This window comes from Gossypium hirsutum, chromosome A07, assembly GCF_007990345.1.
Source record: "Gossypium hirsutum isolate 1008001.06 chromosome A07, Gossypium_hirsutum_v2.1, whole genome shotgun sequence".
Classification (NCBI taxonomy): domain Eukaryota; kingdom Viridiplantae; phylum Streptophyta; class Magnoliopsida; order Malvales; family Malvaceae; genus Gossypium; species Gossypium hirsutum.
This window is the reverse complement of record NC_053430.1, coordinates 6269856-6341756: the sequence shown is the minus strand read 5'-3', so window position 1 is coordinate 6341756 and position 71901 is coordinate 6269856. Positions and strand designations below refer to the sequence as shown.

Here is a 71901-nt window from a genome sequence, read left to right as displayed (position 1 = left end):
CCCTATTTTCCTAGCCCGAAAATATGAAAGGAGAGACCCCCATTTTCCTTTTTGAGAGCCGATTTCAATGATGGAGTAGGGCTCCGATGTGGCGGCTCTGAGGTTTAGGTAAGTCCCCTTTCTTCCTTTTTTATTTTTTTCGTTTTAAAATTGATTTTTTGAACAAAGAAGGAAAAAAATAATAAGAAATGAAAAAAGGAAATAAAACTCAACCTCCGTTTTCTTTGATTCCTTAAATCGTGTATAATACAATCCCCCTCCCTTTTCTTTTCTTCTCCTTTTTATTTCTTGTTCTTGAAGCTTAAAAACAAAATCAAAAAAGAAAAAAAAAGAAAAAAAGAAATCAAAAATTGAAAAAAAACGTAACCTTTTTCTCTCTGTTTTTTGCTCTTTTATTTCTAAAATATATCTGTAATACAATGCTCTTTAGTGTTCAAAAAACCCCCTCCTTACATTGAGATTGTAGCTTTATATAACCTTTTACAACTTGTTCTTTTTTTTAATTTATTTGCCTTTTCCATTGCAGGAAGTGGAGCAAATAGGGTGGGTGGCCAACTATGGAGTGGGTTATGGTGACAGACAGTAGGGAGGCACACCTAGGAAATATTTTTTTTGAGGTATTGGGCTAGGGTTAGGTATTAAGTTGGGCTAAAATTAGGCCTCAACACATGAAATTTAACTTGAATATATTACTAATTTAATTTTGAGAGACATTGAGGAATCATATAATGATTTAACTTTTTTTTTCCTATTTTTAATCTATTATTTGATTTTGTTGAATGATAATTTTCTTTATTTCTCATACATATTAGTTCTTCAACAACACCATTTTCGAGATTTTATTTTTCTAGAATTCTTATATAGAATTTTCTGTTTTTGAATATTATTCGAGTTTTTTTTATAAGGGTCAAATAGACAAAAAAGTATAAAAATTAAATGTTAAAATTGTTATTATACTAACTAAAAAAATTATCACTTAATAGTCAAGTGACAAAAAAAAATAATTTTAAAAAATTAATTGATTAAATTATAAATTTTTTATTTAAATGAACAACTTATATTTAATTGGTGTAAAATTAATTAATTTAGTTGATTTTTACATTCAAAACAGAAACCGAACCATAACACCAAATTAACTGATTACCTGACCTTAAATTGAAGCAGCCCAAACCAACCCGAAAAAACCAAATTAGTTCGATTGGTTCAATTTTTATTGATTTTTGCACAACCCTACTAAAATGGCAGCCTATGCCATCTCCAAATTTGATCTCTCATTTTTTTTCAATAAAAATCATAAAAATATAAAACTTGTAAAAAGATTATAAAAATCATATACTTTTTAAATTTTTTATATAAACATTAAAAATTATTAAAAACTATAGAAATTATAAACAATTATAAAAATTATATTAAAATTAGAAACAAGTATTAAAAACTTATAAATATATTTAAAAAAGTATTTGCATAAACTTTCTTTCTATAACCCCGGGAAACCTAAAATCTTTGGAAATTTACAGTGTTCATCCATGGAAGAAGTTGTCGACATTGTGGTCGATTTTGAGAACTATTTTCCTTCAATGGTGGAGAGATATGGTGCCAAATGGTTGTTGAGGGAGCTTCGCAATGAGCTCAAGCTGTTGATAGATGGGGAAAGAGAGGTGATAATGCTCGAGAGCTTGAAAACGAAGAGCGTGATGTTGGGGCGGAGTGATATGAAGGATGATGAGATAGTTTGCATGTTGAGTGAAAGTGATTTGGATGGTGATTGTGCTTTGAATCAGGTTAAGTTTTATAATCATTTATACATCATTTTTATAATTTTTTACAATATTATACGTTTATATAAATTTAATATTTTTTATTTTACAATTTTTATGATTTTTAATTATTATTTATTAGAAAATTAAATGATTAAATTTGGGAATGTAGGTGGTACCATTCATTAATTAATTGTCAATGTGATTAAAGACAAAAATCGTTAATGAAAGAACTTAATTGATTTTTTAAGTTAAGATAATTACTCAATTAGTTACGAATTAAGAAGAGAGGTTTCATTGATTTTTTTTTACCTTTTCTTAAAAAATTTTATACCTTTTAAGTCTTAGAAAGAAAAAAAAATTGTCATGCCTAATTACAACCTTAAAATAAAGGGTTAAATATTTTTTGAGGCCTGAATTTGAAAATTATTGTCACATTATTGAAATTTTTTTTCAAGTTAAACTCTGGACTTAACAATTGTTCTTACATTAAGTAATAAAGTTTATTGTTACTTATGTTAGATGACTTTTGAATAAATAATTTTTTTAATTTTTATCTAGAAAATAATTAAATTCAAAAGTAAAATAAAATTTTATCATTTGTACTAACAAAATATTTTAAAAAAATTTAATGAACAAAATCAACAAAACTAAAATAAAATGACAAAAAATTCAATAGTAAGGCATATAATATACCAATGAGTGAGAGTTTACCTTAATAATACGATTAAAAATACTTATGCAATATTCGGTTTCATTTTTTTACACTTCATGATTATTATAAATTATTTGAACAAAAAAGTTTATGATATTAAGTCGTATCTAAATAAATGAATAAATGGATTTGTAAATTATTTATATAATTATTTTTTTAGGTCTTGATTTTTTTTAAAAAAATTGTTGGTAATATATTTAAAGAAACGGTTAATATTTGGTAGACTTTTTTATTTCATCTTATAAAATTATCACATATCTCTTTTTTTTAATATTTAATTTTAAACATTTTATTATATTTTTATAGGATATTTTAAAATATTATGAATTGCACACGTTAAGATGAAGTTTATTTTCTCTATATAATATAAATTTTATATAATTTATAAGAGGGCCAACGACATGAGAGCTTACATCATTATTGTAATATATTTTAAATTTTTATGAATGTAGGCACGTTGCGTTGAAAAAAATTATTTAAAAATAAATTGTCATTGCATCCTGTACAACGGGAGTAGAGTAGATGTCATGTTTTGAGGACTATTTCTGCCTTATTATTAATACTTGGGTAGTCGACTAATCCTTTGCTTGATTGTTGAGTGATCAAAAATTAATTTCGAAAATATTATTTATCAATTGTAATATTTTTTAGTTAAGCGATTAAAATAAAAATTTAATTATAGTTTAGTGATCAACGGTATAATTTATCTTAATTTTTACAAGAGGTTTTGGTACAATTGTATATATAGATAGGTGTGTGACAACTCTAACATCTTAGAGTTATTTGTCTTTTGTTTTAATAGGATTTTTAGTTTATTTTATAGATTTATTTAAGTAGATATTAGGAATTTTTTTTATTTAATTTATATTTTTAATTCATTATATATTATTAGTGTTAAATTCGGCTCATTTTCTTACATAATGATGGAATGGCATAGTATGGAGAAAGGATAACTTGATATATGCAATAAAGAGAGTTTTTCACTCTAGTGAAAGATTTCTCTGCTCCAACATGTGCATGCAAACTGTCCGCTATGGTGTAAAGTTTGTTCATTGGAGTGGTGGGAGTACTTGATGAAATTTCAAGAGTTGTGATTTTTAGGGAATATAAAAAAGAGAAAAAAAAAACCTAAAATAAAAGAAATGAGTGGAGAAAAAGAGAGGGAGCTGCCAAAGCATTCAAGCATCAAAGATGGAAGGAATTCATCCAAAAGATTCAATTTCTCTATTTATTTTTTTCTTGTTTCCTTTTTTTATTACTAGCTATTGTTTTTATTTCATGATGTTTTTCAATTCCTCCTTGAACTAAATTTTATTTTTAGGATTGTAGTGGGTTTCATGTTTAATTAATTGATTTTTTTTTCTATCTCTTTTTATGTTTCATAGAGATTTGATTATTTCTTCATTCTTTTTTTTTATTGACAATAGTCTGATCAACTATTATTTTGAAAAAACATAAAGATATTAAAAAAAAAACTATCTATTTTAAGTTTAGAATGAATAACTCTTAATCTAGATATATATATATATATATATATGAGACATACAAACTGCCTCGGTGGCTTGCAGCTTTTGTAAAAATTAAATTTCTCCTCCCTGCTTAATCTAATGGTCCAAAACAATCCCAAAGTACACCAATTTTTTTTTCTTGTTGCTCTTAATATATCTTCTTGAGAATTGTTACCTTTTATAATTTTTTATATTCAACCCTAAACCCAGAGGCGAAGCCAGAACAATTTTTTAGGGGGAACGGATGAAATTTTAATTTTTTATAGTCTATATATTTATAATTTGTATAGGATTAAATCAAATTTTTATAATTTTAAGGGGGCCAAAGTGTAATTTTACTTTTATTAATTTAAAATTTTTAAATAATTATAAGAGCCTAAATAGCAATTTTACAACTTATGGGGGGCTGGCAAGGTGAACCTATGTTCACTTTTTAATATAATTACATTTTTAACCCTTACACCTTTAGTTCATTAAAATTAGTCTATACCTCGGTTTAATAAATTAAAATATATCATTTCTAATGACTTTCTCCCATGTCCAACTATCTCCTCTAATTTTTATCGATTAAATGCAATTTCCTACTAGTGAAAATTTTACTAAATATTTTTCCAAAATAATATTATTTATGACATCAGAGTTTTAGGAGTGTTACAATATTATTTTCTCATATATATATATATTAGAACTAAATCAATGGTCGAACTAGTCAGGTCGCCAATTCTTGGTTTGATCATTTCGTCCACTTCGATCAAAGAAATTATTAAAAATTCATAAAATTAAAAAAAATTTAAAAATAAAGAAAACTAGTTCAACTATTTTTTTAACTTGATTCAATTAGTCTGTATCGATTCGCGGTTCAATCAGTTCAACCCTTATCTCTGAACCAGTACCTTGATTGCTTCTTGGTCAACCAGTCCAATTCTAAAAACACTAGCTTTGATCAATGAAACAACTTTTTCAATCCCATCAAGTTGAGCAAGCATGCGATGACTTGAAAATAGAATTATGAGGGCAAATTTCAAGTATTATTGGTATTGCTATGCATTATAAAGGAAAAAGGGGAAAAAAGAGAAAAATAATGTAGAATAAAAAATAAAATAAAATAATTAAAAAGAATATTTTTTAAGTTTATATGACGGTGACGGTTTATTATTAGTTGTAATTTTTTAATAAATATAATATTTTGGTGTAAAATGGGTAACAGAAAAATAGTTTAGGTACTAATTATGACAAATAAAAGTTTAGGTATTAGCTTGGGAAAAATGATATAGTTTAGATACTAATTTGTGAATCAAGTCTTTTTTAAAATGGACTTAACGCTTTGACTAATGGTTGGACTAACGGATATACCAACTTCGGAAAAAAAATTTAGGTACCTAGAAGGAAAAAGAATATAGTTTAAGTATCAATTTATGGATTAAATCAATTTTTAATGGCAATATTTAATATTAGAGCCTAGAGATAAAATATTCTTAATGGATAACATTTTAAGAGTAAATGACATTTTTAACCTTATTTGATAAATGTATTATAATGAGGGTAATTATTTAATGCACAAGCAAGATAATTTTTAACTTTAAAAGCGAGATTAAATTTTACCACATGTTTTAATCATTTATTTTTTAATTCTTAAACATAATTAAAAGACATATGAACTCTGCTTATTTGTAAAGTCAAAAAATTTCACCACTAATATATCAAATAATTATTCTTATAATTAAAAATTAACTTTTAATAAGTTAACTACTAAATTCATCAACTAAAATCAAACCCAACCAATCTATTTATAATAGTATAAATCTTAAAGAAAATGAAAATTATGATGCACAATTCGATAAAAGTATCAATGGAGACCTCTATATTAAAAATTAGATTGCATTTTGTCATGTCTACTAAAAAATAAGCTATTAGTCCTTAGATTTTAAGAGCAAACTGATCTTTTTGTTAAAAATCTTACTTATTTTTATAATTAAAAACTGGTCCCTAAATGTTAACATGAGATACACCTGATACGTCATGTGTCATTGTTTGATTATTTGTTTAGTCATGTTAAATTTTAAGAGTACAAATGAATAAAATTTTTAACATATAAAATTAATTTACTCTTTAATTTAACATACAAATTAAATTATTTAATTTTTAAATAAATAAATATCTTATAAAAAGACACAAACGCACGTGTTCCGAAAAGTGGCAGTTTTTTATTCTATAAAATGAAAAGATGACAAATTTGCAAAAGCAAATAAGTGGGATAAGCCTTCTAAATTCCCCTCACAGTACACTTTACCCAAAAACAACCATACATGTATATAAAAATAATAAAAATTATCGATTGAGTTTTAATTTGATTGACACGAATATTATTGTCAATTTAGGAGGAGATGAGTTCGAATATGCTAAATCACATTATTCTTCTATTTATAAATTGTGAAAGAGTTATAAGTAGTTCTATACATTGTATTGAAAAAAGATATGATCAGAACTTATAATGATATTGTTGAAAAAAATAAAAACAATCCTGCTACAATAATAATAATGTAAATAATAAAAGATGTAAATATTATTAGGATCTCATATTTTTATTTATTAAATTAGGTGGATTTTTTAAAAAATTTATCCCAAAAAATAAATGACATTGTAGTATTTCAACTATTTTTTATCACTTAATTATTAAAAGATCCTATTATGGTTTTTATTCTTTTTTGGTCACCCAACTATGAACAGTTACAAAATGATCATTCAATTATTTAATTTTTTTTCTTTTTTAGTTACCCAATTATCTTAGATTTTTAATTATTTCTATTTTAATGTTAGTAAATTGGTGACTAAAAAAGACTTTTCATACTTGAATGTTAATTTTATAGCTTTTCATAGTTTGATTGATTTATATAATTAGGTAACTACTAATATATTTTACCAAAATATAATATAAAAAATCATATTAAAATCTTAAATCATTAATAACATGAATGGTAATGCAAGTATGCAAGTAACGATGAACTGGTGATTAATTTTAATGATTTTTATGAATTTTTGGTATAATCACATATAATCCTCATTCATTTTATGATTAGAAATTAATTTTATTTAGATCGAGATAATTTTCAGATAAAGTATTCTCAACAATAATAACTCTATAATTTAAACTTGATTTAGGTACGTGGAGAAGAAGTCAACTTCCACTTCTTCCAACCATTTATTGGTATTTTTATTTTTTTTAATAGCATCCAATGAATTATTGTCCTATACATTGTTAGTGGAGTAAAAAAAAAAAAAACTCCACATAAGGATCTAGGATAATACTATTTATTTTTAAAGTGTAATAAAAAATAATTAAATAATAAATATACTTGATATTATCTTAGAGCCGCTCATTATAACAATTTTAAAAACAATGAAGTTTCTTTCCTTCCATGTTTTTCCAACAAAGTATGCAAACAAAAGTGGTTATTAAACATAAGTATGATTACTTATTTGGCCCTCCACCTTTATAAAAATGTCATTTTTAGGCCTAATTTATTTTTTTTTGCCTATTTTAGCACTTAAACTTAAGTTATTTGTCAAATTAACCTAGAATTGATGGAAAAAGTTAATGTTTCTTAATTTTGGTTTTTTTAATTTTCCACATTAGCAATTAGTTAAATTTTAAAATATTAAAAAAATTATAAAAATTATTTTAAAAATAAAAAAATATTAAAAATATTTACAAATATAAACAAATAAAAAATATTTTTAATATTTTGTAAAATTAAAAAAATAGTTAATTATTGACATAGCAATTCACGTGTAAGCCACGTCAAAAAAGTTAAAAAACGTTAACTTTTTCATCAATTTTGGAGTGATTTGACAAATAACGTAAATTTAAGGGATAAAAAAGGTAAAAATTTAAATCAAAAGTTAAAATGATATTTAAAAAAAATGGAAGGCCAAATAAGTTATTATTCCTAAACATAATGTAATAGCTATTTGTCAAATATAGGAGAATAATAAAGAATTTGGTTACTAGGCAATAGAGGTGTGCATGGGCCGGGCTACCCGACCCAGCCCGGCTCAAAGGCCCGCCCGAAAAATAGGAGGGTATGGGTAAAAATATAAGCCCGAAATATGGGTTTGGGCACAAAAACGAGGCCCGTTTAGAAAATGGGCCGGGCTCGGGTAAATTTTTTTTGGCCCGAGCCCGGCCCGAATTATATAATAAATATATATATATTTTTAATTATATTTTAATTTTAATTTTAATTTTAATATAATCAATTTTTATTATATTTTTCAAATTGTGTATTGTTTTAAGAATTGTTTTAATATATTTTTTTATTTGTTTCTTGTTTTAATATTTGTTTTAAATGTATTTGATTATTTAATATATTTTAAAATTTTCTATTTAATAAAATAAGTTAAAAAAATTAATATGGGCCGGGCCGGGCCGGGCTCGGGCTTAACAATTTTATTTCGGGCTGGGCTTGGGCAAATTTTTAGGCCCATATTTCGGGTCGGGCTGGGCCCGGGCTTAGAAAACGGGCCTGAAAGTTTTTGTGGGCCCAACCCAAAACCCGGCCTGGCCCGGCCCATGCACACCTCTACTAGGCAATGAGGGACAATTTAATTTCTTCCTTAAACTTGTTGAATTTGGACTGTATGGGTGATACATGCATGGATGGGGTGAAATTTGTTAGAGTCAATTTAATCAAGATGTCAATTTTCAAGTTAGGAAGATCAGTCAAATTGCGACAAATTTTTTATAGGATCCAATCATTTTTGGGTTGAGATGTTTGCATAGAGTTTGAAGAGCTATCTCTTAGCTTTGAAACACACTTTGAATTGCTCGATTTAGAGTCCGAGAGATCAAGTTATAACCATTTTTTTAAGATTGCGCAAGCAAAATTTTTGAACAGGATTATTGTAACACCCAAAATTTAGGAGTTTAATTGTGAGAATCTGTAGTAATTAATTTTTGTATCTCAGGTTTTGGTGCTCTGCTCCTGGGTCTAAGGTCTGGAGTTTAAGTTGCGTTATTAAAGTTTTTGTTATTTTAAAACAACCCTTATCCATGTGTTAGGTGGTTAAGTGTAATTTTGGGTAAAATTGGTGTTAAGAATGAGTTTGTTGGTTCATTGGCTAAGCATTTGTTTTGTATTTTGTCTGGTTCCGAGTTCGAATCCCATCCTATACGTTAGGAAATATAAATTTTTTTTAGATGCTGGAAGTAGTGGTTGTTATTTTAAAACATTCTAAGAAAATGTTATCGTTCTTTTTATTTTTCTAAAATTTTGTTCTTTGTTTTTTTTTTTATGTTCTTCCTTCTTTTGTTTTTCTTCTTTTTCTGCAATTGATTTTATGTGAATTGGGAAGTCTTGTTGCCTGTAAGGTTGATATTGAGTAAGTTCCCCTGTGATTTTCTTTTGTTCGCGATTTCCATTATGTTAGCACTTTTCTATCGAAACGGCATTTTGCTCGTTTACTTGACGTTCTGTTAAACACTCGATTGGTTACTTGGTTTAGGCAATGATATTGCAAGAGACGTTAATCCACCGTGTTAGTCTGATTTCTCTAGTTTCGTGCGAGGAAATGTGCGACTTGAGTTGGAATTGCGTCAAATCTTTCGACATAACATTAGCGGTGGGTTGATTTTGGTAAATATTGAAATTGATGGTGTAATTGGTTGTTGAATGATTAATTAGGTTCTGGGTAGTCTCCGTGTTGTTTCCCCATCAAAAGGAAACCAAGTGCGTACTGGAAACTTTAATTTCACATGTTTCGAATCGCTGGAAATGGTGGCTGTCGACGCCACACGGCTAGGCACACGGGTGTGTGATTGGGCTGTGTGGGTGTGTGGCAGGCCGTGTGAACGGTTGTGTAACTCACTGTTTACTAAATTGGGGCCACACGGGTAGCCACACGGGAGTGTGTCTAGGCCGTGTGTGACCATGCTAGTGTAGGGTTCACACGGGCAACAGACATAGGTGTGTGTTTGGGCTGTGTAAGTCACTGTTTGTGCTTAAAAACTACACGACCAAGGCACACGAGTGTGTGACCAGGCCGTGTGGTAGGTCATCAGGCCTAAAAAATGTCTTTTGAGGCCGAAAATGTTACTTACCCCTGATAATGGTTTCCTCAACGTACGAATAATCGAATTTGATGTTATGAAAACTATCTGGTACACTGGGTCTAATCTGCGAGTAACCTAATTATATGTGCACTATGATATTTACTCTGTTTTGGAACTATCTTAGTTAATTGTATAATGAGTTAGAATGACTGGGCAAGTGTTACGGGTATTTGTGTCCTGTATTGGGATCTGTAAAGGAAGAAGTAGTCTGTACTGAAATTGTGGCTACGCCACAATGAGTTACTCTGATTCTGGCGCTTGTCGTTTATTAAGCTAGCAGTTAAGCCGTGTTTCTGTGAAAGCGTCAATGAGCACTTTAAATGTGTGCAAGGATGGATGGACACTAAATGTCCATAATGGTGTGTTGGGATGGCCGAAGATGGTGTATAGCGGATGGAAATAGGAATTTTGTATCTGAATCTGATCTGAACCTTATTTGAATTGGAATTGAATATACGTACATATAAGTAACACCTTTGCTCTGAATCTGGACTGAATATGATTCTGTATCAAACTGAATCCCTGAATTGGAATTTCTTTATAAACAACTATTGTTGAATTACATTCCTTTTACGCACTGAGTTTACAACTCACTTTTTTATTGATTGGCTTTTAGGTGGTCCCTAATCTTGATCGGGTCAGTGTCGCAGGAGCTCGGTCAAACTTTTATCTTTTCTTTTAAGCATTACTATTAGGGATTTATGTTCTATGATGTTATGAGATTTATGAAGATTATATGTTTTAAATTATTGTTGTCACGAATGTTATGTAATGAATGGTTCAGTTCGACTGTGTTATGATAGTATGAATTTTAGTACGGTTGATGTAACTCTCCAAACTTGGTCTGGACGTCTAGATCGGGTCTAGGGTGTTACAATTATTACGGGAAATTACGTGTTCCGTGCTTTAATTTGAGTTTAAATCTTATTGGGTTTGATTTTTAAACTTAATTTTTATTATATACGAGCCCAATATTGTATTTATTAGGTTTTATTATTTTATTATTTTATTATTCTGAATTTAAGGATATTTGTAAGTATTTAAAGTTATTTAGGAATTTTATGTTTCTTAGTCAACAAGAAAGTTTATTTCTACTAAAACTATTATTGGTTAGATTAATTAGAATTTTATTATAGTTGAAAGGTTTATTTTGATGTAATTAGCTAACTTATATAAAAGTCTTCATTGTTCATTAAAGACATAGAAATTGATAAATTGATTCTTTCATTTCTAAAATTTTCAACTTTGGGAGTTAATTTCTCAATCATTCACCTTTTAATTTTAATTTTCTTTATTTATCTATGTTTTGAGTTTTATTTTTTTTATTCTTGAATTTATTCTTTTAGTTGTTTTCGTTTTCTTTTTTTCTAAATGCAATTTTTTTCAAGTTGAACAACTTGAATACAATTTTGGTCCATTGCCGCCTATTAGTGGGAGTACATGGATTACAGTTTCCACATGAAGCATCATCATTCATCACTAATTTGTCCTCGGCTTCTCTCCCTATTTGTAAGAAATTTCCTTGTAAGAACTAGCTACATCAACTATCTAATCCCGTGCGAATATTTGCTTCCTTTCTTTACATATATAATCAAATTGAATTTAGAAAACAAAACCCATTCTGTAACATTTAAATCTGACACCGACAATAGGAATATAGTTACAACCCTTCAATTTAGTCCAACTTAGATTGAAAAAGGAAAAAAAGAAAGGTAAAGACAAATATTTCTTCACAATATACATATTTTGTTTTGAATGCAGTAAAAAATAATTCCTTGAGAAAGAATAGAAACAAGCAAAAGACTTTTCAAACTTTTTTCATTATATCTAACCTAATTGTCAGGAAAAATTTGTTCTTTTTTACAAATTTGATGTTGATAAATCCACGAATCTAAAAATTCATTTTGGACACTTGAACATTGTAATAACCTAAAATTCACGGGCATCGAAAAAATGTGTTGTCGGGCCTCCGTCTTAGTAAAACGAATTCGTAAATATTTATTAAAAATATTTACGAAGCTAGTTGTGTGTTTAATTAGGTTCTAATTAGGTGAATTTGATTTAATTAGGAGTACTTAAGAAAAATGATTAAATTGTAATAGAGGTAAAAGTTTAATTATAGATTAAAGAAAGTAAAAAGGACTAAGTAGGAAATTAAGTCATTTTAGTTAATTGAGGCGGTTTAACATTGAAATATCAAAGATTTTTAGTTAAGATTTTTATTATAATATATTATTTTATTATTATATTAATATTACATTATATTATATATATATAACAAAAGAAGCAAAAGAAATAAAACAAAAGAAACAGAATAGTTTTATTATAATATATTATTTTATTATTATATTAATATTACATTATATTATATATATATATAACAAAGGAAGCAAAAGAAATAAAACAAAAGAAACAGAATAGGTGAGGGACGAAACAGAAAGAAAGAAGAAAGAAAAGGAAATAAAAGAATTTAGGGTTTTCAAAGGTTCAAATGCAAATTGGTAAGTCAATTTAAGTCCTTTTCTTGTAATATTAGAGTTTTTATGATCCTAGAACAAAATACTTCTAGATATATGTTGAAATTTTGGAAGTTATTAGATTTTTAGATGCTAATTTTGTTGAGCGAAAGTGTGAATTAGGGATTGAATTAATAGAATTTCAAGTTAGAAGTGGGAGAAAGATTAAATTGTAGAATAGGCTATAAATTTTGTGTAATAGGGACTAAATTGCAAGACATTTGTAATTAGGTATTTATGATGAAAATTAGAGAGTTAAGTTTAATTTTGGTTGAAAATTGAATATAAATAAGGTATGAATTGGGATGGAAAAATAGATGATTTTAGTTAAGGATTAAATTGGAATTAAGGTAGAAGTTAAATAGGAAATTCAAGTATTTGATGTGAATAATTGTTGTATTAATAATTGTAAAATATTTTAATTTTAATTTTTGTAGCTAACATCGAACTGAAGACATCGGCTCAAAAGGGAAAGGAAAAGATTGTCGGAGAGTAATTCGGGAGAAATTCTAGTTTGTATTACTATAATTTGAATTTAGTTATTATTTATTTTTGAATTTTAATTAATGTGTGTGGTAAGTGGAATTGAGGTAAGAAATGATATTGAATTATGAATTATGTGAATATTTGAATGTATATTGATTGGAAATTAAAAGTGATTTGAATTGAATTAAATAAGTTATTGTGATATTGAATTGAAAATATGAGAATTTGTGATTGGTATGAATTTAATTGAAACTGAATTGAGAAAGTGAATTGGAAACCCTATTAACTAGTCGGGCTAAGTTAGATATAGATGGCATGCCATAGGATTGGAAGTGTTTAGGGTTACTTCGACTTCGAGTCGATGAGCCACTGGGTGTTATTATATTATTTCGGATAGATTCGATGAGGTACTGGGTACCAACTTACTTTGGCATGGCCGATGAGACACTGGGTGCCATATTGGTGTGTTTGGTTGAATTCGTGTATCCGTCAAAGTCTGAATTACATTATAGGGGAAAATGAATAAATTTTGATAATATAAATTCTATTGAATGATTTTATATATGAAATGAAAGAAATATTGATATGAGATGTGGGAATGGAATGAATTTTGAGATAGTGAAATATTGTATGAATTCAGTTGGATACAAGTTTGAAAAGTTACTATTATTATTAAATAAATTGATTTAATATGTATCAATTATTAAAAGGATAGAAGTATAAATTGAATAAGTATACTTATTTGCATGATTTACAAATTTGAATTATAGTAATACCACTGAGTATAATATACTCAGCGTAAGGTTGTTTTCCATGCGTAGGTTAGTAGAAGTCAAATGATCCGGTCCAACATCCAGAGTCGATCCCGACCTCAGAAACTTGGTGATGTATATATTTCTTTTTGGTAAAGGTGGCATGTACCTAAGTTATGTATATGTTTCATGGTGGATTTTGGTTGTAATAGATGACATAAGTTATTTGAATAGACATATGAAAGAATAAGAAGATAAAATGGTACATATGATATTAAACTTTGAAATGGAAATAGAATGAAATTTCTAAACTAATCTTAATGTTGCTTGTGAATGTTTAATGAATAGATTATCAGGTTGGTGTCTTGATATGTTTTAAATGTAATTGTATATAAATTGTAATGGTTGTGATATTGGTTTGAATTGAGTATGTTTTAAGTTTGCGGGGTTGGTTAGATGATTATAAAGGGGTTATATTGAGCCCACACGGTCCGGTCTATACGGTGTGAGCCCTGTATTTGTAAAAGAATAAAAAAATTTAGAATTTCATGAAAAATTTCTCGAGCACTTGAATTAGTCTCGATTCACTTCTAACACGTATTTTGGGCCTCGAGGGTCTATAAAAGGGACATTATGAATGTTTTACAATATGTATGTTCGTAACATGTCTGAAAGGTCCAGTAATGTTCTGTAACCCTGTTCCGGTAACAGTTTAGAGTTAAAGGGTGTTCCAAACATTCTCAAACTGTTTCTTTTTAAGAACCAAAAAGATTTGTGCAAAAACAATCCATCATAGTACTTTTTTTTCTTCATTATTGATCAACGATTAAATTAAATTAAAATTTATTTATCATGCCTAAATTTAAAATTTAATGTTTATTATTGATCAACGATTAAATTTAATTTAATTTAATTTATCATACTTAAATTTAAGATTTAATGTTTATACTTTAATTTTTAATATAATTCGGCCTATATAATTTATAATTTCATTAATTAATACAAATAGTTATTATCATTAACGTTTTAATTAGAATGGTATAGGATTATATATGTATATATAATTTTTTTATATAAAGGAGGAGTTAACAGTGTCAAACTACGTTGGTACTAGGCTTGTCTCTGCACATCAACGTTGCTCACATCATCATGGATTACTTGCAACGCCTCATTCGGTGGTTGCATGAGCCGGTGGTGCCCAATAGAAAGGTTCCACACATATTTGGTTAGCGTATCAGTAACGCAATTTCCCTCCATGTAAACATTTACTATTTGCACCTTCCGATCTCACCTTTAACAATCTACGAACATAGCGAACAATAGCCAAGATTGAAATATCCTTTCTTGTTCCTAGTTCCCACATTAACAAGAGGCTATCCTAAACAACCCATATCTCTGCTTCTAGATGTATTTGAATGGAAAATTTTGACATTTTGTAGATTTTTTTAAATTTTAGCATTTTAAATTTCACTAATTCAAAATGCTGGCAATCATAATTGATTTGTTTGGATAAATAATTGTTTTAAGAAAAAAAATTATGTTGTTAGAATTTTATGAATTAAAAAAAATTATAAAAAGAATAATTATATTAAAAATAAATAATATAATATATATAATTAAATTTTTGTAAAAATAATAAATATATTTAATAAATAAAAAAATTTAAAAATATATTGTAATTAAATAAAAATAATATTTAAAGTTTAAATGTTTATTATGGTCTTAAATGAAAAAAGAATATAAGGAATCTGGAAAAACAATCTCTTTAGATGAAATCTTGAAAAATCACCTATTTAGGTGGAACTTGAAAAGGGAAATTGAGTAACTAAAAAGTCTAAAATCCCTTATTGAATAACCGGTTTTAAGAAAAAAAAATATTTTTATTTTACATAACTATTAGTATTTTTTTAATTTTAAAATATTACACAGATTAAACTTATAGAAAAATTGTAACAATAGAAATAATTGAATTTAAAATTTAAAATTTAAAAAGTAAAATACTATAATTTTAAAAATAAACAAAAGAAAGTAAATTTTATAGGTTAAACTCCAAATTTTTATTTTATAACACAAATAAATAATGAAGGTGTGAAAACTACCCAATGTTTTAAAAGAAGATATTAGGCTAAATTAGCCATATATGCTATTTTTTTAATTAGGTTTATAAATCGGTTTTTTTTAATTTAGGGAAATATGCCATTTTTGGAGAGAGAAACGGAAACACTTTTCTTTTCTCTTTCTCAATGTTAAGGTTTTTAATATTTGTAAGTTTAGGGTTTTGAGGTTTAAAGTTTTTTTTAAAAAAGCTTAGGTTTTTAATTAAAATTTGAGAATTTCAAATGTAGTTTTGAGGAGTCGGGGATGTGATATCATATATTGCAGCGAGATAGGACAATCACCTTAGAAACTTATTTTGGGGAAATTTGGTTTTGGGGTGATTGTGTTTGATAAGATCAAAGGTTGAAGTCTAAATGGAGGTCCCAATTGGCAGTCGTGATATGGTCATGGGTTCGAGTATAACCGGGGTCCAGTTGACGATCGTTATGCAGTTACAAGTTCAAGCTTTTTGGATACCTTGCAAATGGTGCCTTACATATACCATGCATAAGATTAATGTCATAATCATAGGGAAAAAATAAGAGATTTCTGGTGTAAGCAATGTAATTTTTTTCTATTTTCACGCAACCAGTATTTTTGACTTTTCATTTTTGTCCGAAGGCTGACACCGAAGTGGATACAAAAGGACTCTCAAGGGGAGAGCAGATGTTTCAATGGAAGTAGATGTCAAAATCGGGTCAACGTAGTAGCGATTATAGTTATTAATGGGTTGTTTAATAACGACAACTACTGTTAGCCCAAAAGGAGTATCACTTTTACTCCACCGAAACAATCGCTCATCGCTTGAGAGTCTCCCTGTGTCCACAACGGTGTTGGCCTTTGGATAAGAAGGAAAGTTAAAGGTATCGACTACTTGGAAATAAAGAAAAAAATTACGCTGATTATAGTGGAAAGGCCCACAAATTTTCCCTATAATTATGCACTTAAACTTCTGTATGTTATTTATAAGGCAACATTTTCGCGTATTTGAAAAGTTTGAGCTCATGGCTGCGTAACAACCATCAACTAGCTCCTGTGTTATACCTCGATCCATAACTGTATAACAGCTGTTGATTGAGACCTCCATGTATTCTTCCACTCATAAACATACAAAGCAAGATCACCTCGGAATCCGACTTCCTCAAGATAGGCTTTGGTGGTAATGGTTCCATCTTGGCATGATATATGAAATGTGTGCAGCTCGAAGCAATATCGCATCACTGATGACTTAATAATACTTCGAACATCAACAAAAAAATTTTAACGACAAAAAATTTTAACATTGAGAAGTATTTTAGAGATGATGGATGAAGAGGCTATGGGAGAAGATGTTTGAGTGACAATGAAACATGGAGTGGAAGACCCATTTTATAGGCATGAGGAAGGGATAGATTGCAAAGTTGAAATTTCCAGTCGTCGAAAACACGCTGTATGACTAGTGTCTTCTAGGAATATATTCAAAACGTGTTTAAAAATGGTTGGAAAATTAGATGGGCACGTACTTTTGAAGAAAAGAAGCTGGGCGTGCTTTCTCTAACCTTTTTTTTACTGAAAGTTAAAAAAAGCTGCCCTAGAAAATAATTCTGTATAATTGATTCACATTTTGAGGTGCCAAATACTATTAGAAGCACTATTTTGATGAAATAATATAACTTTAGGAACATGTTTTCAAATAATACTTTTCATTTTATCATCATTTTTTGACAAATATGTGTATTCATAAACGAATTTCGAAGCACGTATTCCCTCTCTCGTTGGCTTATTTTTCTATTAAAGGGACGTAATTTTTATAACTTAGACATGCATCAAATTAATATAAAAAATCGAATTATTGAGTTGCTGGAGTCATTTGTACTTTTTTCGACAACCATCTACTTATTTTTTGGGTACTGTTAATCCAATTCGTAACCAATATTGAAATAAGTCAAAGAGTGAAATTTGTTATCTACTATGACGGTCAAATATCTAATACAAAGATCGGAGTGGTATTTGTAAAAGCACAGTCCATGGAATTGGCGTTCGATCGTACCATTCAATTGCGTGAGCTACAAACTAGAATCAGGAAGAAAGCTAGAAGCTTGACCCGAGGAAGAATTTTGAAGTTGCAATATAGATATCTTTCTTCCATTTACCCGTATAGGTATGGCCTATATGATGTGAATGACGAGCTCCAACTCAAGACGGTCATATCATCGCATGTCCCAAGAGGAAATGTTGTAATGGAGTTCTACATCAAGTTTGCCGAGCCTGATGGATCTGGCCTATCTTCAACCATTGTTGCGGTGACTGTTGCAACTCGAGCAGAAACAGAAAGTCCTATTACACGGTTGTGTGATGGGTTCATTGGCTTGTTACAAAGCTTGTAATAAAATGTCCCTGAAACATCTATAGGTAGACATTTGTCAGTTTTTGGCACGAATCTAAATTTCGGTGGCTAGTACCAGTCAAGGTTTGAGCATAACCCTAATATCGATATTTGGGGTCGACATTCAATCAATGTGTTCGATCTCAACTTTAGTGCAGGTTCAATGTCATGAGCACCAAACCAATGCAAATTTTGGCGGGCACATAGGTTACAGAATAACCGATGACTTAGTCCTTTAGATGGGGACCAACGAGGGTACATCGAACCCCTTGCTTGAAGGGGAAAATGAAGGTGCATATGAGGAAGAGGATGCAGGTGAGTAAGAAGATGCAGCCGAGGAAAAAGATGTAGGTGAGGAACAAGGGGTTAATGAAATGAATAAGAATAAGTGGAGTGAACTAACCGGGATATTGCGTAGACATAGGCGACACTTCTTCGGGTGGAGTTGATTCGTGAGATCGTGTTTAGCCCTACACTGTTGCTGGAGCAATCATCATTGCCTCTTTTAACGAAATTGCTTTCTCCTTGCCTCGACTGATAAAAAATATGGCTTGTTGGCGGTTCTGAACCACGACAAGTACTTCAAACAGGTCGTCATGTCTATGGAGAAAAAAAGTTCACAGATGGGTAAGAATTTCATCCTACGATCCTAAGCCTCAATGTAGTCATTGTGAATCTTTTGCAAATCCTTGTCGTTTTTCCCTTGCATGTCCACATTGTGCAGCTCCTTCAAGTTCGTGGTGTCGATGAAATTTGTTGTCGATATCGGAACCGTCGCATCACCTGGTCTGATTCATGCATTTCCATCGTCACCTACACTATCAACGACACCTTCGCATCCCATATCCCCCGATTTCCTAACACTTTCGACGGGATGCAAGATATGATATTGGTGTCAGCGTATGACATCCATTCAAATTGAAATACACAATTTTAAATTTCGTTATGTACGAAATTTTATTTTACAAATTATTGCGTAATTAATATAGGTTCGAAAGAATAAGTAAATAACCTCGACTTTCGAGCGTTGATCTAAATGCAGCCTAATAACTTTCAGCTCCTTAGGTAGTCCCACGTAACTCAGCCCATGGTTCCACTTGTAAAAGCGATATGTTAGTTCAAACATATAATAAATAAAACATTTACTGTACAAACTATTTATTAATAAATGATTTTTACCTTATCACCAAGAGAAACATGTATGGGTCGTTCATTAGGGGTCATAGAAATGGTAGCCGCCACCAAGCCCACAACTGCAGCAGGAACAGGCAAGCACCGATTGACATCTTATCCTATTTCGTGGCCCGAAACAACTCCCAATATAATGTGTCCAATACGACCGATAACCAATTTAGTTGTCTGCATTTTTTGAAATCTATTAGGTATAGTAGCCACCTTATGTGTACTAAATTTTGAGATTTATCGGACATTAAAATGCCCTTGATTAACTGAAGGATAAATGCTCGGGCATATTGTTCTTTAACGACCTTGGTTGCATGCGGATGAAGCTTATCAAAAATTTTCGCCAGCCAATTAATCAATATTCGACAACCATCAAACTTATTCGTCACCTTCCCCAATAATGTTGCGCAAAGATCCTCCTTACCAGGAAAGATCGCTCCCGTAACGACCGACCCATCTACTGGCAGACCAAGTTGTAACTCCATGTTCTCCAATGTGATTGTACACTTGTTGCATGGAATATGAAAAATGTGTCTCGGGTCTCCATCTTTCTACCAACGTGCTGATGAGTCTAGGATCAAGTTTGCAGCCCCGAGCATACAAAATGTATGCAAGAATCCCGCCTCTTGCAAGTAATCTCGAATTTCAGTGATTGGAGACTTTGCCAAATCATGTATAAACGCCTTCAAAACACGATTATCCGCCTATGTATAACGAAAATAAATTATTTTAATAAAAAAATAATTTAAATTTAACTTAGTCGAAAATAACGAAAATTAAATTTTTGTCTTATCATTACTACTTGAGCGGTAAAAATGTGATTATTGTCGAAACGAATTAGAGATGTTTCCATACGTGTAAACTTAATCCAAACGAATAAAATATAGAATAATTAAGAAAAAACTAATATTTTTAAGCGAGAATATAAAAAAATTAGAACAAGAACTTAAGAAAATTGAGATTTGAAAGACTGTAGTCTTATTTTAAATTTTTTTACCTTTACATGACCAATCACGTTTTTCGTTTCTCTCTCCAGAAAGAGTCTATTTCCTTAAAATTTAAGGAGGACATAATTGGCTAGCCTAGATATTAAATACATAATAAATGGGTGTAATAGGTGCGAATTTCGGGGGAAAAAAGTGGGAAAATAAAGCATTTTGTTTATATATTTTTTGTGGAAAGGAAAAGAAACAACATAAATGGCTGTTTAAATCGAAGTTTTCTCTTCATAATTCTTTTATAAAAATCGAAGTTCATTCATTTCCTAAAACAAGAAGAAAAAATAAGTAATATTCTCCAATTGTTTTTTTTACCGTTTCTAAATCATGCATGCAAAATTGTCTTGATAAAAATTCTCTAAAATTTGAATTTCTTATTCTGTTCTCTTTTTATAATTTTTTTTTAAACTGCAGTTGCTTTAGATTTTCCAGCCAATCCATGGACGTTCGCGTGAAGAAAGAGATCATTGAAACGATAAGTGCACGAAAACGGAAGCTAAACGACGTAGCACGTAAACACCTTGAATCGGTCATCGAACTCAGCAGCAGTAGCAGTGATTCGGACTCGAGTGACGACTCAGACGGTCCGGACGAGAACATCAATGCAAACACCGCCATTGCAGCTGTGGACCGACCTGAAGGCAGGATTAGGAAGAAGAGGAAGGTGAATGACGTCGATTTTCAACTTCCGGTGGGGTTTTTGTCTACTCTACAGCCAGATGATCCGGTTCCAGCTCAGTTGGACTCTATTACGGCGGTTGCGGAGGTTCAGGTGGTGCTGAGACAGCCGGAGCAGGCGGCAAGTAGGATTTCGAGTGTGCTTTGCAAGCAGTTTTGGAAGGCTGGAGAATATGACGGAGTCTCATCTACTGTTTGTGATTTACCTTCAGGTATTATTAGTTTATAACATCCTCTTAGTAGTAATATACTTATATATTTTGAAGTCGACTAATGGATTGTAGGGGATAACAATGTTTCACTTAATCATGCAAAGCCTGCATTATTAATTGTTTGAGCTCTGTTTTCCTTTATTTATTTATTTATTTTTTGCGATGCTTCTCCCCTGTTTTTCTTTCGACTTGTAGGTGGCATGGATCATGTAAGGGTTCATCCAAAATTTCTACATTCAAATGCAACGAGTCATAAATGGGCTCTTGGAGGTAGAGTTCTCTAACCGATGTCTGTCTGTATGTATGTATGTATGTATGTCAGTTATTCCGGTTAGATGAGAAGAGCCATTTCTTTTGTTAAAGTGTTCTTATTGGTAGGGGTATGTTAATTAATTTTACTTTTGCAGCTTTTGCGGAGCTTCTTGACAACTCTTTGGATGAGGTACCTGATGCTTCTACTCTTTCAATTATGTAGTGTTTGCTCTTTTTTTTTTTGTCTTCATTTTCTGATTTTAGGTCTGCAATGGAGCAACATATGTTAATATGGACATGCTTAAATGTAAGAAAGATGGGAATCAAATGTTGCTAATTGAAGGTACTGTGTTTTCACTTCTCACGTTTACTTACTGATGCTTATTATGTTGGCTTCAAAGTCCTCATGTGACCTATTGATTCTTTCTGCATTTTAATGAGTAAACTATGAGGTGGAGGGTAAAGAACAGTAGGACTAGCTAGGCAAGTAATGACAGTCCTGCATTTTTTGTTTGCTTGTTTCTGTATGGTCTTCAAAGAATCAAGATGTATAACATGATACATTTCAGAAATTAATTCTTGTCATTGCAGATAATGGTGGCGGGATGGATCCTGGTAAAATGCGTCAGTGCATGTCTCTCGGATACTCGGCAAAAAGCAAACTAGCAAACGCCATTGGACAATGTATTTAGTGATTTCTACAGTCTAGAGAAAAAAAGATACTTTGTAGTTGCTATTTGGCTTCCGCAGGGCATTTTACACTTGCATTTGTTTTCTACAGATGGTAATGGATTCAAGACTAGTACCATGAGACTGGGCGCAGATGTTATTGTATTTTCCCGGTGTCATGGAAAAGATGGAAAACAGTTGTCTTTCTTTATTTCTTCTTGCTATAAGAATCATTATTATTGCGAAGATTCAATTGTTTCTTTTTAGTTTGCAAATGTTAAAACTGGGTTTACCAATTTAACCCAGTTTTTACGGATTCACTAAAGTCCTGTTCTACTATACATACCGCACCTAGTATGCCTTTGATTCTCTGTTGAACCATCTCGATTGACTGATCAGGTTTGATTTTCTTTTCTTAACACTGATATGCTCTATATTTATTTTATACTGTGAATAGATATTAATATTATCTACAAAGTGTCATCTTCAAATTTTGAACATTTTACTTGGTCAGACTAGGTTTTGGTAGTAATATTCACCTTTAAAAACTCCCTATCCCTTTGGTACTAACACATTGTTGTAGCAGTGCCAGTAATTAGGGTTGTATCTTTAGCTTGTGGGCAATGTAAAACTTTCCCAAGTTTGGTGCTTTGTTTAACAAGTCCATTTATAGTAGGTTGCTATTTGCTAACTATTAGAAACGCTGATGTTAGAGAAAAATTGTTCAAATCTTTACTTGTGTTTGCTCAGTATATGCATATTTTCTACCTTTACCCTGTTTTTTCCTTTTTCTTTTTGATATGCTAGATCTACCTTTTCTTTCTGTTTTTGTCACTGTAACTGGTAATTAAATTCTTTGGTTTGTTTTTAGTCCCACACAGAGCATTGGACTGCTATCCTACACATTTTTGACTAGCACAGGAAAGGAAGACATTGTGGTACCCATGGTAATGCCAACTAAAACTTAGTATAGTATTTTGATGAATATAGATCTAGTCACCACCATTGCTTTCATAATGGGGTCTGCAAACACAAGCATAATCACTATTAATTTTATAGCCAAGTATATATTTACTAAGTTCTTTTAGAGACTTCCCTTGTTTTAGAACAAGTTTGCCATGTGTTACAAAATGATTGGCTAAGAGATTTTTTTAACAGCTGGGGCAATTTAGGTAACGGAGTATAGTTTAGGTGCCACTTTGGGTAACAGAGTATAGTTTAGGTTCTTGTGACCAGCAGAACGTTTAGGTACTAACTTGGGTAAAAGTATATAGTTTAGGTACCACTTTGAGTAACAAAGTATAGTTTAAGTACCACTTGTGACAAAAAAAAAAAAAGGTTTAGGTACAACCTTGGGAAAATGGGTATAGTTTAGGTCCATTTTGTGATCTAAGCCATATTTATTTGTTACTTAAATAGTTAGTACGCTACTGCTGAAACTATACTCTGGTTGTGCTATTTAATCATTGTATGAATTGAAATGAACAGCTGGATTATGAATGGCGACAAGAAGAATGGAGCAAGATCATACGATCTACTGATGGTGACTGGTATAGGAATTTGGACACTATAGTGGAGTGGTCTCCCTTTTACAGTGAAGCTGACCTCCTTCGTCAGGTAACACTTATTCTAGTGTTGCTTTTCTGGTTAAAAATCTGCTCCAATGAGAAAAAGAAAAAAAGATCAGAATTTGATGTCAATAGAAGGATGATTGTGGAATAGGTGTTCAGAAAAGTAGTATTTCTTTTGCAAATTTTCAGTTTGTACTTGTCTGTTAAGCTGGGATCTCCATTATGCTTCGCACAGTTGTATTGTATAGTAAAATGTTTCCTTTTCCTGCTTTTAGTTCAGTCTGATGAAAGACCATGGTACACAAATTATTATATATAATCTCTGGGAGGATGACCAAGGACTATTGGAACTTGATTTTCTTGGCGATCCACATGTATGTCTCAAATGTCCTGGATTCTTTCCACTATTTAAAGTCTAAAATGTCAAATAGAATATAATGTATTTGTGATGTTCAAACTTTTTGGTGCCTTATTGTTGGCAGGATATCCAACTCAGAGGTGTTAACCGTGATGAGACAAATATACAAATGGCAAAACAGTTTCCCAACTCTAGGCACTTCCTGACATATAAACATTCGCTGAGGGTAATTATCATTATTTTACTTCTTTTTCAATGCAAGAAATTATGATTTTTACCCTTTAATAAAAGGAAGGAGAACTGAAGGAAAATAAAACGAACAATGACAGAAGTGGGTGACAAAGTCCAAAAGGATTGTCACTTGACTAAGATCAGAAGTTTAGGTATTGTTTTGTTGTGGAAAATTGTTTCCTTCTTCCATGGTCACTTATGGAAAAGATATTCCAATATTAAGCCTACTATAAGTTCTTTCTTGGTTCAAGCATGGAGGAAGATTTCTAAAAAATTGGATGCTTTACTTGCTATGTACATGATTTGATGCATTGCCTGCAGTAGTGTACAAACACATATACTTCAGCTTTTTTCTTTTAATTTGATTTTTAGTTTATTTTTCTTTGTTCACTCTGCAGAGTTACGCGTCAATACTTTATTTGAAACTTCCTCCTAATTTCAGAATCATTTTACGCGGGAAAGATGTTGAGCATCACGACATAGTTAATGATATGATGTTAACTGACAGGGTTACGTATCGACCAATTCCCAGTGCTGAGGGGGCCCCTAAGGATTTGCATGTAATAATCCTAAATAGATTACTTATCTGTTCTATTTACTCCACACTATGCTTGTCTGACACTGGTTTCTTGCATTTTTGTCATCAGCTGTCTGCTATGGTGATCATTGGTTTTGTGAAAGATGCCAAACATCACATTGATGTTCAGGGTTTCAATGTTTATCACAAAAACAGGCTCGTCAAGGTTTTGCTTTATATTTGCTTTGAATACAGTGTGTCACGATGATTGCTTATACATAGCCATTTTTTATAGACAGCAAGGTTTGGTTTATACTTGCTGCCTAACTTTTGTTCTGCATGAAATGTTAGTTCTTCGGGAGCGTTTGCTATTTGTTTCTCTGGCATTTTTAAGCATCTTTTTGCAGTTTACCTAACATACTAGTCAATTTTACCTGCAATAAATGTTATTTTTACAATGTTCTTCTGTCTGATGCCTTCTTTAACCCACTTCCCCAGCCTTTTTGGAGGGTTTGGAATTCTTCCGGGAGTGATGGTCGTGGAGTTATAGGTATTGTTTCAGCATTGGAGTCTACTAGTTATTTTACTGGGTTATGTTCTAATTGACTGCATTCTTAGGTGTTTTGGAGGCTAATTTTGTTGAGCCAGCTCATGATAAGCAGGGTTTTGAGCGTACAACAGTTCTTGCCAGACTCGAAGCACGACTAGTACAAATGCAAAAAACTTACTGGTTTGTTGTTCTATTCTAGTTATTCCAATGGTAACAATGTGGCTTCCAATTGCTGCTTCTGGATTATTGACTGCTCCATTTTAGGTCCATTAATTGTCATAGAATTGGCTATGCTCCACGGCGTAATAAGAAAAATATAAACCAGTCTCTAGCCAAAGGTATGCGTTTTTGTCATCAGTGAATTGTGAGCCACTCCTTGATTGACATCGGTTTTTTTTATCCTTTTAGTTACTTCTCCTGGTCGCGATCCAAAAATATCTACTAGATTGAATAAGAATGGTACTTCTAGCAGCAATCGATTCTCTTCAGACTCAGACAAGTCATATTCACCCTCAAGTTGGAAAAAAAGAGGAAAAGAAAGACTGGGATTTCGTGAAACAGTGGATCGTGGATATGGTAATGGACATTTGTTTAACAAGGGTGATTATAATAAAAAGCTGCTGATAGATGAAGGTAGAAAGGACATGCCAAAATCTGGAAAAGGATCAAGCCCATCTAGAATATCTTTCCATCTGGCAGAAGATGCAAGTATTGATGTGTATGAGGTCTTACCTGAGAGACAAGCTAATGTAAGCAGTCAAAAGTTTGTTTTAGTATAGAAGTTAAAGGTTAGTTCTGTGCCCTCTATGTGTATGTATGCGTGTTTTTAATAACCATTTTTGTTCAATTGGAAGGATTGTGGTCTGAATGATGGCGAGCCTTCGCTTTCTGAGGCCAACTTACATATACTGGAGCAATTGACGCAGGAAAATTGTGAATTGAAGAAAAGGTGCTTTCAGAGACCGTATTTGTTAGGCTTCATCGGATCTGCTATGACCTGTCTTTTCTAGTCTTTTGTATAAACAATCTTATTCTTTTTTGTAGATTAGAGAAATATGAGGGAGCGCATCAAAGCGAACTGCTCAATGATTTGCAGAAGGAAAGAAACCAATGCAAATCACTCGAAATCGAGGTATGATCCCTTCTTTGAGTGGCTTAAAGAAATGCAAGGAATAGTAGGGATAAATATGACAATACATTAATTTTGTGATGGGTTATGTAAGGGTTTAGATTCTAATTAGTCCACAAACTTGAACAAGTTCTAATTAAGTCCTTACAATATTAGTACGTATCAATCAAATTCTTTTGTCAGTCTACTTATAAGCTGGAGTGTTAAATGTTTGCTTGGATCTAATGTAGAGGCCAATTTAAATAATTGGAGCACATTTTAAACACACATGCTCCCTAAAATGAAAGATAGAAGTTGAAGTCTGCCATGTTTGAGGCCCATCTTTTTTTTAATGTCAGATCCAAGCTAGCCATGAGGTGTGTTTCAAATACGGTCCATATGTCTAAATTGTCGGATCTGAGCTGAGATTTAATGCCTAAATTGACAGTTAATGGAAGAACTTGATTGATGTGATATACCATGATATCTCAAAAGTTTTGAAGTTTTGAGACCAGTTTACAGCTTGACATATAAATTGGGAACACCTTGTATTGTTAACCCATTTTATAAATTTCTTGTATAATTTCTCTGTGGCTTAATTATACTGGGATTTACACTTATTTCGGGTTTCTTTCTTTTGTATCGTTTTATTAGCTGACAGCAGCGCGGGAAAAAATCGACAATCTGAGCATTGAACATGGAAGTCTGATTAACATTTTCTCGGAAGAGAGGGATCGAAGAAACAAGGAGGAAGAAAACTTGAGAAAGAAGCTAAAGGTTATAATTCTTTTCAGACTCTTTCATTATTGCATTTTCTCATTCATTCCACACACATTCCTCTCATTCATTGTTCTTTTTAGAATTTAATCGAAAAAGTAGCTAAAAGTTTCATTCTAAGCTAAATTCCATGGTTGTTGGTACCCTGTACCATCTCGGTTCCAAATTAATACAAAGTAATTCAAGTTTCACTTTGATCAAAATTTCAGTAGATCTGGGTCGATGCTGACATGTACCAGCCCGTATCCATTAGTAAAAGTTATCTAAAAAATATGTACTAGTGTCAGTATTGACAATCTTGCTAAAAACACTTTCATATTCGAACTTTTTCTTACATTTACCGAATCTTTATTTTCTGTCACCTGATTTCGTTTTCGTTTCTCCTCTTTGGATCAACCCATCAATGTTTGATAATGGTTGGCATTGTAGGAAGCATCTAATACCATACAAGAATTGCTTGACAAGATTAAGTTGCTGGAGAAGATGAAATCTCCCGTACTTCGATAGCCGATCAACATTATTTTCTGGTAACGACAGACTTCCCCTTACCCGTATTTTTTGGTGGTTTTGGTTTTGGGTTTGGATCAATGGCAATTCATTTTTGTAACATTGGCTTAGGGGACAGCTCAATAGATTCACTTTCACTATCCCTTTACATGTTTTGGTTTTGGTTAGTCTTAGTGACTTATTTGCCATCTAGGTAGGTAGTTGCCATGTTATTCGAGTTAACTGACATGAGTGTTGGGTATGAATATATGTATATTTTGATATTTTAAATTTATGTCCGAATATTTTATCATTAAAAAATTATATGTATATTGTATATTTTTCTTATTAATTGTGTAAGTAGAACATGATAACATCATGAAACATGAATTATATCTCTATGATTATGTGATGCGAAATCCAGGACTCAAATTCAATGGTTAGAATCGAAAATTGAATAAAATGGATGGGTTCTTTTATTATAAAACACATATAATCTGAAGATGAAAATGATCAATATAACAATAAAAAAAAAGTGGTCTAACAATATATCACATAAATAATAATATCTCTATGATTCTATTACTTTTTTTTATTAACATTTTCATTTTAAATAATCTTATTAATTATCGAATTTATAATTAATTGCTTTGTCTCATGCATATCATGTTTAAAGCTAGATTTTTTCAATGTATATATTTTTGCCACTATGATTCAAATTCATGAGTTGCTTCTGGGTTGAAGCTGCTCCTCCAGATGTTTGTGAAATAGTTGCTGCGGACCGACGGTGGCTGGACCCTCCGTGATTTCCGGCGATTGTGGGTCTATTTTGGGATTGAGACTCTACATTTGTTTGGGATTAGGGTCCCCTCCGTTTCCGTTCCTACTCAAGTTGCTTTCTGGTGGGGAGGATTGGTCGTTTTGCCGAGCTGAAGGTCGGGGGCTGGGGTTGTTTTCGTTTTTAGGGTTTCAGGTTAATTTTTGTTGCTGATTTGGGATTTTTTCGTGGTTTGATTTCTTTGTTGTGTTTTGCTGTTTCCTTTTCTTTAGCTCCGATTGGGGCTTCTCTTTTGTTTGGGTTGTATTGTTTTTTCCCCTTTCCAATGTCTATAATAAAGCAAAGCGAATCATTTTCAAAAAAAAATTCATGAGATTTAAAAAAAAAAATACATTTGCAATTGACTTAAATCTCTACAAACTCATACGCCATAAACAGTGCTGCTTAGTGGTTTGAACAGCAAGTCTTTTTTTTTTGTAAAAAAAATTAGAGAAAGAATGTACCTCAACAAGTTATCAATACCTACTTTCACCAGTGTTATTATATTCTTCTTCCCTCTAACTTCCTGTCGAAGGTGTCAAAAGCAAGGAGAGGTTCCCTCAAAATCATGTTAATGGCAAAAACATAAATACATCGCATAAATTATTACACTTCGAGAACAAGAACAACTGTAAAAAAAAAAAAGAACAGAAAAATATTTATACTGATGAACGTGCACGTTTACACATCTAACTTACACGTTACGAACTGGATTATCCCTGTAATTCTAACCTAAAAGTGTCTTTTTATACTTTTACAGTAGATTCATACAACCTTGACATAAACAAATGGCCACCAACAGAACTGTCGAACTCAAGAAGTGAGTTTTGGGGTGGATATGTAATGCTGATAGACCAAGAGGTGGGATTGTAAGGCTAGAATAGGTTGTAGTGGGCCTGTGTCCATTTTTGGGCTTTCCACCTAGAACTGGGACATTTTCATGCATTAAAACATAATTTGATTATTGGTCCACCCAAAACGGTTTAGTCTGTATCCTATACACTCACAACCCAGCCATATTATAAACCCAGAAGTTGACAAAAACAATGGGGTAGACTGCTCGGTGGCTAATCTATAGCCTATTGGCTAGTCTTTCTTACAATTTTACCATTTTCTTATCTTCTTCTTCTTCTTCTTGAGACTTGCCTAGAAGATCACTGAGAAACAAATACAGATAGAAAAAATGGCGGCCTCAATAAGTGGAATTGGAATTGGGTTAGGTCTTTCTTGTTCTTCCAACCTTTCTAAATCACTTCATTCTTCACAATCCTCTGGTTTTCGTGTTAAGATGACTGTTTCTGTTGAAGATAAAAAGAAGAATTATACCCTTCAAAAATCTGAAGAAGCTTTCAATGCTGCCAAGGTAATTCTCTCAGTTCTGTCCTTTTATTACTATTTAAAAAAAAATTCATCTCATTTGATTGATTTCTCGATCTGGGTTTGTTATGGCATGGATGAAAATGAATAAAAGATTCCACCTTGATTTCTTTGTACTCCGTTCGGGCTAAAGGAATTGATAGGAAGTTTAGTATGTTAGATTGCTGATCAAATATTTTTAAAGATTTGACCCAATTGGCCTTAATATCATATATTAGTACTTATAGCTTAGACCTGGGCACAGTAGGCCCCTGACCTTTGAGGGCCGGGTTCGAGTCCCACTATCTGCAATTACAATCTGTGGGTCTCTCTCCCACTCTGTGTGTATGCTTGGATTAATCCAGCTTTTGTCCGGTCTTTTTCATCTGTGCATTGTATTGGTTGGATTCTCCATTGTAGTTTGTCATTGTATTGTCTTTGTACTAGTGAAACTTTCAAAAAGAAAGAAAAAAAAAACATATAGCTTCATATTGAGACTTTGAGCAGGCTTTGAAGGAACTATTATGCTTTTGACATTGTAAAAACTCCTTGCTTATCACTAAAATAATATGTAAAATGTATATCTAATTGGATGGTTACTCCTTTGATGAAGCTTACCATGTTAACTTTATATAATTGTATTGAGAAGTATCATTGGTTTTAATTATGGATACCTTATAGATTTGTAGCTATAGTGGCAGTTTTTAGTTTCTATTGTTATGTCACTATCTTTTCATTTACCCTTTTATATCTTATTTTGAGTAAATGTTTCTTTTGAGTATATTTTTCCATTGACTCCTCTAAGAGCATTTTTCTTTCGGGGGCAGAATTTGATGCCTGGAGGTGTAAATTCTCCTGTCCGTGCCTTTAAATCCGTTGGTGGACAACCGATTGTGATTGATTCTGTTAAAGGTTCTCATATGTGGGACATAGATGGTAATGAGTATATCGACTATGTTGGCTCCTGGGGTCCGGCTATAATTGGTCATGCAGATGATGAGGTTAGGTTTTTTCTTCTTTTCATCTAAATCTACCTTGCTTGTTTTCATTTTAGTGTTTTAACATCCCGAGCAACGAGCATCTTACATAGTTCCTTGTCTTTCAATTACAAATGGCGTAAGGTCAATGTTCGTGCACTTCTTCATGATAAAGTGGTTTGGCGATGTTCTTTTATGTGAGATGCAATGATGCACTATCTCTACCTAGAGTTGTTAGGTGTGTAATGGAGATGACTAATAATTCTCCATCGCTTTGCTTATATCTGCAGGTCCTTGCTGCTTTGGCTGAAACTATGAAGAAAGGAACAAGCTTTGGTGCTCCTTGTCTTCTTGAGAATGTTCTAGCAGAGATGGTCATCTCTGCTGTTCCTAGCATTGAAATGGTTCGATTTGTAAACTCTGGTACAGAAGCATGCATGGGTGTGCTCCGTCTTGCCCGTGCTTTTACTGGCCGAGAGAAGATCATTAAATTTGAGGGTTGTTATCATGGCCATGCCGATCCATTTCTTGTCAAGGCAGGTAGTGGAGTCGCTACTTTAGGGCTTCCTGACTCTCCTGGTGTTCCCAAAGCAGCTACATTCGAAACTCTAACTGCCCCTTACAATGATATATCGGCTGTTGAGAATCTATTTAACAGTAACAAAGGGGAACTTGCGGCGGTTATTCTTGAACCTGTTGTTGGGAACTCTGGCTTCATTCCGCCTAAACCTGACTTCCTTGAGGCTCTACAACGCTTAACCAAGGCAAATGGCACTCTCCTCATATTTGATGAAGTGATGACTGGATTTCGCTTGTCCTATGGCGGGGCACAGGAATATTTTGGGATTACTCCTGATTTAACAACCCTAGGGAAGATAATTGGTGGTGGTCTTCCTGTTGGTGCATATGGAGGAAGGAGGGAGATCATGGAGATGGTGGCACCAGCAGGGCCAATGTACCAGGCTGGGACCTTGAGTGGGAACCCATTGGCGATGACAGCCGGGATACAGACCCTTAAGCGGTTGAAAGAGCCAGGAACATACGAATACTTGGATAAGATCACCGGACAACTTGTTCAAGGCATTTTAGATGCTGGAAAAAAGACAGGACACGCAATCTGTGGGGGGTATATCAATGGGATGTTTGGATTTTTCTTCACAGAAGGACCTGTTTACAACTTTGACGATGCAAAGAAGAGTGATACGGCAAAATTTGCCAGGTTTTATAGGGGAATGCTGGAGGAAGGTGTATACTTGGCACCTTCACAGTTCGAAGCTGGATTTACAAGCTTGGCACATACTCAGGAAGACATCCAAAAGACCATTGCAGCAGCTGAGAAAGTTCTTAGCAAGATTTAAGGTACTTTGTCCAATCCTGTTCTCACTTTCCTATTGAATGATTAGCCATTTAGCTAGGGAATCAATGGTTCTTTTGTTGTCAGCTTTTCAGATTAAGATTTGTGGTCATTGCCTCTTACTTTAGAGTCTGTATTTCTCATGAAACTTTGTATCGATGCTAATGTATGAGATAATTATCGGCTTTTAAAGCTTGTTTACAACCTCAGCTTTATTGAACTGCAATGCGTGAAAGTTGAAAAAGCTTTCATTGCCTACATGAAAAGGCCTTTTATTAGTAATAGATTGCATTTATACAGAAGCATTTCTCCTTACAAATTGGTGTACATTTTGTCTTTACGTAGAGTCTATACAGCTTTACGTATAATTCAAGCTAGCATTTGATTACTAGCATCAGGGGTGAATCTAGAAATTTTTTTAAGGGGTCAAAATTGAATTACAAATTTTTGAGATGTCAAATATAGATTTAATCATGTGTTAATTTATGATTTTATCATTTTTGAAGGGACTAAATAGAATGTATTTCACTTTTTGGGTGCCAAAGCATAATTTTCCCTTATGTTAATTTATAATTTGATCATTTATAGAGAGTTAGAATTGCAATTTCTAAATTTTAGGGGGCAAAGTCCTTGCTTACCCTTGTATAAATGATTTTGAATACTTATTTGTATTTCTCTTTGTTGTTCTTGAATGCTTCCATAATTGCTTCCTTGGCTACAACGTAAGATAAGAAACCGACATGCAAATTAACCTCTTATGCCTACATTCATGCCCAAAACTTAACAAAAAGTCCTAACAAAAGTAAAATATTAGGTTAGAACCCTGAAGCTCTGTTGCTTAACTTCTCAAAACACTCTCGATTCCCTCGAACCTATGCGTAACTCACAAGTTGAGCTTTTTATCCAATTTGCATGCTATACATCAACTTCAGCTAACATAACATTAAACACAATTACAACATATCTTACATGGCAAAATTACATGACTAGGTTACACTACTTCAAACACTTTGCTTATGTAGTCTCAACATGTCACTGTAATCTCTTAGGATTTCTTTGACAATCCCTACCATAAACCAAGATTTCTTCACCAACATTTGAAGGAAGTCCTAAATCTTTTAAAAGTAATCTCATGGACTCCATGTCTACAGAGCGAGGAATAGCATCTGATGCTGCAGCTGGAGATTAACCCCTGGTAGTACCTCTTTGCGTTACGCTTCTCATTGTTTTTCAAACTCAGAAAAGGAGCTATAACAAAAAAATACTACAAAAAAAAAAAAGAAGAAGAAGAAAATGCTACAAATCAACCAAAGAAAAGAAAATCTAACCTGTGTAATAATCTCATGAAATATTTCAAGAACTCATTAAAGGAGCTTTCTTTAAAGAAATCCTCCATTGGAATGAACAATAAAAGAGAAGCAAAATTTGCAGAAAGAGCATATAATTGCAAAATCAAGATGCACATTTAAATATGTGACAACACCAGTTATCTTGATCTTTGAACATTAAAAGCTTCGTATTTTCACCTCTTTCTTCAATCATGGTATGATAACCCCCAAATGGGTGGAGTTTTTACAAAAATCTCATTACTAGACTTATTAATGAGTCGGACTATTCACCTAGTCTTGAAGGTTTGCTTAAAATTTGGAAGGATTTAGATAAAAATATTAAGCCTAAAAAATAGTTCTGGGTAAAAATATAAGCCCATTTAAAACAAGGATCAGATTTGGGCTTGAACATTCAAGCTCTGAACTCGGCTCGGCTAATTTTTAAGTAATATTTTATATTATAATATTTTTATATATTATGTAATTTATAACACATTAAAAAGCCTATACTAAATATATATTACTAATGTAAATATTAAAATAATGTTAAGATAACTGTATAAAAAATTTCAATAACCAAAAAATATAAAATTATTAAATATAAAAATAATATAATATAAAAAAATTTAAAAAAATAATATGGCTGAGTTTAAAATAGGCTTGAGTTACTCTTTTGTAAATATAGGTGAGTTTGAATAAAATTTTAGATTCATATTTCGGATCAGACCAAATTTAAACTAGTATAAAATATACTAATACCATACTTAGATCCGATACGAATCCAACCCGACCTGACTGATAAAAACTACTACTCACTACAACAGCAGTTATTGTTAGCCTTTCAGAGGTCATATTACAAATCTACTTGGTTGGGAACTATTGTTGATATCCAATCAAGAAAAGGAATAAAATGGGATAACCATGAGATTCGCATAACCATGCATGCAAACCTCTTTTCCTTCGTTTTTTTTTTTTGTTTTTTTGTTTTTTCAGATTCCTTCTGCACATAGCAACCCATACTCAGCTCATTAAAACGACATCAACAATGGTAATTATAAAAACATATATTAAACGTTACAGTAATAAAAGTAAAAAAAGAAAAAGAAAAACATTATACACTCATTATTGATTGATATAGTCAAGAGAGAGATGGAGAGAAAAAGATTACACTGAGAGGGCAGAAATTACACCACACACTCATTATTTTGCATGGTTTTTGACCACATTTTCCATAAAAACAAAAACTATATGTAATTTAATCATACATTGACCGTCCTTTATGGCATCTCTTGTCAATTGTCCATTTGTATAACTCTTTTTTCCCTTTCATCCAATTATTAAACTTTCTGTGAAGCATCTAAAGTGTTTTTCTTTATATTTTGAGCTTCAACATCTCCTCCTCCTCCCCCTCCATTATTGTAGCCTTTGTCTTTCGGTTGAGGAGCCGTTGTGTTTACGTCCGAAGACACGACCGACTCGAGCTGGTCTGATAATTGAAGCTTTGGATCTTCCACCACCATTTTCTTTGGGTGGTTCTTGTAGATTGCATAAAGTATCATTTGAAGGATCCCAAAGATAAACCCTAGTATGTTTGGTCCCTGATTTTTCAAGAAGAAATAATGAAGTTTAATTATTATTGATATGGTAATTAAAAAAGGTAAAGACTAAACTATTCACTTTTATAGTAGAGGGCCCAATTTGCTCAAAATGTTATAGTACAAGGAGTTCCAAGCAATTTAACCAATTCAAAAAGGTTATTGCATGAATGAAGTAATGTACCGCAATGTTGATATCCTTCTTCAAAAGGCCATAGAAGAACCACATCACTGCTTGTATGGTAAGGAAAACTGATAAAGTAAACGGCATGAACTCAACACTCTTTGTTTTTATGACCTTTCTCTGCAAGAAAAAACAAAGAATTTACTGTTTAAATATAATCCTATTGGGATCGAAAGTGATATTCAATTTCAAAGTTGAGACAACGATACTCACCACGATAGCAAGTGGTGCCGCGTACGTACTCGCAGAGAACCCCAGGCAAATGTATCCGAGAATACAGAGACGGGTCTTTGGGTTATGAAGGAAGTAAGTGGAGAAAAAGATAAGTCCGGACCCGAAAACATTGATTAGGAGCATAAGCTTCACAGCCTCGAGCTGAAAATTTTCCACCATTTGGAAGCGAATTAGATTCACAAAATAATATTGATGATGAACTTCATGTAAGATGTATAAATAGGGTTTTGTTTTTTAGAAATTAGGTCAAAGTATTAAGGAAGCTCTTTACTAGAAGTTAAATTGTATTTTGTTTATTTGTTCGGATAAAAACTGACATAGCTAACGAAATAACCAGATAGTGTCACATGGCGTGATACATGTAGTACCTCATGTTAAGAGATGACAACAGGTCGGATATCTGCAAATGTTGAACTATCCGAATCTGCATTGGTTACAAAATATAAAAAATTTTAAATATTTCGTAACCAGCTAAGCGGAGTTGGATACCCGCAAATATCTGCATCCACTTCAAATCCACAGCGGATAGTAATTTTAATATCCGAATCCGCAAATTTCGAATTGGATATCCGTAGATATCTATTTTTAATAGTAGAAATGGATGAAATTTGTAACAAAAAGACTAGTTTACTCTTTAATCAAACTTACAAAAATTAATTTGCCCATCTTTTGAGTAAAGAGGACAAAATGCCATCCTACTCCTAATATAATGCTCCACAATACTTTTACCTAGAAATTACCTTTTCCTTCTTTCGACCGTAGTAAAAGTAAGTGACAATGTAAAAGCTTTGAATGAAACAGCAGAAAATGTTGATGATAATTAGATGCATTTCATTCTTCTTAAGAAGTGCATAGTAAATCCAAAGCATGGCACTGAACAGCGATGTCACATAGGGTAATGATTGGAATCCTTCTGATGTTTTCTTCTTATAGATTTGATAAAATGCTGGCCTGCAAAAAATTACATCACCTTCTCCACTGACAAGGCAAACTTTATATAGAGAAAGTTCATGAAATTATACCAAAAAATATAGGGACTTACAAGGGAGAAAAGGCGACCATAAATGAAATAATGACGCCTAAAAACAATTAATATAACGTAATCTTAGTGAATATTATAATATGCAAACAAGAAGGGCATATGAATATATATTTCAGTACCGAGATCGCCAAAAACGGAAACCCAAGAAAGGTGAAGAGCCATCTTTATTTGTATTAGATGAATATATGTAATACCCTCTCTCTTTTTTCTCTTTGCCTCTCTCTTTCTGAAAGAGAAAGTGTAAAATATATTGTGAAGTGAGGCTCCAATGATCTATCTCAGTTGGAATGAGCTGCGAAGCTATCTCTAGGATGTCAATATTTATAGTGATGGAAACGAAGGTGCCGAGGTGTGGGGTGAATTATTCTGAAACACAAGGAGATGTCAAGTTTGCAATAAGAATAATATGAACAAAGTGGGTAAAAATATTATCGAAGTCTCCCTGCTAGGAGTTACATTATATTTTATCTCATCTACTCAAAAAATGGATAAATTAATTCTTATACGTTAGATTAAAGAGCAAATTAATCATTTCATTTTTTGTCCCATTTACTCAAAAAATGGACAAATTAGTTCCTGTACATTATATTAAAAAGCAAACAAATCATTTCTTTTAAAAAATTCATCCATTTATACTGTTAAAAACTGACGTCGCTGATAGAATAACCAGACAGTGACACGTGGCATGCCACGCGTACATCTTGTTAACGTATATGGACTAGTTTTTAACAATAAAAATGAATGAAGGACCAGTTTGCTTTTTAATGTAATGTACAAGGAAATTTGTCCATTTTTAGTATAAAAGCCAAAATGCAATCTAACTTCTAGTATAAAGTTTCATGATACTTTTACCGAAAAAAGATAAGAATTAAAAAAAAATGTTTTGAGGGTAAAGATGAAATTGAAAAAAATTTGGGCCAAAGAAAAGAAATGGAAAGATAAATGACTTAAATTGAATTATTAGTTTCTAGGAGGGACCAAATATATAATATTTATATTTAGTTAAAGGGATTAAATTGAATTGTTAATTTTAAGAAAGGCCAAAAATGACATTATACTAATCTAACCATGACTAATCGTATAAGTTGTGATGATAACATGTTTTTAAAAAGCTCTTTATAAAGTGTAATAATTAAATTCACTAAATATAATTGGGTTTTGTTATTTTTTTAAGGCTTTTAGAGAGATCTTTTACATTTAGAGATATGCTAATTGCTTTTGTTTAAGATAAATAGACTTTCCTAGTAACTAAAGAAATTACCAATGGATTGGTCCCTCTTTATGATGTGTCGCCCACCAACTGGTTTAAGGTTTACAACTCATGCTTACATTTTGGTTGGGAAATCCTGTTGGCGCACAGAACAAAGCAGCAACCAGTATGAAACAATTTACTTGCTTACAAACGTGCAGCAAGAAATGTCATTACCATTATTATAGCAATATATGATTTTTATAGATAATTATCTTACCAAACATAATTAACACCATTAATTAATCTACAAGTTGTGAAACCTTATTTGTACACTAAAACAAATTTACTAAACACATTATTCACTATCTAAATACATCAAATTGTCATTAAATTTGTTTATTTTCCACTAAACTAAATTACATTGCAACTAAATTATAAACTACTGCAATATGTAAATAGACTGCATGCACTTCAACAAAAACATAAAACATAACAGCAGCATGATTTGGCCAATTTTCAACAAATCCTAAAATACATTCTCTTACTCATTCATTCACCACCTTTACTTGTCACACTTTTCCATCCATTTCATACTTGTGAACATATAACATAAACTATAAGTTTTAATATGTATTACACAATAAATTTAAACATGATTAACATAGTATCGAAGTTTTCGTTGTCGAAATTGATTGGCCATGTTTTCCATAGCTCTCCCTAAAATGCTTATAGAAAATGAATAATGTGGTAATTTTATAAACTAATCAGTTTAGATAAATATAATAATGAATGCGAAAATTATTGCACTAACTACGACGATAAAATAAAATCTGCTAGCAACCAAAGCAGTAAAAACATGTTTGTGGCACTGCTATTGAACTTTCATATATTACTTGCTGTTAATTGTAATCCACAACCATCTTTGGCTCTTTTTTCTTCAAGTGTTTACGCACCATATTCATATTGTCACATTTTCATGTATGGATAAAGAAATATGGTCCTTTAAAACCCTTCAAAATTTATGGGAAAATTTAAAAAATTAAAATTAACAATATCCCACATAGGGTCAAAGTTAGAAAATTTTTTTACGGGGCCAAAATTAAATTGTAATTTTTACGATAGTAAAAATGTAATTTTTAAAGGGTTAAATAAAAATTTTATCCTTTTTAAGGGGAATAAAGTACAATTTTACCTTTATTAATTTAAAATTTTAAAAAATCAAAATAAATTTTTTTTTATTTTAAGGGCCTGAGCCTCTATCCGCCTCTAGATTCGCCCTGATCCCGCTCTTGGACTGGAATTTAAATAAAATAGGTTAGTTTAATTTACGCTTTTTTTTATCTAAGAAAATGTAGTGCTCTCATTCTTATAATTTGCTGGAAATTGTAGAATTCATCCCCTTTGACTGGCAAGTAACTAATGGCCATTGTCCATTGGTGTTTCAGCCAAGGAAACATTGTCCTTTGAGGAAAACAAGTTCAAGTAATTGAACATGTACAATACATTAACAAAGTTTAATTAATGCAGTACTTTCTAATCATTATTTCCAGTAGTTAGGTGAAATCTCAACGTTATCATCAACAAAGTATAGGCTGAGTTGTAAGTTTGCTTTTCAGTATTGTTTCCTCTCCATACGTTCATGTAAAGCTTCATTCACATAATTCCTTCATTTTATGCCATTCATTTTAGTACATCTTTTTCATACAATTTTGGTCAATTATATGTTAGGGACTGTGATTTAGATTTTGAATTCGTTTTTGAACTTTAAAAAATTTAAATGAAGTTCTAAGAGTATTAGTATTGTATCATTTAAGTTTTTCCATAAGCTTGGTCATTAAATGACAGTTAAAATACTGTGTGAAGCATATTTAAAACATGTGTGTATCAACTGCATCGGCAACTTACATTCAATTTGTTAAAAAGAAAGATAATCGGGGATGAATCTGAGGGGATAGACTGTATAAGTCCCTATAAGATGATTAAATTAAAAATTAATATAAGTCCCTATAAGATGATTAAATTGAAATTTAACTTATGGTAAAAATGCACTTTGCCCCCCTCTCCAAAAAAATATGAAGAAAATTATGTTTAATCATTTCCAAAATGATGAAATCATAAACTAATATATTATAAATTTTATTATTCAATTCTACCTCCCCAAAAAAAAATTGGACTCGTCTCCTGAAGACAATGTCACTAATGATTAGGCTGATGAAAGGACTTCATTGGTAGAATACTAATGCTTTAAAGATTCAATCATAAAGTTTTAAAATGTGAATACCAATTTAAAATTCAGATGATAGTTTGGGGATGCTCAGTGAAAATAATCCATCAAGCTAAGTTTGATTTATATAGGTGGGCTAACAACTAGCATCAATGTGGCATTATCATCGTATGGGGACTGATCGAAATGAGCATGTGAGAAATTGGTAGTGCAATTAACATAAAAAGGTTTGGTTGATCAAAGTATAGGCTGCGCTGAAGCCTCCTTTACAGTATTATTTTCTCTCCATACATTTTTATAAAGCATTCATTCAAGATTCATTCACTTTAATACCTTTTTATCATATGATTTTGCATAGTAATCATGTTAAACACGTAAAAGTTTGATTTCCATTGTTAAGCTAGTTGGTATGTATGGTCCATGGACCAGTTTAACTTTCATCTCAAATGCTAGCTCAAGAGAGATCTATAAAAACATATTATCGACCAAGACTTCATTGCGCTTCTTAATCAATATAGGACTCACATCATTTTCCGATTCCACTATATTAAAGAACATATCGACCTCTTGTCCTTCCTACTCAATATGAAACTCACATTATTTTTCGATTCTATTGTACGTAGAGGTGTGCATGGGCTGGGCCGAGCCGAGCTCAACTAAAAATTTAAGCCCATTTGTTATGCCCGGGCCTGGCCCGACCCGAAAAATGAGCTTAAAAGTTTGCCCAAGCCTGACCCGGATAAACATGTTAAAATCTGAGCTCGACCCGGCCCGCCCATATTATTTTTATATAATTTTAAAATATATATAATACATAAAAAATACTAAAAACATCAAAATAAATATTTTTCAACAAATTGAAAATAACTTTTAAAAAATATGTATACTTAAATAACACTAAGATATATATGCAACTTAACAAGCAAATACCTCTAAAATAATAACAAAATTAACCAATGTCTTTAAAATAATAACAAAATTAACAATAAAATAAGTTTATACAATCTCTAAACAATAACAACAAAATAGTAGCAACATAATAGTAAAATTGTAGCAAAATAGGGAGAAAACAATAAGAAAATAATATTTTAAAAAAATAGATTTTTTTGTCCTTTAGTGAATTCGGGTCGGGCCTGGGCCAAAAATGCCTTGCCCAAGGCCGAACCGTTTTTTAAACAGGCCTTATCTTTTTATCCAAGCCCATTTTTCAGGCTTATATTTTTGGCCAAACCTTCCTACATTTCGGGCGAGCCTTCGGACCAAGCGGGATTGGATGGCCAAACCCATGAACAGGTCTAATTGTATATAGAACATATCAATTCCAAAATCTCTTTGCCCTTCCTAATCAATATGGAATTCACATAATTTTCTGACTCCATTATACATAGAACATATATATTCCAAGACCTCTTCGTCCTTCCTAACCAATATAGGACCAACATTGCTTTCCGACTCCATTAAACAAATCAACTAAGACTGCTTTGCCTTCCAAATCAATATGGAACTTGTCACATCATTTTTTGACTCCACTGTACATAGAACATATCATGTTCAATACCTCTTTGCACTTCCTAACTAATATAGACCTTACATCACTTTCTGACTCCAATGAACATATCAACTAGGCCTCTATGCCTTCCTAATCAATATGGAACTCAAATCGTTTTTCGATTCCATTCTATGTAGAGCATATAAATTTCAATACATCTTTGCCCTTCCTAACCAATATGAGACTCGCATCATTTTTCGAGTCCATTGTATTAAAGAACATTTCAACCAAGACCTCTTTTCCCATCCTAATCAATATGGAACTCACATTGTTTTCTGACTCCATTGTACATAGAACATATTAAATTCAGTATCTTTGTAACAACTCGAAAGTCAGTGGTGTCGGAAAATACAATTTCGGTACCCCGTTTCCATAAACCGAGATCATAATTATTTTTATTAAATATTTACGAAGTTATATTATAGGTGAATTAAATTTTGGATATGTAAATTTTTCTGAATTAGTGATTAATTAAGGTACCTAGATTAAATTATAAAAGTGGTAAGGTTCATTTACTATAGATTTTTAAATTAGAAACATGGATTAAGGATTAAATGGCAATTATACCATTTAATATGTATAGTGGGCGGTAAGTTCGCTTATCTCATTAAAATTTTGATAAAAAATAATAAAAGAAAGAAATAATAAATTAAACTATTGAAATGAAAAAGACAAAGAAGTGAGGGAGAAGGAAGTTTCAGCTATGGGGTTTTGATTTTTGAAGCTTTAATTGCTAATATCGACCCGAATTCTTCGAAAAAGAAGGGAAAAGATAAAGTCATTGACGAGTAACTCGGAATTTACGGTTTGTATTTTTATAACCCGAATCACTTCAATTGCTGCATTATGAACTATTTTGTATGGTAAGATCATAAGGTGAGTTAGAAATGATAAATTGAGTGAAATTGATTCAATTCGATTGGTTGTTCGCAATAAAGATTAAATTGAATAGATTTAGAAAAACTGTGTATTGTTATAAATGTGAAATTGAAGTTGTATTGAGATGAATCTTGCTTTACATTTATGAATTGATTATTGATTGATGAAATGGTAGCATTGAATTGAAATGATGATTGACCATGCTTATCGGACTTGTAAGGTCAGGAATTTGAAATGAAAATGTGACAACCATTCGGTATAACTTCAAATGCGATATGAAATGATTTATGTTCTTATGATAGCAATTTGAATATGACTAAGTTAATGCATATGAAGAAATGGTATAATTTGACATATTAATTTGCATATGAACATTCAATCTTTGATTTATTTCTTTGCGTAATTTATGTTATGTTATAATATTAGTTATCAAAATATCATTGAGTTTATACTCAGTATACGATTTTATTTTTTGTGTGCAGGTTAGGTGTTATTTGGACTATCGAGCATCGATTTTTAGCATCCATAAAAAATCTCAAACTCAACAATCTCGGTGAATTTCCTTTTGCCAGTTAAGGGCATACACCTAAGGGAGTCTTATGTTTATATGATGCTAATTTTGAATGATGAATTGGCATTTTGATGTACTTTTTATATATGTTGGCATGATTTTGGTAATGGTTTGAATCACGTGTATATATTATTATGTTTATGATGTGTGAATTAGGTAAATACACTCAATAACTTGAATGAATACTAAATGTTATACTATGAATAGATAGGTTGGAATGTGTTATACTATATGTCGATAATGACAGTAGGAATGATAGCAAATCAATAAGAAAGAAAAATAAGAACACACAAATTTTACGTGAAAACCCCTTATCGAGAAAAACTATTAGCAAAAGAGGAGAAATTCACTAATGTAGAAAAACTACAATACAAGAGGTTTTCGATTACACACGTTTTAAGGGTTAAACAACCCTATTATAATCAATGTCTAATAGAAAAAGTATAGTCCTACATGGATTCAACTTGTGCAGCATGGTCTTTCGCCCCTATAGATCATCAATTTTGCCATTCTATTTTATTTCTTTAACAAGTGAGTTGCACCTCAAACTTTTCAAGACGGATCAAACAGGATTCGAGTCACACAACTCTAACAGAATGATTGGTATGCTTGCATTGTTATGAATGTGTTTAAGCTTGACAAATATGAAATGGTCATTTTTGGGTCGGAATTAATATGTAATGTTGAAAGAGGTATTGTTGATTGAAAAGCTTGAAATGCTAGGTAGAATTGCTTGTTTTGATAGATTTGAATGAAGTTATTTGGTACTAAATAAGGCATAGTAAATGAAATGGTTTTGGTATAGGATGAATGGATGATTTGTTGATGTATTTGGCTAGTTTCTTTTACAGGTTTATGAGGTACTATTTGAACTAATACGGTTTGGGCATGAAATGAGCATGTAAAAGGAAGTTTTTTGACCATTTTGGCAAGAAAGTATCAATACCCTTGCATAGGTATTGATACTCGACCATTTGAATCGATTTATCAAATAAATAGAATGCCAAAATGGTATTGATACTTAAATGGGTATCAATACTTATCAAATAGGTATCGATACCAGATGACAGGTATCAATACTTGTAACTTAAATGAAGTATTTTTAAAACATATAAGCTAAAAACAGTATCGTTACCTACCCAAGGGTATTGATACCTACCATGAAATTTAAAATCTTGCAATTTTGTCCTATTTCATGCTCAGACATTAAAATTGGGCCCTTGTAATCTCGGTTTAGATTAATTTAATTGTATGCATGTTATATAATGGTGTGTTTGATTTAATTATGAAATTTCATGTCGAAAGTTGTCCCGACAACAAATGTGACGTTCCGTTGCTCGAACCCCGAGATCGGGTTAGGTATTAAGGTGATACAACCTCTTCACTCTTCCTAACTAATATGGGACTCGCATCAATTTTCCAACTCTATTTTATTAAAGAATATATCGACCAAGACCTTTTTTCCCTTCCTAATGGATATGGAACTCACTCCATTTTTCGACTCAAACATATCAATTGCAATACCTTTTTTCCCTTCCTAACCAATATGGGACTCACATCATTTTCCAACTCTACTATATTAAAGAACGTATTGACCAAGACCACTTTGCCATCCCTAATCAATATGGAACTCACAATCATTTTCCAATTGTACTATATTAAAGAATGAATTGACCAAGACCTCTTTGCCCTCCTTAATCAATATGAAACTCAATCGTTTTCCGACTCCCTTGTACGTGGAAGATATAAATTCCAATACCTCTTTGCCCTCCTTAATCAATATGAAACTCACAATTGTGTTCCGACTCCCTTGTACGTGGAAGATATAAATTCCAATACCTCTTTACCCTTCCTAACCAATATAGGATCGCATCATTTTTCGACTCCACTATACAAGAAACCAAAGAAGAGGGACCATTGGTTAGTGCAATATAGACTTTGATACCAAATGATATGAACCTATTTAGCTCTATTCGAAAGGAAACTCATTTAAGGTCTCCCTACCTAACCAATACAAGGCTAACATATTAACCAAGACCTCTTTGCCCTTCCTAACCAATATATGATTCACATTAAGGGCAAAATTAGAAAAATTATCAAGGAGGGAAGAGTGAGGCAGAATTAAATTTGTATATTTTATGAGAGCTAAAATTCAAATTATCATTTTAATAGTTTATATCTTTTTAATTTTTTACAGGATTAAATTAAAATTTTATTATTTTTGAGGGGTCAAAGTGTAATTTTAACTTAAACTAGCTTAAATTTTGATAAAATTTAAAGGGCCAAAAATAGGATTTCTCATTTTAAGGGCTTGATTCACATCGCTTTTCAACTCCACCGTACTAAAGGACATATTGACTATACTCTTTGCGCTTCCTAATAAACATGGAACTCATAGTTTTCCGACTCCATTGTATATAGAACATTCAATTCTAAGACCTCTTTACCCTTCCAAAGCAATATGGGACTCACATTGTTTTTCGACTCCACTATAGAAGAAACCAAAAAAGAGGGATTATGACCCATTAATCAGTGCTAGATAAACTTTGATATCAAATTATATGAACCTATTTAACTTCACCCGAAAAGTAATTCTTTTAAGATTTCCCTTGATTAGTCAATATGGAGTTTCATGTCACTTATATTTTTAATTCTATTCGAATCGAAGATCGACCAACCGATCAAGTCTACCATGTGAGAAATTGATATTGCAAAAAAAAAAGAAAAGAAAAGAAAAAGAAAGCAGCTTGAACCGGACAAAGTTTTTGGTTGAACATATGGTTTTAAATTATATGCACTTTTTGATTATTGAATTAATAAAAAGACAAAAGAAAAAAATCATTAGCTTTGCCTGATGTCATCCCCAAAATAATGTTGACAGCCATGAATGAGATATAAAGAAAATAACTTTGAGTGCATTATTTCAGGGTGAAATGGACAAAAGATGATGCAAATGCATTACCACTTAATTGAAACAAAGAAATGGACTTGGCTTGCAAATGCACTGCAACTGGCCGATGAAAGAAAGCTTCACTTTAAGGTCAGAAAAAAAATTAAATTAAATTAAATTAAAAAGACAACCTTTTTTGCAGTTTTTGCTTATGTTTCCGAGTGATCTTATCATCTCAACTTTGCAAAGGAAAAAAAATAATATAAAGATTTGCTAAAGAAAAAGACAGCCTCTTTTTTTTTTTGCCATGACGTATTTTTCGCTTGCTTGTCTGAAATCTTCTTCTAACTTTTCGTAAATTCAGGCACGGAACGATGAAGATTACATGATGTTTCGGTTTGTTATTCAATGGATATAAATGAATAATGATATCTATTACAAATTGAATTTTAGTTCTGTTGATATTGTTGATATTGCAATAATAAAGAGGACATTGATTCAAGCGTATTTAAATACGTTTTTTTCTAATTGAAAGGTTAAGGAGTGCTTATAGGTAAAAATAGGCATTGTATAAAAAAATATAATAAAATATTAAATTGATTATGCTTTCTATTATCAGTTCAACATTACCATTAACAATATTAACTTGTTACCCATGTTTTAAAAATCGAATTGTAGATATGAACCTTTTAATTACTGATTCAATTAGTTAGAATCGACTGTATTAATTTTTTTAAGAAAAAATAATAATTCAAACTCAGTCTATTTTTAAAAAAGTGAACACTTAACTAATAGACATCAATGGGATCGAAATATTTTTGATAAATATATACTAAACTAAATAAATAATTTGTTGTTGATTCAATTAATTTATGCCATTTATTTTTTATCACACTAATGATATATGATATATATAATATAATTTAAATCTAAAAAAAAAAGATGCATGGGGAAATTGTTGGGATTAAAATGAGGGTTAATTAAGATAGTAGTGAGTGCCCCATGGCATGTATATCTGATCTTCAACCAAAAAGAAATAAAGAAGCAGATATGTTGCATTGCTTTTGCCTGCCTACCATTTTTTTTTGACGTCATCTCAATTATTACAATTCTTTTACTAGCTACTTGCTTCACTACGATTTGATCCCTCAGATTTCACGAAAAAATGGAATATAAAATCATAAAAGAAATGCATGACGTGCACACTGCAGCCACCACTTTCATGCAACACAACCTATAGATATTTTGTTGGAACAAACTTATTAAATATTAAAAATATAAACACCAATACCATACACCTTTAAATTTAGGGATAATATAATTTTTATCCGAGTATCTATATATATATATATTACTTTTGCAATCATATTTGTTTTAATCTTTGAACTTGAATTTTATTAAAAATTAATAATGTAAAGTATTTTTGGAAACATGACTAGATTCACTGATTCGACCAATAGATATATTGGTCTAAATAAAATGGTTGAATTGATAGAACCGAAAAGTGGGACAAAAATTAGTAGTTGAACATGTTGAACTGATTTAATAATTTTTAAATTTTTATGAATAATTAATTAATTAGTTAATGTTGGTCTAGCATTATACCACATCATCATCACCTGAAAATTTATATAAATTTTTTAATTTTCAAATGATGATGTGGTACAATCTTAATGTCACATCGTCAAACTTTTATATTTTTCAAGTCCAATGACCAAAATAAATGTAGTTGTCAAATTCAGGTACCAAAATAGATTAAAAAAATATAAATACCAAAATAAACTTAATTACTAAATTCAAGGACCAAAATTTATATTATCCCTAAAATTTTATCATGGAAGTTACGTATGTGGGTTAATGTTGTTTTATTCGTATCATGTCTAAATTAGAGAGTATTTTCATTTTGAACTTCAAATTCTATCGTAGTTGAACATTAAAATTGAGTATATATTTAATACATTGTCATTGTATATAATTATATACGGAAAGAGAATTATGTGATATTAAGAGTTAATAAATAAGAGTTGAGTTTGACTTTTAATATTTAACTTGTTATTTGATTTTTTTAATTTTAATTTGATAATCAAATTAAACGATATCATGTAATTCCAATAAATCTTTGAAATGTGTGCTTTAGTTAAAAAATATAAGTACTTAATTGAAGAAAAAAAAGTTTAGGTACTAAATTAACGTTGAAGCCAAACACATGTACTTAACTAGGACAAAAAAAAATTAACTCAAGTATCAAATTGAAAACAAAACTTTAAGTATGAAAGTGAACATTGAAGCCAGATTTAAGTGTCAGATTGAGCCAAAAAATCGTAAGTGTCAAATTAAACATCGAAACTAAATTTAAAAATTAAGGGTAAGGAAATTAATTATTTGAAAAGATTATAGTGAGATGTTTGGTTTATTGAGATTAAAAAACATTGCAATTTAGCATAACTGATATTTTTATGGTAGTTTTGAGATTAAAGATAAAATTGGGGTTATTAGAAGTAGTTTGAATTTTGTATTGAAATAATCAAGTGCAAAAGAAAGGGAATTCAATGGAAAATCCAAGTTGAATATATATAATAAGTAAAGTATACAAGATGCTGGGGAAGCATTGATTTTGGCATGAAGAAGCAATGCAGCAATTGTCTTGTTTTGTGGACCATATTAAAGAACAAAAAAAAAAAACACTTTCTTTAGCTAATTTTGTGATGTATTCATTCAATATATGGAAGAGCCAATACTAAAAGTGCTAAATAGATTTGGAATTGGGCTTTAATCACCAAATTGTCATCCTACTTTTCTATTCTTTGCTCTTCACTTTTCCTATTTTAGCCCCCAAAATTGTTGTTATTACCATTTTATTTTTGGACCCTAGTGGTTGGTACACATATTGTTGTTCATTTTTGGTATTTCATAATTAGGTGCCCCCAAGCTTCTTAAGGTTAGATATGGAAAACCCAATTAGCACAACTTTATAACTTACTGCTAAATTAATTACTTTTAGGGTTTAAACATATATGTATTATTAGCTTTTTATAATCAAACTTTCGTATTTTTTTTTATTTATAAAAAAGGAAATGATTTGAATTCGAAATTTAACATCAAAACTTACTACATTTGAAATATATTTTATATATGTAATTAAACGCAAATAAAGTTATATATATACATATACTTAAAAGTATGTTATATATAAGGAAAAAAGGATGGTAATAAGATTAAAACTAAGAAAGGGAGAATATATGATTACAAGTTATTTAGCTGATAATACTTTAATGACATAATTTCTTAATTACCATTTTGATACTCTTAACTTTGGAAGCATTTTCTATTTTTAAACAACTTTCAATGAGCTAAGGCAAGTTTCTTTTAGGTTAGAATATGTTGTTACTATCTATACTTTGACAATTTTTGAGATTTGGTCCTTATACTTAAAATTTTAAAATTTAAAATTAGACTAAATTTTTTAAATTGAATAAATAATTTTGAAGTATAAAGATTATATCTCAATTTCTGTACAAGTACAAGGACCAATAACATATTTTAACCTTTCTTTTATGGTTTCTCAAATTTCCTAGTGCTCCAAAAGGATTTCAAAACTATTTTTATTGGCACTTTATAACTTTTTAAAAAGAATTATGTATGAAATCAATTAAATGATAATATTCTTAATATTATTTTAACTTTGATATAATTTTAGGTTAAAATGTGCTTATAGTCCTTGTACTTTTTAAAAATTAAGAATTTAGTCATTATACTTGTATTTCTAGGAATTCAGTCACTCTACTTTTTAGATTTTAAAATTTAGGTCTAACTGTTAACACTGTTAATTTTTTTCTTGTTAAATTTGTTACTGTGACATTTTGAAATAAAAAACCTACTCGCTTGGTAGCCATGAATTAAAAAAATGTTGTAATTAACCTAAATTTAACAAAAAATATTTTTAACACTATTAGCAATTGAATCCTAAATTTTGAAATCTGAAAAGTAAATGGACTAAATTCCTAATTTTCAAAAAATACAGGGATTATAGGCATATTTTAACCATAATTTTATTATCTAAGTAAACAACTTTGTGATATTAATAAACACAATAATATTTGATACACTGTCGGTGTGTAAGTCTTATGCACTGTCAATAAATATTAGCATGGCACGTCATCATTAAATTAAACAAAAAGTATGGAAGACTTCTAAATAAATACTAATAATTTTATTTAAATGTAATTAAACATTAATTGTAACTATTATATATAAATATTAATAACTCTTGCATTTAAGATTTTGGATTTTAAGATTTAGGGATTAGATCTCATGTTTAAGGTTTAAGATTTATTTTTGGTAAACGAAACAGCGATTACATATGACAAATCATGAGGGAATTATCAATAAAATTGTCTCCCTGCAAAATATCTTTAATCCTGAAAGGAGGAGACTCGATAATACGCAAGGAGTTGCCACTTGACAAAGCCATTTTAGCCAAAGCGTCAGCGACCAGATTGATTTTCCTAGGGACATAATTCAAGCACCAATTTTCTTCCGAGGCCAAAATTTGTTGTATCCTCTTAATGAGAGCATTCTTTGAAACCACTACCTTGCTCTCACAGATCAATATAACGTTTTCGAGATTATCCGAATGAATGATGACCTTATTATAACCTTGTTTCTGAGCGATAAGCAATCCATCCAACAAGCCCCATAACTCAGCATTCGTTGCAGAGCATTTCTCAAAAAAGCAATTAAAGCCTAAGATAATTAATTTATAAGATTTTAACAATTATTTATAATTAATTTACAATTAATGTTTAAATAAAATTATTAATAATTATTTATAAGATCTTTACTATTTAATGTTTTATTATGAAAAAATATCATATTATTATTTACGTATGAGAAGTAAAATTTATGCACGCATCAAATATCCTGTTAATTGTGTTGCTAAAGTCGGAGGACAACTCAAAAGGTGATTTAGGGGACATTGGCCCGCGATCGGTTCTGACTTTTGATATTTTTGTATTTTATTTTTTCATGTGTGTTGGCTAAGTTGTTTACTATGCTTAATTATTATTTAATCATTTACATGTAAAGGTTTATTATCAAGTATATTGGGGTAAAATTAAAAAAAGTTGCAATGTTTTTCTTTTCATTTATTTTTTTAATATAATATAAAGCACTAGACAACTTTCTAATGGCGATGGATAGAGGTGGATTTTAGCATTGAATGGGGTCAATTATTATTAGGATAATTGCAGTTATATTGTATGCTACTTTGGTCGGAATTGGTATTATAATTTATTTGTATTTTAGCACTATTCTATTAGAAATCATTTTGTGGGGTATTTTATAAGAACAACACAAAGTGGATAACTTAATTTTTTTAGTTAATTATTCAAGGGGAAATATAGTGGAGAGTGACCTAGATTTTAATATGATTATGAAGTTGCTACATGATGAGTGGTAAACTTAAATCACCACTTGTACATGTTTGAAAATCGTAGGTTGAAACTAAATTGCATAACCAAACTTTTGGTGTTGCTTTTCTTTACTTGTTAGTTGTTTCAGTTTTAACTGGTCGTGCGCAAAAACTAATTCTTTAAATTGATATCAGACTTAACACTTGGCGTAATAAGTGGTGATCTTAGTGTTGAGTTTTTTTCTCATAGTCGAAGGCTCATCAATTTCACGACCCCTTATGTTGGATTGATCCAATTACACATACTAGAAGACAATGATGAAGGCTTTTATAAAGTTAATAGATGAAAATGCTTGACACACAGTTCTCACTAGATGGGAACCTCCTAAAACTAATGTCTCTTGAGTTAAAACTTCTAAGTTTGAGCTCACTTGGACTAGTGAGGAAGAGAAGTTGACTAATGCAAATTCCAAGGCCTTGAATGTCATTTTCTGTAGAGTTGATGGTCAAGAATTCAAGAGGATCTCCAACTATATAATAGCTAAAGAAGCTTGGGAAATTCTTAAAATAACCTATGAAGAAACCAACACAGTAAAAAAATTGAAGTTGCAAATGTTGACCACCAAATTTGAGACACTCAAAATGTAGGAAAGTGAAACTTTTGGTGAGTTTTTTTGCCAAGCTATATGACTTGTCAAATCAGGACTGAGCACACGTAATGAATATTCAAACTCAAAGTTGGTAAGAAAAGTCCTTAGATCACTACTTGAGAGATTTGCCATCAAAGTGACATCAATTGGAGAGGCTAAAATTATAGATAGAATGTGCATTAATGAACTTATAGGGTCATTACAAGAATTTGAAATGATCGATAATGAATCCAAGAAGAAAAAATTGAAAGGTGAGAAAAACATAACACTTCAAGTTGCAACCACAGCTAGAATTGCTAGTAACACTACTATTGACGAACTCAAAAAGAAAATGGGTTTTCTTACTCAAAACTTTAAAAATAATTTAAGAAGATGCCTAGAAGGTACAAGAAGCTTGATGTTGCAAAAAAAATCCAAAAATAAAAAACAAATGTGTTATGATCAATGATAAATCTATCAAGGAGAAGAAGAAAGGTATATAATGTCATAAATGTTATGACTTTGGACACATTCAAGAAGAAAAAGAAATACCTTTATGTTACATTGAGTGATGAAGACTTTTCTAACAATTCAGATGAGGGTGGGGAGCATGTCAGCAACTATGTTGTTTTCACCACTTCTGTCAGTAATCTAGTCGTAATTGATTCAGAAGCTTACATTGATTCTGATATAAAACCAATGAAGATTTCTTAGAAACTTATAAGATAGTGTTGGAAAAAAAGGAGTAGCTATGCACAATTAATGCAAATCATAATAATGAAAATTCTTTTCTGAAACTGGAAAACCAAAAACTCATCAAGCAAATGGTTATCAAATATGCAACCTTGAAGGAGCTTTCTTCCGCATGGTCCATGATGAAGAAGTTCAATGCAACCAATAAAAATGTGAGAAATTTAACATAGATAATGGCAATGTATCACAAAGAAAAGAAAGAAAAATAGAACACATAAAATTTTATGTGGAAACTCTTTCAGGAAAAAACTATAGGTAGAGGAGAAGAAAATTCACACTGTCGAATTCAAATGATACAAGAGGAGAGATGATTACATCAATTTATAGATTTAAAACCTTATTCTAATCAAAGTCAAATAGAAATAATGCACTAAGGTTAAAACACCTTATTCTAATCAACATCAAATAGAGGAAGTAAACATTTATACGGATTTCACATGTGCAGCCTATACCGGAATCAACATCAAATAAAGGAAGCAATGCACTAAGGTTAAACATCGACCTTCGCCCTTGTAGAGCATTCTATCTTGCCACTTATATTTAATTTTTAACAGGAATTTGGGTCACACAACTCTAATAGAGAAACTTTATGAAATTTTTGTTTCTGAAAGAAGAGAACCAAAGAAGGGAGGTCTTAGATATATTAAAAAGAAAAACAATAGATTAACTATGAAACCAATTATTTTTTAAAAATTAAAAACTCAATTTTATTCCTATTTATTCTAGGCCCAATTTTGGAATGTGACAGTTAGGCTAGGAAAATGACAGTACAAGGTAAGAGAAAGACTGACGTATAATCTACTTGGAGAGTAACACGAAAGGACAAGTATTACTTATCTAATGGGATAGTCTTAAGAATTTTCCAAATTAAGAAGATAAGAAAGGTAATTAAGAATATATGAGTCTGTAGGTTTTGGTGAGTAAACCTAAGTCGATGGTGAAAATAGGAGGATAGAGCGAAACCTAAGCTTAAGGGATCCGCGGGTAAAAGACAACCTGGGTGGGTAAGTCCGTCGGGGTTCACTTGGGAGCAATGATAGCGTAACTGTCTAATTGGTAGAGTTTATCATAAACCTATAGAGAGGAAGGATGTTTGATCAAGATTAAATAATGCCAGATAGACCACGTGGGGCTAACAGGAGAAGCGTCTGCTAGGGACTAACATAGGGCGGATAATTCGTCAAGAATAGTGGAAGGCAAGGATCTAAATCTGATGAAGTAAATGGAAGACAACTAATGGTAGGTAATGGAATTTACATCCAAGGTTGTGAGTAAAAGAGGAGGATAGGCTTGTTAGGTAGTAAGGGAAGTTGGGATCAAACGGCATCAAGCCTTTATCACTAGAGGACTGTTACCATAAAATAACACACTTATGTCTCAGTTAGAGGATAGGTCCACCAATAGTAAGCTGCGGGAAAAAAGGGGAGTCATTGACCTCGTCGATGAAATCTGTGGAAGGCCAAGAATGATTAGGAAGTTGAAATCTTTTCTTAAAACTTTGTTTCTGAATGTTGTCTTGCAAATTCTCATTAAGCTCATTTGACCTTACAAATTTACTGCTTATTTGCAGGATAAAGTTTTAACTTGAGAACCGAGTGGAGTGACCAAGCCAGACATCGTTAATTTTTGAGAGGGGTGTAATTTTCATTCATGTGTACAGAGTGGAACACCTTATAGGCTACACCTCAAGAATTAAATTAGATGAATCAATGTTGTAAGCTTAAATCAAAATGGCGAATAATGCCAGAGATTACCAATATAGTGAATTTGTAATAATTCTAAAGTTTGTTTGAAGTGGGTTATGGATGAAGTTAATTTTTTTAAATGTGGAAATTAAAATATTTAAATAGGATAGTCAAGGAGTTTAGTTAAGTTATACGTGGGTTGTGACATTCAGTACATGGACTGGTAGATTAGATCGAGTATAGGGTGTTACACTGCATCAAAGGAAAACAACATACAAAGTCACATCCTTAATTGCAACTAGTTATCTAGACTACTAATCTTTTAGAATTGCTTCATATGAACTACTATGTATTGGTGTTGCTAATGATTATTTGAGGTACACCTAAGTCAAGTTATTGAGGGAAAATTTTGAAACTTTTGTTGAATTCAGAAGCTAAGCAACAAGTTGATGAACAAAAAAGTCCAACTAATTAGAAAATCATTAGAATTAGAACAAAAAAAGACCAATTGATTGGAAAAATCACACCTTATTAAAAGCGATAATGGTAGAGAATTTGACAATGAAGAATTCTCTATTTATTATGATGATGAAGGAAACAAATGTGAGTTTTTTACTACCAAAATACCTAAGCAGAACAGTGTGGTAGAGAGAAAGAATCGAACAATGAAAGATATGGCTCAAGTAATGCTCAACAATAAGAATGTTTCTCACAAATTCTAGGTCGAAGCAATCAATATTGTAGCTCATGTAATCAATAGAGTCTTATTGGAATAAAAAAAAGGATGGCAGAGGAATGAAGCTTATCGTCAAATACTTTCATGTTTTGGGGAATAATTGTTACATTTTATGATATTGGGTGTTATATAAAAGGAAGTTCAATGCCAAAAGTGATGAAGAGATTTTCTTGAGCTACTCTAGCAACATCAATGCTTATACGGTCTATAACAGGAAGCTGTTAATGTAGTTTGGACTTAAGGTACATTTACAAGGCCTTGCCTAAAGAAGAATTACACTAATAAATATCAAAATATGATAAACCGTAATTTATACATATTTTTACCCCATGCTTGGCATATTTATGAATGATTTCTCCTTGGTTTTAGTGAATTCGATGCTCTTAATCCTTTAATTTCATGTTTTATACTCAGGAGAGCTTAGGATAGCAAAAGGAGCGAGAGACGGGCCAAAAACGAACAAATTGGGCTTAAATCAGTTTTCACACAGCCTAGGCACTTCCATACGGGTGATCCACACGCCCGTGTGTGACACACGGGTAGACCACACGCCCGTGTGTCATGGCCGTGTCGACTAACAACCAACTCAGTATTGCACACAGCCTGAGCACCTTCACATTGGCGTGGCACAGGGCCGTGTCTCTACCGAGCCCAAGCCTAGTTCTATTCAGAAAAGGGCACTTTTGAGGGTTTTGAAGCATTCTAAAGCCTATAAAACACCCTAGAAGAGGATTAGAGGGGAAACACAAAGTTGAAGGCAGAAAATACTCATGAACAGCCATCGGAATCACCTCGGAGCTAGGATCTACATCAAGACTGAAGATTTCCATCTAATTTCCTAAAAATTCTTTGGGTTTCTTTATATTTTGTTTTTTTCCAAACTTTGAGATGTTTTCCATTATTATTATGAAATAAACTCCCTAAATACCTAAGGGAGATGAACCTTATGATGAATCTTATTTCTATTTGAATTATATGATAAAGACTTATTTTTATTATTAATTGTGAGTTCTAAATTCTTGTTTTAATATTCTAGGGTATTAATTCAGGTTTTGATGTGCTTATTCAGTGGGGTAAAAGTCCCTATTTAAGAGTAGATCATCCATAATTAAGCAGAGTTGAATGCAATCCTAGAGATAGGATGACATAAATCTGCCGGATTAAATTCAAATCTAATAAGGGAATCCATAGATTGAGTTAATGCGACAATAAGGGTTTTAATTAGAAAGAGATTTCAATTAATCAACCTAAAACCAGTTGTTTTTTGTCTCGAGAGAGATATTAACATAAGTTAAGGATTTCTACGGATTAAGTTAAGTGAATAAATTGTCTAATTCAAAAGTAATAAGTGAAGTCTAGGTGGATTCTTCCTTGGGTATTTTCTTCTCCATCGGTTTTCCTAAAGTATTTTCCAAACTTCATCTTTGTCGTAATCTTAGTTAATTAGATAAATAGTTTTAGTTTAACAACACACTTTAATTCTTAGGCTAGATAATAAAAAGATAGTAATTACTAGTACTTTTAGTCCTCGTGGATACGATATTTCCGGTCTCACCATAACTATACTACTGTTCGATAGATGCGCTTGCCTTAAGTCGAATTTTTAGTTAGTTTCACAACCATCAAAATACAATCAATAATGTAAGCATAATATATCCTAATTCTCATATCATTGTAGCCTCACTTAGGAACATTTCATATGAAGTCTCCACCCTAAAATGATAAAAAAAATCACTCAAAAGTGAATAACAAAACAATCTAAGGTTCCTCTCGTAATGAATAGAATAATTCCCTCAATTGAATCACGTTTATAGTGTTGTGTATCCAACTTCTATTGTTTCTCGTCAGTATCCTTCGACAACAACTGCTAGTGTTTCATGCAAAAGGTAAGGGGCTGACTCGAATATAGTCAAGAACGATGGTTAATGGTTGCCTTTTCCCATGGGCTATTTTAAATGCAATGTTGATGCCTTTCGATTTGAACATTGCAAGTGTTGTTAGCTTTGCAACCATTATTCGAGATTGACATGGTCATGTGGTAAGGTGTTTGTTAATGTTTGAGAAGGTGCTAATTAGTTCTTGTGTAGCAAAAGCCTTTGTTATATGTAAGTCCCATTCATGGTTAAAATTGATACATATGGATAATGTGCTTTTTGAATCAAACTGTTTGATGGTGGTGAATGCTTTATTATGTCTCTCAATTAATGTTTTGGAATTTTACATGTTGGTTCATAACTGCTTAATGCAGAAGAGGCAATTTTAGCATTTGCCCTTCTGTTGGACTGGTAGGAATGCAAATAAGGTGACTCATTCGTTTGCTAAGGTGGCATTATTATATGCAAACCACATTAAATGGGATGCTATTTTTGTTTCTACTTTTTTTTATCTCTCATTAAATGTTTATGTAAGCTATGCTAATGATGATTAAGGACGTTGGATCGAGTGTGTGGGGCCAGCTTGTTGGGTTAGGATTTAGTGGTCCTTTCCTTGTTGTTTTTGTTTGTGTTTGTTATTTCTTTTATTAAAGTCTTGATTTTCCTTTAAAAAAATGAATCCTTCTCTTATCAACCAAGGAAGTCTTGATGGAATAGGACTCTTCAAGAATTTAACTTACACGAAAGACAACAATGTTAACTAGGATTGTTCAACTTTGATGCACATGTTTCCTTTTTAAATAAGGACTCTTTTAAGGACATGTTGCATATGTCCTTAACTGATCTAAGTCTCCTCCCAACCTTAATTTGATCTTTAAGAGTCATGTTTAAACTAGAACTCTTCAATAAGTTGTACAATCTTACTTCTTGATTAGCAAAGGTTTCCATGTTGATTAACATATACTATTTGGAATGTGTCAAACGAGATATGCCAACTCTCTAAACCACAATACCAAGCACATTTTAGATTGCGAACCAACACAACATATTTTAAATTTTGGGTTAATATGTACGAAGGTACTTGAACTTGGCAACTTATATCTACTTGGTACTTTAAAGTTGTTTTTTACCTAATTGGTACCTAAACTTGGAAAATGTAAACCAACTTAGCACTTTTTTTAGGTATCTGACTAACACTGTTAGAATATGCTGACATGGCACTAATGACCAAACATTGTGACACATGACAGCCTCACATTTTGGCACATGGAAAAAAATAAAAAATATAAATTTTATAAATATTTTTACTTTTTTCCATGTGTCAAAATGTTAGGTTACTACATATTAGGCTACTACATGTCACCATACTATTGGTTATCAGTGTCAAGTCAACATATTCTAACAATGTTAGTCAGGTACCTAAAAAAAGTACCAATTTGGCTTACGATTTCCAAATTTAGATACCATTTAGGTCCAAGAAAAAGTTTAGGTACCAAGTATAAGTTACCAAGTTTAGATATCTCCATATATATTAACCCTTAAATTTTTTTGTCATGATGCATAAATTTAAGTGATATATATAGAGATGTATATTAAGGATGTCAATTTAAAATTTTTTTAGTATATATATATGTACCAAAAGAATTTTTTTTAAAAATTTAAGTGGCTATCAAAAGAAAAATCTACAAATTTTGAATGAACGACTCCTTGTATTTACAATGAAATAATTATATATATTTAATTAATAAGTGGTTGGAAGAAATGGAAGTAGAATTCTTTTCTAAATATTTTAATTAAATTTAAATTTTAAAATTGACATTATTGAAAGGACTTTACCTAAATACTATTCTCGGCTCGAATAAAATTATACTCAAATGAGAACACCTGTAATTATACAAATAGATATTGAAAAAGCAACATCATCAATTGGTAAAAATGCTTAAGGCAACAGCTTTATAGCATATAATGTTACCTAATTCTCATTATAATATACACATTTATTTTAAATTCAAATAAGTTTCATCTAAATTACCGGCTAAGATATATTAATATGCATTCGAATAATTTGATCTAATTTATAATCAACGTTGATATGATATATAAAGTGGTACTAATATATTCAACACTTTATTTTCGTAAACTTTCTAAAAGTAACCCTATCCAAAGTACTTGCTCATCATTATAATTATAAAAAATATATATTTAACATTAACGTAATAAAAACAAAAAACATTATACATTCATTATTGATTGATAGACAAGAGAGAGATGGAGAGAAAAAGATTACAATGAGGGGGATAGAAATTGCACAACACATTATTTTAATTTACTTTTTTTTCCTTTTCTTTTGCATGGCTTTTGACCTTATTTGCCATGAAAACAAAAACTAAACGTAATTTAATTATACATTGCTATAACTTTTTTTTATTGGCATCACTCGAGCAATGATCGTCCACTTGTAGAACCCTTTTTTTCCCTTTCATTGAACCGTTTAAACTTTTTGGGAAGCATCTGAAGTTTTTTCCTTCGTATTTTGAGCTTCAACACCTCCTCTTCCTCTACTTTCGTACGGTTGAGGAGCCGTTGTGTTTACATCCGAAGACACGACCGACTCGAGTTTAATGACATCAACTATGTGCTGGTCTGATAGTTGAAGCTTTGGATCTTCCACCACCATTTTCTTTGGGTGGTTCTTGTAGATTGCATAAAGTATCATTTGAAGTATCCCAAAGATAAACCCTAGTACGTTTGGTACCTGAATTTTTTTTAAAAAAATGAAGTTTAATTATTATTGATATGGTAATTAAAAAAAGGTAGAGACTAAGCTATTCACTTCTGTAGTAGAGGGACCAATTTGCTCATAATGTTATAGTCTAAGGAGTTCCAAGCAAATTAACCAATTGAAAAAGGTTATTGCATGAATGAAGTAATGTACCGCAATGTTCATATCCTTCAACAAAAGGCCATAGAAGAACCACATCACTGCTCCTAAGGTAAGAAACACTGATAAAGTAAACGGCATGAACTCAACACTCTTTGTCTTTATGACCTTTCTCTGCAAGAAAAACAGAGAATTTACGGTTTAAATATAATCCTATTCAGACCGGAAGTGATATTCAATTTCAAAATTGAGACAATGATACTCACCACGATAGCAAGTGGTGCCGCGAACACACTCAAAGAGAACCCCATGCAAATGTATCCGAGAATGTGGAGACGGGTCATGGGATTATGAAGGAAGTAAGTGGAGAAAAAGACAAGTCCGAACCCGAAAATATTGAATAGGAGCATAAGCTTCACAGTTTCGAGCTGAAAATTTTCCACCATTTGGGAATTGAATTAGATTCATGATGAACTTCATGAAACACGTATAAATATCTAGGGCTTTTTTTTTAGAATTTACCTTTTCCTTCTTTCTACCATAGTAAATGTAAGTGACAATGTAAAAAGATTGAATGAAACAGCAGAAAGTGTTGATGGTAATTAGTAGCATAGCATCCTTCTTAAGAAGTGCATAGTAAATCCAAAGCATCGCACTGAACAGTGATACCACATAGGGTAATGATTGGAACCCTTCTGATGTTTTCTTCTTGTAGATTTGATAAAATGTTGGCCTGCAAAAATTATTACATCACCATCTCCATTAACAAGGCATAATTTATATAGAGAAAATTCATGAAATAACACCAAAAACAAAGAGACTTACAAGGGAGAAAGGGAGACCATAAATGAAACAACGTTGCCTAAAAACAAGAAAACATGGAGTTAGAGAAAATTATAATATGCAAAGAAGAAGGGAATATGAATATTTATATGTATGTACCGAGGATGCCAAAAACGAAAACCCAAGAAAGGTGAAGAGCCATCTTTTATTTGTATTAGATGAATATTATGTAAAGAATACCCTCTCTTTTTTCTCTCTCTCTCTCTCTCTCTCTGTGAAAGAGAAAGTGAATATTTGTCAACTGGGGCTGATTCCAATGATCTCTCTCTCAGTTGCTATGAAGCAATCTCTAGGACGTCCATATTTATAGGGATGGAAAGGAAGGTGCCGACGTGTGGGGTGAAGTAAGAAATCCAAAAAAGTGATGTCAAGTTTACAATAAGAAAAATGTGAAAAAAGTGGCTAATCATTGAAAAAGAATGTTTTGAGGGTTGAGTTAAAATTTAAAATTTTTTGGGGTCAAAGTGAAAGAATCTATGTTAAACTTGGATTGAATTATTATTTTTTAGAGGGACCAAAATATAAATTTAAGGGGATAAGGGGATCAATTTAGATTGTTAATTTAACAATGGCTAAAAATGATATTATACCATCATGAGGGTCGAAGGCCTATCTCCCCCTTGCTACGCTTTTATTGATTATATATTTTTATACGTGGTCATTAAAAGTAAAGTCCCTTGAATGTACATTTAAAAACTTTTTATGGAGTGCCATCCTTAAATTTATAGAAAGTTTATAAAATATAAAAATAAATAAGTTGGGTTCTGTTGTCCTTTTTATGGCTTCAAGTGGGATCTTTTACGTTTAGAGATATGCTAATTGCTTTTGTAAGTAACTTCCCTAGGATAAATAGGCATTCCAAGTGATTAAACAAATCACCAATGGATTGGTCCCACTATAGTTCTTTATGATGTGTCGTCCACCAAGTGGTTTAAGGTTTACAACTCATACTTGATTGGGTCTCATATCTTGGATGGGGAGTCCTAAAGTACTTACCCATAATTCATTCCTCGTTTTCATGGTTAGGTTGGGTCACAATTTCATAATTTATAATTTTTTTAGTTTAGGTTAAAAATTTATGTTATTATTTACAATAATATTGTTGAGGAAAAAAAAAGACGGAGGTGGATATAATAGTTTACACAACAATTTAGTGTTAAGAGTCACTAGAGGAGTAGGAGAATTGTGTATAAGGCATGAAAAGTGGAGCACAAGGATAGGTATTTTGTAGGCTAGGGTAATCATCCCTTGACTCTAGTTTTTGACATGTGTTCGGCAATAATTCTCTCATGGTTAATCACTTAATATGATAGCCTTCTAGATAGGTAGAATAGGATTGACATGGACCAAGCGAGATCCTACATATGATCTACACAAAGAATGAACCAACAGTATTATTTGGCAACGTATATAAGTGGTGCTCCACGTTCCGTGTATATGTACATAAGCAAAAGGTCCATAATTGGTGAAATGTTTCCCTCTAGCAAAGTTGTAACTGGTAAAGTTGTGATTGACAAAGTGAGGGTGCAATGACCATTCTAACAAGGTATAATAGGCCTTTGGAAAATTTTGATTCAAACTTAGTAGAACTCAATGCTATTTGAATCGCCTTCGGAATTTTGTTAAATCTGAATGGGTAAATTGTTAATATTTGATTTTTGAGACAAGCTAATTGGTAGTTTATTCGTGGTACTCTAATTTTTGGAAGCATCCTCGATGGCTTGTTGATACAATTTAAATTACTTATAATTGTATCTTCCTGCATAAATGGTCAATTACTAACACATAGTAATTAAATCATTTGGCATAGAATAATGACCTATGGCCACATTATTTTTCTATCAACTATGCAATGCCAACAAGAAGATATCATTTTCTCTTATTGGGCTATGAATTCCACTATTGTAAGTAAAATTATCTCATACATAAGTTGTATATTCAACATACCAACTTTCGAGTTTATTACAAGTTGAGCACAGGCTTTCAACACATCAAAGTATATGGGTTACATACATATAGTCGGTTACTTACTCAGGATTGAGCTAAACCACACTATGAACTTCACAAGTGAATAAATCCATAAACAAAATCTAAGATATATTCAACTTGGGTCTTGTCTGATGTATTATCAGTCTAGACAAATGCACCTATGTCTCTATCTTTCTAGAAGTCATCTGCTCTGATATGTAAGACAAGGTATCTCCCTAATTGGACTTGATAGATGGCATAATAGTCAATTGAATCAATTTTCTCAATTTTGATTCTTCAGACTATGAACCATTTATGTTACCTACTAATATAAGTTATCTTCTCGAATTATGATCCGACCACATAATACAACAAAATATTAGTTAAACATTACATAATCGGTGAACCAATATTTGCTCATACATTTTTATTTGCCTGCAAAAATCATTGAGGACAAATACAAAAGATAATAACGTAAATGATGAAATTTTATTTAACTAATTTGGTCAAAAATTTACAAGCATATATGACGAATAACTACACTAAGGGCACTAGATCCCAACAGTCTCTCACTTGCCCTAGTGAAGTAGATAACTCATATTTTGCATGCACATACGTTCTACATGTTTCTCAAAACTCTTAACAACCAAAGTCTTGATAAATGGACCCACAAGGTTGTTCTCAAATGCGACTTCAACTACATCCACTATTTCATTTGTCAACACCTCTCATATAATATGATATTTTTCATCAATGTTTTTTTCCTATTTATGATTTCCAGTTTCCTTGGTGTTAGCTATGTCGCACTGTTATACGATGTGATAGTTTTCTCCATAACAAGAATGACTTCGAGATCTATGAGGAACTTTTGAAGCCAGACTACTTTTTGTTGCCTCAAAATCAACCACATATTCGGCCACCACAATGGAGTTAGTAGTACAAATCTACTTGACACTTTTCCACATTATGGCCCCACTTCCTAGACAAATATACAACCTGATGTCGATTTCCTTAAATCTTGGCAGATTTGAAAGTCGAATCCTTATGTCCAATGGGAGTTAAATCCCCTCTAGAATATACAAGCATACAATCTTCCATTTTCAGTAAATACTTGAGTATATGCTTAATTGATTGTTAACATTTTGGACTAGGACTCGTCTAATATCGACTTGAGTATATTCTTAATTGATTGCTAATATTTTATGCATAACATAACATACATGAGACTTCCTGCAACTAAAGCATGAGGAACCTTTCTCATATACTTTCTTTCTTCTATTGTCTTAAGACAATCATCCAAAGAAAGATGGAAGCCCGATACAAAAGATTGTGTACCTTTCTTTGAATCGGCCATAGCAAAACATTCCAATATATTATTTATGTCTGAATCTTGCGATAAAGCATTAAGGATTCGAATTCTAAGGGCATAGATAGCTTCACCCAAATCCTTCATACTAAACTATTGAATTAATCCAAAATTAAATTCTCAGCTTAGCTCCTATTTTTACTCTTATCCATTTTAGAAATTGATCGCTAACACTTAAATTTTCTATTTATATTTGATCTAAAATGTATTTAGAATTTTTTTCATGAATCTATCATATAAAAAAAATTAAAGATGAGACTTTATTCAATGACAAGATTGAGATTTTAAAAAATTTAAAATCTCAAATTCGAGTTATAAGCAGGCCAATTTGCCCGGGTCCACATCAAAGAATAAATAAACCTAAGAATAAAAGTCCAATTACAGTCCAAAAATTCAAGGCCCAAGTGGCCCAAAATCAAAATAGTTTCAGAAACCTTAGGTTTCTTAGGTGCGCCGCAGCCAACACCCCCATGTACGGCCTCCGTGCGCCCAAAGCCTGGCTCTGTACCCTCCGTGCCGCCACGTGCGCCTCCGTACGCCTCACACCAAGTGCCAGCACACGCTCACCGTACCTGCACACCAAACGCAAGAAGACAACAAACGCGAGAAAATAGCAGAAAATTGTATTTTTTTTATTTCTTCTCTCGGCTATAAAGCCTAAAGAGAATCACCTGTATTTTTTTTACGCGCACACTGCGAATACTAAAATACACAAGGTGTTTTCCGATTCAAAAATCTCTAAATGCTTTACTTCCTTTAGTTTCATTTTTCTGGATTTGTGATTCTTATATGCGAAAGAAAAATAAGAAAAAAAAAAGATGAAAAGGGGCTTACCTTGTAAATGCGCCATGGGTCACCTTCTACTTTGTTGAAATCGAAGTCAGGGGGAGACCTTAAGGCTAAAAATCTCGTCCTCTAGGCTTGAATGTGCAGGTGGTTGTTTGGGGGATGGGAATCGATGGATGAGAGGGGATCTAGGGTTTGTCAAATGAGAAGAAAGGGGGGGTAAGGTGGATCGGCCGAATTTGGTTGATTTTAGTCATTTTAAAGGAGTAAAAACAGCGTCGTTTTAAGCCTGCTTCAATGGCTCCCAAAACGGTGTCGTTTAGGCCAACCCATTTTGACCCTACCTGATGGCCCCCGGGATCCGCGCGCTCCTAGCGGAGAGGAATAATTGCGTGATAAGCCCTTCCCCTTTTACGTTGTTTTTCAATCAGCTTACATTTGTATTTCTTTTGTTTTTTTTTTAAATTTTCCCTGTAATTTGCGCATGTTTGCACTTTGGTCCGTGCCTCAGCGCTGCGTTTTGGGGTCTGGATTATTTCCAGATTTGGTCCCTGCGCATTTGCACATGTTGCACGCGGGTCCTTTTTTTATTTTAATGGTTCATTTCATTTATAATTTTGTCCCTTCCATTTTTATTCTATTTTGATTGAGTTTCCTTTTTATTTATCTTATGGCTCATTATTATTTTTTAAGATACATTCAACATTTTTTATCCTTGCTTACTTATTTTTTTTTAATATTTTAAGTTACTTTAATGATTTTGATTTTGTTTTTTAAAATCACTATTGTAATGTTTTTTTTACACTATAATACATATATATATACTTTATAATAAAGTTAATGTTATTTCATACATATAATGGTTTTTGACTCCATCCACATATTTTAACATATATTTTTTTGTTATTTTAATATGTTTTGTATACATGTTTTACATATTGTTTGAATTATCTTTATACTTTTATATATATATGTTTGATCTATACACATTACTAATTCCATGTATTTTATACCTATATTTCTCTTTGTACATAAAAGTATGTTTTCAATTCTATTTTATAATAAAATTAATTCAATCTTAAATGAATTATTAATTTTATGTCATTTTCACAAATAATTATTCTCAAATCAATTTATATGTATATATACTTTGTAAATCTATTATATATATTTATTAAGATTATATTTTACTATGTCTTCTTGCTATTCTTTTTATATATATATAATTCAAATTTTCCTCTATTGAACATATTTTAATAAATGTTTTTAACATTTCATAATTCAAAAAAATAATTTATTCTATAATTCATTTTCTAATGATTGTATGTATATATTTAGTTTGTTTTCACAAATATTTTCTAATTTATCAATTCATCAATGCATATATCGTGTTCATCATTATTTTAAATTTGCCTTATACCATAGTTTTGTTTTTTTTTTATCATTTATTTTGGATATTTTGTATTGATTGTAATGTACTAGGCTATGTATGTTATTGTGGCACATTATTTTCGTTTTTGTATTACTATATCAGTTATTTCCCATGCATGATTGAAATTGGGTTATATTTTTTAGGTTAGTTATACTTAATTGTTTATTTCGTTAGTTGATTAAATAAGACACATTATCCTCATTCATCAAGTATTGTATCTTATGTGTGCATATTATCCCATATCATTATTTTCTACTTGGTTTACGAAATGTGATTTTATAAGGTCCAAATATTTAAGATTAATTTCGTTTTATTTCAAGTCGAATTAACACGTTTTAAGCTAGTTTTATAATTTTACATTAAAAAATTCCTTAAAACAAAGGCAACGTTCGAAGTTTGAAAATTCGGGGAATCGTGCCCTATCGTGCTGGGTTGCAATTTCTCGTTTGTTCAAAATAATCGAATATTCCTTTGGAATTTCACTCATGTCTTTAAAAATTCCTTAAAACGAAGGAAATGTTCGATGTTTGGCAATTCAAGGAATCGTGCCCTATCGTAATGGGTTGCAATTTCCCGTCTGTTCAAAATAATTGAATATTCCTTTTGAATTTCACTTGTGTTTTCTAAATTCTAAGGAGAGGCAAGGTTCAATGTCTGGAAATTCGAGGAACCGTGCCCTACCGTGCTAGGTTTCGGTTTTTTTGTTGGACTAAATAATTGGGCATCCTTTTGTAATTTTCAACGTATAAACTTTTGGAACTTGAAATTTATTGTGTTTTCGAGGGTATAAAGGATCGTGTCCTACCGTGCTGGATGTGATGTTGTATTCCTTTGAAATAAGAGAGTTTTGATGACCAATTTGGGCTATTCAAATGTGTAACGTCCCCTAACCCTATACCGTCACTGAAACAGGGTTACGAAACATTACCAGTCAGTACAGTCCAATTCCTGGTCATTAATTAAAATAAATATTCACACACATCCTAGTTTTAAGATGTCGTCCCTTTAATGGGCCCTCGCGGACCAATATGAACAGTAAATTCAATTCGGGACTAATTTAGAATCACTACGAATTTTTAGTAAATTTCAAAATTCATACTACATACCGTTGCCAACCATAATTTACTCATTTCATCAATACTTCTACAACCTAACTGACTCTCACAAAACATCCTAGGTACATGCCATTACCAATACTCAACATATTTTACCTCATTGAATTCGGGATCGGCTTGGGATGCTGATTCAACAATCTAGCCTTAGCTTAATCTGCGCACGGAAACAAACCGTACGCTGAGTATACACTCAGTGGTATTTCTATAATCTGAACACTTAAACAATTATAAAACATATTAATTTATATATATTGAACTATTCAAACTCAATGAGAATTCAAACATTCACTTTCCAATCAATGTTTTGGTCTACTTTAAATTTCATATCATTTATTATTTTTCAATAACAATTAATCAGTCAGTAATGTTCATTAACACTCAGAACAATTATTTATTCAGTAACAGTCAGTTATTCTATAATGACCTGAAATTCACGGGCACCGGAAAAGTGAGTTATAGGGCCTTTGTCTTAGTGAAATAAGTTCGAAAATAATTATTAAAAATATTTATGAGCCTAGTGGTGTGTCTAATTAGGATCTAATTAAGTGAATTTAGCTTAATTTAGAGTAAGTAATAAAAGGATTAAATTGAATAAAGGGTAAAAGTTTAATTATAAAGCAATAGAAAATAAAAGGATTAAAATGGCAATTAAGCCATTGACTACAAATGAGGTGGCATATTGGTGAAATAAAATCAAAGATTTTTTTTAGGTTTTATATATTATAATGATTATTATTATGGTTTTATATTAAATTGTTATGATTATTTAATTGATAATATATTATAAATAAATTAAATAGAAGACAATTGTATGGTAATAAAATATACATGTGTAAGAATTGTATTGGTACATTTGTAATTTAAATATTTAATTACTTATAATTTAAGTATAAAGATATTTTATAATTATTAATTGTATTAATTAAATCATGAGATTTTTATTTAATAAGCAAATTAGATAATGACATTTGTAATAATATAAATATGTACACTTGTTATATAATTATTAATTTACTTAATATTAAAGTAAAAGATATTTTAATATATTATATTAATATTATATTATGTTAATAAAATAATAAAGTATAAAAGAATTAAAGAAATAAAGAAACAAAAGCGAATAGAAACAGAATTGAAAACGGGAAGCAGGGGAGAAAAAGAGAAAGAAAAAGGGAAAGAAAAATAAAAGAGAAAACTAAGGATTTGAAGCTTGGAGTTAATTTGGTAAGTCAATTAAGTTCTTTTTAGTTAATTTTGATGTTTTAGGAGCTTTGAAACAAGATTTTGATGAAATTAAGTTGATAGTTCAAGAGTTCATATGTTTCCAAGTAGGGTTCATGTTGGAAAAATTATGGAATTAGGGATTTAATTGAATGAATTCTAAGTTAGAATTGATTAAGGGATTAAATTGTAAACTAGGCTATAAGTTTTATGTTGTAGGGACTAAATTGAATACATTTCGAAATTAGGGAAATATGCTGGAAATTTTATAGTTAAATATAAGTTTAGACAAAATTTGAATAGAAAAAGAGAGTGAATTGGATTAAGAAAATAATTAAGTTTAGTTAGGATTAAATTGGGAATAAGGTAGGAGTTGTTTAGAAATTTAATTATTTATTATAATTAATGCTGTAAATAATAATGTAAATTACTATTATTTTCGTAGCCAACAAAGAACCTGAAGCATCGGCATCGAAAGGAAAGGAGAAAGTCATCGAGAACTAAAACGGGAGAATTACGGTGTGTATTACTATAATTCAAATTTTAATTATTATTGATTGCTGAAATTTTAATTGTTATGTATGGTAAATAAGACTTGAGGTAAGTATGTGAAATTGATATGAATATTGAGTGAAAATGAAAGTGATATAAATTGAATCAAATTGAATTGAATAAGTGAATTATGGAATATGTGATTATTTGAAAAGTGTATTGATTGAAAATAAATAAATTGTGACAAATGTATGGTGTTGATGGTATACACTTGTGTGAAAATTAATTTGTATATGAATTAAGATAATAAATATTTGAATTGAATGAGTATTGAAAATTTTTGTGTAAATGAAATTGAAATTAGAAAAAGTAAAATAATACCCTATTAACTTGTCGGACTAGATTCGATACAAATGGCATGCCATTGGATTTGTGATGTGATGAAGAAATTGTAGTTCGGCCGAGAGGATGTTTCTGTTATTATATACTTCGGTTTATCCGAATAGGCATTTAATGCCTTATTGGTGTGTTTGGGAGGATATATTATACCGGTGTGTTATGGAGGATTTACAATATTCCTGGTGTGTTTGGGTTGGATATTCTGGTGTGTTTGGATGGAATCCGCGTATCTGTCATAGTCCGAGCTTTGTTAATAGGGTAAATAATTGAAATGAAATTTTGAAAATGAGATTATTTGTTTTAGCACTATTGAAAAGTACGAGAAAGAATGTATGAACTAAATTATGAATTGAGTTAGTATGAGAAAAATAAATTATGAATTTAAGATTTATGAAGTAAAATAATTATATATAAAAGTAGTTTAAATAATTATAAAATTTATGGTTGATGTTTGTAATTTATTAATATTAAATAGTCTTGATTTATAGTAATACCACTGAGTATATCCATACTCAGCGTACGGTTGTTTCCGTGCGCAGGTTAGTAGAAGTCAAGTGTTTCGGCTCAGCATCCAGAACAATCCCGACTCCAACACAAATTTGGTGATGTATATTTTTCTTTTGGGTAAAGGTGGCATGTACATAGGTGTTATTTAGTCACTTGAATATGTATATTACTTTGGGTAGTGAAGGATGAATTATAAAATTTAGATGGTTAAATGAAATGGTAAGGAAAGTACATGATATTTTGATACATGAACATTAAGTTGTTAAATGAATGAAGTTTTTAATCAATTTTGAATGATGCTATGATAGTTATTAAGTTAAATTTTGTTAATGATATAAATATTAGTTATATGAATGTGAAATATTGGTGTTAGTTGTTTTAGTTTGAATTTGCTGGAGGTTTAGGTAAAAATAAGCAGAAATATTGCCGAAATTTTTATAAAAAAAAATTTGGAATACTCGAACAAGTCCCGTTCTACTTTTAATACGTGTTTGAACTTCGAGAGTTCAAGATAGGGACTTAATTATTATATTATACTATGAAAGTTATATTAATTGTAAATTATTCGTAAGTTGTCTGATATGTCCGGTAATGCCTCATAACCTCGTTCCGGTAACAGTTTGGGGTTAGAGGGTGTTACATATTCGGTAACAATCAGTTATTCAATAATAACCAATTATTCAATATCGATCAATTGATCGGTTATCCAGTAACAATCAATTATTCAGTAAAATCAGATATTCAGTAACAATTAAGTTATTCAGTAACAGTCATTCATTCAGCGACAATCAGTTATTCAGTAATGATCAATTATTCAGTAATATTCAGTTATTCAGTACCAGTCTAATATCCACTAACAGTCAATTATCCGGTAACAGTCAATTATTCAGTAATAATAAGTTATTTTATACCTTTATTTACCCCTATTAACATGACTCGGACTCAGACGGATATACAGATCCAACCAACACACCAGTACAGTACATAGTGCCTCATCGGCCGAAGCCGAAACAGTAGCAGTAACAGTAGCAGTACGGTACACAGGGTACCTCATCGGAACAAATCCGGAACAGTAACAGTAACAGTATTCAACACACAAAGTGCTGAATCGATAACGGTAACAGTAACAGTAGTCGACACATAAGTGCGTGATCAGTAGGCCGGCAAAAACCCGTACTCTTTCATATCCTATGGCATGCCAACTATATCTGACTAGCCCGACTAGTTAATAGGGTATTTAATTCACTTTTCAGTTTTCAATTAATTCATATTTTAATTAATTAACTATATATTTTAAATTAAATATAATTTCATTCACTTTTCACTAATAAATATTCAATTTCACAATAATCACATTTTTCTATCAATTTCATCACACTTCCAACTACATATATTTTCCAATATAACAAATATTTATTATTCAATTTCCACATCAATATTCATTTCAATTCAAACATTCACATATATTCATAAATCAATTCAATATAATCAATATTCAATCCAATTCAAATAATCATCTCAAAAAACCTACTACATATATATATTAATTAATAAATCCAACAATTTAAGTATTAAGTTTGGATTATAGAAATACAAACCTTAATTTCCGAGCTAACTCCCTTTGACTTTGTCTTGTCCTTTCTTAGCCGAGATTTCTGGTACCACATTGACTACGAAAGTAATACAATTCATAATCATTAATACATTACTAATTTATA

The 71901-nt window shown here is 31.3% G+C and overlaps 4 protein-coding genes and 4 long non-coding RNA genes across 11 annotated transcripts in view; 3 read left to right on the top strand and 5 right to left on the bottom strand.

Annotated features, from left to right (window-relative positions):
• The window catches only part of LOC121232036 (uncharacterized), a 4041-nt gene extending 3535 nt beyond the window's left edge, over positions 1–506 (bottom strand). The window contains exon 1 of the long non-coding RNA XR_005930253.1: positions 214–506. This is a non-coding gene — a long non-coding RNA (uncharacterized lncRNA). The remainder of the gene's footprint in view (positions 1–213) is intronic.
• Positions 1–2191, top strand: part of LOC107926202 (uncharacterized) — a 2701-nt gene extending 510 nt beyond the window's left edge. The window contains exons 1-3 of one of the 2 annotated variants that reach the window (XR_001692169.2): positions 1–108; positions 527–617; positions 1518–2191. The exon at positions 1–108 is cut by the window's left edge and continues 476 nt beyond it. This is a non-coding gene — a long non-coding RNA (uncharacterized lncRNA). Of the gene's footprint in view, positions 109–526; positions 743–1517 lie in introns of those variants that run through there. The other variant, XR_001692168.2, reaches the window with a different exon arrangement.
• Positions 2192–20622: 18431 nt separating this feature from the next.
• On the top strand, positions 20623–29038 carry LOC107926285 (protein MICRORCHIDIA 7). 3 transcript variants are annotated; one of them, XM_041117368.1, is made up of 20 exons: positions 20623–21375; positions 21571–21645; positions 21783–21817; positions 21892–21970; positions 22219–22311; positions 22409–22493; positions 23168–23243; positions 23785–23913; positions 24143–24241; positions 24350–24451; positions 24855–25199; positions 25472–25523; positions 25592–25703; positions 25788–25861; positions 25932–26272; positions 26378–26472; positions 26568–26655; positions 27286–27408; positions 27838–27935; positions 28651–29038. In XM_041117368.1, exons 1-19 carry the CDS (start codon positions 20817–20819, stop codon positions 27913–27915), a joined length of 2640 nt encoding a protein of 879 aa, XP_040973302.1. In that variant the 5' UTR covers positions 20623–20816; the 3' UTR covers positions 27916–27935; positions 28651–29038. The 3 variants fall into 3 exon arrangements, with proteins under 3 accessions (XP_040973302.1, XP_040973301.1, XP_016712592.2); XM_016857103.2 differs by lacking the exon at positions 28651–29038 and having other exon boundaries at positions 20626–21375; positions 24855–25016; positions 25104–25199; positions 27838–28185; XM_041117367.1 differs by lacking the exon at positions 28651–29038 and having other exon boundaries at positions 20624–21375; positions 27838–28185.
• On the bottom strand, positions 28967–29575 carry LOC121232035 (uncharacterized). Its single transcript, XR_005930252.1, has 2 exons — positions 29176–29575; positions 28967–29001 (listed from the first exon to the last, which is right to left on the bottom strand). It is a non-coding gene; the product is annotated as an uncharacterized lncRNA (long non-coding RNA).
• A 116-nt stretch (positions 29576–29691) lies between these two features.
• LOC107926284 (glutamate-1-semialdehyde 2,1-aminomutase 2, chloroplastic) lies at positions 29692–32602 on the top strand. The gene is made up of 3 exons (XM_016857102.2): positions 29692–30074; positions 30895–31068; positions 31335–32602. Exons 1-3 carry the CDS (start codon positions 29895–29897, stop codon positions 32400–32402), a joined length of 1422 nt encoding a protein of 473 aa, XP_016712591.1. The 5' UTR covers positions 29692–29894; the 3' UTR covers positions 32403–32602.
• A 2225-nt stretch (positions 32603–34827) lies between these two features.
• On the bottom strand, positions 34828–37074 carry LOC107926153 (bidirectional sugar transporter SWEET10). Its single transcript, XM_016856956.2, has 6 exons — positions 36901–37074; positions 36782–36818; positions 36480–36690; positions 35719–35880; positions 35506–35625; positions 34828–35324 (listed from the first exon to the last, which is right to left on the bottom strand). The coding sequence occupies exons 1-6, from the start codon at positions 36941–36943 to the stop codon at positions 35064–35066; spliced, it is 834 nt and encodes a 277-aa protein (XP_016712445.1). The 5' UTR covers positions 36944–37074; the 3' UTR covers positions 34828–35063.
• Positions 37075–59390: 22316 nt separating this feature from the next.
• On the bottom strand, positions 59391–61176 carry LOC107926138 (bidirectional sugar transporter SWEET10). Its single transcript, XM_016856939.2, has 6 exons — positions 60997–61176; positions 60880–60916; positions 60577–60787; positions 60321–60482; positions 60109–60228; positions 59391–59928 (listed from the first exon to the last, which is right to left on the bottom strand). The coding sequence occupies exons 1-6, from the start codon at positions 61037–61039 to the stop codon at positions 59665–59667; spliced, it is 837 nt and encodes a 278-aa protein (XP_016712428.1). The 5' UTR covers positions 61040–61176; the 3' UTR covers positions 59391–59664.
• A 3294-nt stretch (positions 61177–64470) lies between these two features.
• LOC121232034 (uncharacterized) lies at positions 64471–65414 on the bottom strand. Its single transcript, XR_005930251.1, has 2 exons — positions 65066–65414; positions 64471–64803 (listed from the first exon to the last, which is right to left on the bottom strand). It is a non-coding gene; the product is annotated as an uncharacterized lncRNA (long non-coding RNA).
• Positions 65415–71901: the final 6487 nt, after the last annotated feature.

Bases quoted from the DNA above. Each gene is read 5' to 3' on its own strand.
- LOC107926285 (XM_041117368.1), top strand. From the start codon at position 20,817: ATGCAAAATTGTCTTGATAAAAATTCTCTAAAATTTGAATTTCTTATT. The intron at 21,376-21,570 runs GTATTATTAGTT...TTCGACTTGTAG, and splicing joins TGTTTGTGATTTACCTTCAG to GTGGCATGGATCATGTAAGG. The intron at 21,646-21,782 runs GTAGAGTTCTCT...TTACTTTTGCAG, and splicing joins TCATAAATGGGCTCTTGGAG to CTTTTGCGGAGCTTCTTGAC.
- LOC107926284 (XM_016857102.2), top strand. From the start codon at position 29,895: ATGGCGGCCTCAATAAGTGGAATTGGAATTGGGTTAGGTCTTTCTTGT. The intron at 30,075-30,894 runs GTAATTCTCTCA...TTTCGGGGGCAG, and splicing joins AAGCTTTCAATGCTGCCAAG to AATTTGATGCCTGGAGGTGT. The intron at 31,069-31,334 runs GTTAGGTTTTTT...TTATATCTGCAG, and splicing joins TTGGTCATGCAGATGATGAG to GTCCTTGCTGCTTTGGCTGA.
- LOC107926153 (XM_016856956.2), bottom strand. From the start codon at position 36,943: ATGGCTCTTCACCTTTCTTGGGTTTCCGTTTTTGGCGATCTCG. The intron at 35,881-36,479 runs GTAATTTCTAGG...GAAAATTTTCAG, and splicing joins ACGGTCGAAAGAAGGAAAAG to CTCGAGGCTGTGAAGCTTAT. The intron at 35,325-35,505 runs GTACATTACTTC...TTGAAAAATCAG, and splicing joins AGAAGGATATCAACATTGCG to GGACCAAACATACTAGGGTT.
- LOC107926138 (XM_016856939.2), bottom strand. From the start codon at position 61,039: ATGGCTCTTCACCTTTCTTGGGTTTTCGTTTTTGGCATCCTCG. The intron at 60,917-60,996 runs GTACATACATAT...TCTTGTTTTTAG, and splicing joins TTTCGTTTTTGGCATCCTCG to GCAACGTTGTTTCATTTATG. The intron at 60,483-60,576 runs GTAAATTCTAAA...GAAAATTTTCAG, and splicing joins ATGGTAGAAAGAAGGAAAAG to CTCGAAACTGTGAAGCTTAT.